General features: G+C 38.0%; 1 long non-coding RNA gene and 1 pseudogene across 1 annotated transcript; one reads left to right on the top strand and one right to left on the bottom strand.

Moving 5' to 3' along the window:
* Nucleotides 1-33771: 33771 nt before the first annotated feature.
* LOC149171174 (uncharacterized) lies at nt 33772-35345 on the bottom strand. Its single transcript, XR_016259547.1, has 2 exons — nt 35198-35345; nt 33772-33920 (listed from the first exon to the last, which is right to left on the bottom strand). It is a non-coding gene; the product is annotated as an uncharacterized LOC149171174 (long non-coding RNA).
* An 18929-nt stretch (nt 35346-54274) lies between these two features.
* On the top strand, nt 54275-57286 carry LOC149171173 (kinesin-like protein KIN-14L pseudogene; annotated as a pseudogene).
* The last annotated feature ends 14803 nt before the right edge of the window (nt 57287-72089 follow it).

Below are 72089 nucleotides of genomic sequence, written 5' to 3'. Positions count from 1 at the left end.
AGAAGCTTCTAGCAAAAACCCCGAAGATGACGAGGATCCAATCCTGGAGCTCCAAGGGAGCTCAACAAGGCAAAAATAAATGATGAAGATAGTTGTTAGGATATTCCGACACATAGGATATAGTTAAGTTCAACTTGGTCTAGTATAGAGTTAGGTTAGAGTTAGGTAAAGTGTGTTTCTTTACCGTTGTACATTTTGTAACTTACAATCTGACGGTCACGATATGTAGTGATCCGACGGTTCACTCTCACCTCGGTATTATCGACACTTAATCCATGGCTTGACACCCGATTGGTCCATGAGTTCTATTTAAAGCGCATGGAGGGTCATTGTTCAGGTAATCCGTGCATGAGAGAAGCTTATGTAAATTTTCATTCTTTGATTAATAAATTGCTTGTAGTACCCACGTTGGGACAGGCCGTGGACTGTTTCCCTCCTTGCACTCTGAGGGTTTTAACCACGTCAAAAATACTGGTGTATTGATTTGAGATCTGGTTGTGAGCGGTGTCCTTTTGGTATTCTTTCTGTGGAACTTACCCTGTAAATTCCTACATGGTATCAGAGCTATTTGAGGGCCGCGTCCGTTGGTGATCCAAATCTGAAGCCGGTAGAACTGCATGCGGCTGTCGTTTCCTAGATCTGTTGTTTCTGACTGCTTTCGGGCCGAGAGGACTGCTCTGTTGCGTTCGGAGCATCTGTTCCAGTGAGGAACCCCTTTCGTTTCACGCGAAAAGGTTTCCGGTAGCCCTAGCTGCGTCATTTTTCAGATCGGGAGGTATACAGTATTTCTTTTGCAGTTTACTGTTATTTTCTCTCTGCTTATTTCGGTCTCAGTTTATTTAGCCTTTTTTTTAACCGGATCTATACCTTTCATTTCTGCGTATGCTCTTTGCCCTGCGACTCTGTGCGATCTGGGCAAATCAGAAACAGAAAGGAAGGATTTTTCTCATGCGTATGCTCTTTTCCCTGCACCTTAGTGTGATCTCGGAAAATCAGAAACATTGAGAAAAATATTTAGTTTTTCGGCTAAAGCTAACTTTGAGATTTTTTTAAAAAATTTCTAGTTTTTTGGCTAAAGCTAACTTCGAGCCGCAAGGTTCGTTTTTCTTTGCATATTCGTGTTGGGTTTTGTGTTTTGTGTTTTGTAGGGAAAAAGAGCTTTCTCAAGGCAAGCACGCAAACCAAGCCCCCCCCCCCTCTCTCTCTCTCTCTCTCTCTCTCTCAAATTTTTTGTATAGATCAATTGGTTCAAAGCTATTTTAAGAGAGTAGAGGTCTTGGGTTCAAGTCTCCATTTTGTGGGGGCGGATTTTTTCATTCCCGCACATTCGCGCACTTTGCCGGCAACGTCAACAATTTTTTTTTCAAAAAGCCATAACTTCTTCATCCGGAAGCCTTTTTCAGAGCCGTTTTTTTTAAAACCGCCTATTTTTTCGAGATCTATCCATTGGAACACTTACTTTCAGCATCTTCAGCTTCAGTTTTTTTTAAAATGGAAAGTCCATGCCAAGTCATTCTTGACAGCACTAACTACTTCCAATGGGTAGAATACATGGAAGATTTACTTAGAAGTAAAGGTCTCTTCAGAATAGCCACAAACCAAGAGAAGAAACCAAAAGATGAAGACAAGGCGGCAAAATGGGAAAATAGACAAGATCAAGCACGTGGTTTGATAGGGATGTCTATTTCTCCTGATCTTAGATTCCACATTGCACGAATTGAGACTCCTCATGAAGCATTAGAAAAACTTGCTAAAGTTTTTGGGATTAAAAATGAAATTAGAGCCCATCAACTTGAAAATGAGCTGCTTACTTTGGATCCTAATAATTTTTCTTGCATTGAAGATTTCTTGTCCAAATTCAAGACCCTTAGATATCTCTTGGAAGGTGTTAAAGTTAAGAAAGAAGATGGTAACCTTATTTATTCCATCCTTACTAAGTTGGGACCAGCCTACTCTGTATTTGTTTCCACTTTCCATTCTACAAGGGAAGCTTTCATTTGTCAAGGACAAGACTACAAGGCCCCTTCCTTTGACTCCTTTTGTGATTCCTTAATAAGAGAACAAGAAAAACTCTTACACCTTGGTCTTCTTAATCTTGGAAACTCTTCCACGAAAGCGTTAGCCGCCCAGCAGCAACCAAATTCAAAGAATCCTAAGAAGTCATATCCTCAAAAGAATGGTCCTAAACCATCTCAGCCTCAAAATGAAAGATCATTTCAGCAAAATGATAAGACCAATAAAAACAAATGGAAGAAGACTGATAGACATTGTAACTTTTGTAATCGAGATGGCCACTTAGAATCTAAATGCTTTAAGAAGATGGAAGCCTTGGAAGCCGCAATGAAGAAACATAACATCCATGTGGAGCCTACTTCAACTTCAACTTCCGAATGGCACTTTCTGCATGTCATTGTCAATCATCTCAGTCTGGTTATGCATTAAATGTATCTTCTTCTTCTTCTCATTCTCATGAGTGGCTCATTGATTCTGGAGCCTCTTGTCACATGGCCAAAAACCAAGCCATGTTTTCTTCTTTAAATGATTGTAACACCAAAAATATATATATTGGTGATGATAGATCTCTTAATGTTGTAGGGACTGGAACTGTTCATCTAGACAATGGTCAGTTTAATGATGTATTATGTGTTCCAACCTTATCCTGCAACCTTCTATCTGTCTATCAGATAACTCATTCAGGTGAAGGTAAAATTGTTGAATTTTCACCTCATGATGTTGTAATCAAGGATCTAAAAGATCCTAAACAGATTCTAGCTACTGGTCTTGCTGATGATTCCAAAAGGTTGTATAAGTTTCACAACTTTGGGTCATCCAATCTTCCCTCAGTATTTGTTGCTCATAATGATGAAGTGAGCAAACTTTGGCATGAGCGATTTGGTCACTTAAACTATCGCTCCCTTCAGCATCTATGTAAAGAAAATATGGTGACAGGTCTTCCTATGGTATCTTGCAGAGATGGTGTTTGTTCCGGATGTGTACTCGGAAAACATCATCGGGACAGTTTTGACAAACGTGCCTCTTGGCACGCCTCAGCCCCTTTACAGCTTGTGCACAGTGATTTATGTGGTCCTCTTCCTGTTGCTTCATTCTCTGGCTGCAAGTACTTCTTAACTTTCATTGATGATTTCTCCAGACGCACTTGGGTATACTTCTTAAAACTCAAGAGCGAAGTATTTAACACTTTTTTGGCCTTCAAAGCCTTTGTTGAAAAACAATCTGGACATCAAATTCTTAAGCTAAGAACTGATAATGGTGGAGAATATGTTAAAAACACATTCATCAACTTTTGCACCGAAAATGGAATTCAAATGCAACATACTGTTCCATACACTCCACAACAAAATGGTGTAGCTGAAAGGAAAAATCGCACCTTAAAGGAAATGGCTAATTGTATGCTGCAATCTAAAGGACTCAGTCTTAGTTTTTGGGCCGAAGCAATTAATTGTGCAAATTATATAATCAATCGCACTCCTACTAAGGTTCTAGAGAATATCACTCCAGAAGAAGCTTGGAGTTCCATTAAACCAGATGTAAGTCACTTTCGTGTGTTTGGAAGTGAAGCATGGGCCCATATTCCAGATGAAAAGCATAAAGCTTTAGAACCTAAGAGTGAGAAATGTACTTTTGTTGGATATTCTGAAGATGTAAAAGGTTATAGACTTATTCCATTTAAGTCCAAAAATGTTATCATTAGAAGAGATGTAAAATTTGATGAAAATAAATCGGCCTGCGAGCCTAGTCCGGCGGATGTGCCACCTCTTCCTATCTCTTCTACTTTTGAAAACATTTCTTCTTCAGATGATGAAAGCGAGGATGATAATCCTCCCCCACCTTCTCAGGATCCTCAACTTCCAAGATGGGTCCGTGCTACTCGGGATGCAGCAGGTGATCTTGCCGGTGATCCTACAGATCAGCGACGTACACGTTCTCAGTTTGAAAGAGCCTCTTCTTTACTGGCTCAAGCTCCAGTAAATCATGATCCTGACACTTTTGCAGAAGCTTCAGGCCATCCACATTGGGAAGCAGCTATGAATGAAGAATATCATTCATTGATGACAAATGATACATGGGATCTTGTTCCTCTACCAAAGGGACGCAAACTTGTTAGATGTAAATGGGTTTACAGAACCAAGTATGGACCAGATGGGAAAGTTGATAAACATAAAGCTCGTCTCGTTGCTAAGGGCTTTTCACAGGTTGAAGGCATTGACTACACTGAAACCTTCTCCCCTGTTGCCAAAATGAACTCTATCCGCCTTGTTCTTTCCCTTGCTGCCTCTTTAAAATGGGAAGTCCATCAGATGGATGTTAAATCTGCCTTCTTGCATGGGGACTTGCAGGAAGAAATCTATATGGAACAACCCATTGGCTTCATACAAACAGACTCCAGCCTTGTTTGTCGACTTAAGAAATCCCTTTATGGCCTCAAGCAAGCTCCTCGGGCTTGGTATGCCAAAATGGATAGCTTTCTTTTAGAATCTGGCTTTTCTAGGTGTCATTCTGACAATACTGTCTACACCAAGAAAGTGGGCAACTCTCTTATCATCCTTGTTCTTTATGTTGATGATCTTATTCTTACTGGTAGTGATCCCAACCTTATAAACCATGTGAAGTCCAGCCTTAAAAAGAAATTTGAAATGACAGACTTAGGACACTTACACTATTTTCTCGGTCTTCAAGTCTTGCAATCCCAAGAGGGTATTTTCCTTTCCCAGTCCAAGTATGCTTGTGATATTCTTCGTCATTTTCACATGGAAGACTGTAAGCCAGCCCCTTCTCCCTTTCAGTCTGGAGTCAAACTTTCAGTCTCTTGTACTTCTCCTGAAGTTGATGCTACCTTATACCGTCAACTTGTCGGAAAACTCTTGTATTTAACCCATACTCGTCCTGATCTTTCCTTTGCTGTTGGCCTTGTTGCTCGTTTTATGCAAAACCCCCGTGAAAGTCATTGGAAAGCAGCTAAAAGAATACTTCGTTATGTTCGAGGTACAGTACAGTTTGGGATTCATTACAGTGCCAAAGCAGCTCCTCTGTTAGTTGGTTTCACTGATTCTGATTGGGCTGGTGACCCTGATGATCGGAAGTCTACTGTCGGTTATGTCTTCACTCTTGGTTCAGGACCTATTACATGGGCTTGTAAGAAACAGGCTGCCATTTCTCTTTCGTCAGCAGAAGCAGAGTATCGTGGTGCCGTGGAAGCTAGTAAGGAAGCCTTGTGGCTTCGTCAGATCCTATCAGAGTTTGGCTTTGAGCAGCAGCATCCAACCACACTTTGGTGTGATAATCAAAGTGCCATTCAGCTATGCAAAGATCCAGTCCAGCATCAGCGCAGCAAACACATTGAACTACACATGCACTTCATCAGAAAGCTCATTCATGACCATGTTCTTGAAGTGCAATATTGTCCAACAGATGATCAGGTTGCAGACATCTTCACAAAGGCTCTCACAGAGGCGAAGTTCACTAAACTTCGATATATGCTTGGAGTTCAGGAAGTTGTCACTAAGGGGGGATAGGCTCTAGTGCCTCCTTCCTTCTCCTATTGTGTCATATTTGTAAATCCTTCAATCCTATCCCAAGTTGTTCTTAAGGGGGGATGTTAGGATATTCCGACACATAGGATATAGTTAAGTTCAACTTGGTCTAGTATAGAGTTAGGTTAGAGTTAGGTAAAGTGTGTTTCTTTACCGTTGTACATTTTGTAACTTACAATCCGACGGTCACGATATGTAGTGATCCGACGGTTCACTCTCACCTCGGTATTACCGACACTTGATCCGTGGCTTGACACCCGATTGGTCCATGAGTTCTATTTAAAGCGCATGGAGGGTCATTGTTCGGGTAATCCGTGCATGAGAGAAGCTTATGTAAATTTTCATTCTTTGATTAATAAATTGCCTGTAGTACCCACGTTGGGACAGGCCGTGGACTGTTTCCCTCCTTGCACTCTGAGGGTTTTAACCACGTCAAAAATACTGGTGTATTGATTTGAGATCTGGTTGTGAGCGGTGTCCTTTTGGTATTCTTTCTGTGGAACTTACCCTGTAAATTCCTACAATAGTCTCCTGGAATTGTAGGGGAATGGGCACCGCAACTAAAGAAGAAGAAATGAAGAGTCTAATAAGACTAGAAGCCCCAGATATCCTCGTCATCTAGGAGACCAAATTGGAGGACACAACTTTCCTCCAAACAAGCAAAAAATTTTGGAATAAAAGTGGAGTGCATGCAATCTCTGCCCGTGGAGCATCGGGAGGACTTGGATCACTCTGGAACACAAATAAGTTCTCATTAATCTCTTAGTCTCTGAATACCCATTGGATTTTTTTAAAAATCTAGCACCTAGAATCAAAGGAAATTATATGTCTTTTCAATGTTTATGCACCTAACAATGCAGGTGAGAAAAGAAAATGCTGGGAATCCATCAAAAGTCTGGACGATCTAGAAAATTTGGAAAACTTAATCATAGCCAGAGACCTAAATCTCACCCTTCTCTCATCAGAAAAAAGAGGTGGGAGTATACTCAGAGATCCGGCTACAGAACGGGTAAAAGATTTCATGCAAGATTGGGATCTGCTAGATATAAAGCCGATTACAGGCACGTTCACATGGTCAAATAAAAGAATTGGACCAGGCCACATCGCAGCAAGACTTGATAGGTTCCTTGTTCAAAGCTCTTTCCTGCTTCTGGGGTTAGAGACAAGAATGCGTATTCTACATAGTAGTGTTTCGGATCACAAATCCATTAGCCTAGAGTTGTTGGCTGCTAAGGATCTGGGGCCTATCCCTTTCAGATTTAGCTCTCTATGGACAAAAGAGACAGATTTCATGCAAAGGGTCAAAGATTGTTGGAAAGAGCCAATCAAAGGCTCTCCCTTCTTTATTTGGGAGGAAAAATTGTGCAGAGTTAAAAGAATTCTAAAAGGATGGGTTAAGACCTTGCCGAACCCCGCTGCGGATAGAAAAACAATTCAAAGTGAACTTGAAAAACAACACCTCCAGCTAGAAACTACCGAAATTACCAAAGAAGAGCTGGATAAAGAATCTCAGCTGCAACAAAAGTTCCATAAGGCGTGTCTGGCAGAAGAAGAATTTTGGAGGCTCAAATCAAGAAGCCTATGGCTCAAAGCTGGGGACCGAAGCCTATGGCTCAAAGCTGGGGACCGAAGCCTATGGCTTAGAGTTGGGGACCGAAGCCTATGGCTCAATGCTGGGGACCGAAGCCTATTTGCAACTGAAGGATTTTAAACCAGCGTTGCAACTGCTGATTCAAATGCTACTAGTGCTTTTGGAATTGGTTTGTATACCCTTGCTTCTGCGAAAACAATTGGGATTGGTTGTGTTTTCACTGCTGAGACTCACTAAAAATAGTGGGGGTGGTAGAGTTGAACAAAGGGTAGTTTTCTAGTGACCTGTAGTATTTTGAACTAGATAATTGAATAATTAAAAATCCCTTTCAATTTCTTGTAGACAGAGTTTGAATTCCTTAATAAGAACGCAAGCAGCACTAGAACTGATCACTATGAGCAGAGAGTGAAAGGAGAGCAGGAACTGAACAAGCTCGCCATTTTTCATTTATCCAAACGAAATGAAAGTGTTTCGTCACGGAGCACATTCAGAGGTGGCTTTCCCCACTTCCTGTACTGTTTTTTAGGTGATACGAGTTAGGAATGCGGCTTTGCCTTTATGAGTACGTTGAAGCATCTTGACGCCTAGGTAAATGATGCCAATCCATCAACATTATCTGTTGCTCACAAGAATCGCATCTAATAAAAGCAAATGCAAAAACTAGGTCAAATTCATAATTATAATGAAGGCCTCCAGCGTTTTCTGGATCATGAAACATTCAATCCACTACAAAATCTGTCTACAAAGCAAATAAAAATGGAACAAAGATAAATCAAAAGCAGAATTGATAGGTAGGCGGTGCATGTATTAAGATACCATGCGCCTTCCTCTGTCTGATGTGTATATCCTTACAAGCCAACCTAGGTGTACAGGCAAGTGTTGTTTTAGGTAAACAAATTCTAGTAGAGTTATTCCAGTAGATTTAGTATAGAAATAGGAAAAGTTTCTAATTTTTTCTAGTTATTGCAGTAGAGTTAGTATAGAAATAGGAAAAATTTCTAATTTTTTCTGTCAAGAAGTTGAAGCCAAAGTTTTCAAACCCAAAACCATTTAATAAGAGTAAGAAAAAGTTGAAGCCAGAGCTATCAAAACCCTTTAATTATAGTAGAAGGATTAGAAGAAGACGTTACCCAAAAGCCAAGTTGAACCCCAATTGAAGCCCAAGCTGTCAAAACCCTTTAATTAGAGCAGAAGAAGTTGTTGCTAAACTATCATTCTTGTAATCATTCCTACATGTTGAGAAAAAGAAGTTGTTGTTGCTAAACTATCATTCCTGCAAAACTATCATTCCTGCAGGTTCAACAGAAGACGCTATTGTTGCTAAAGAAACATATTTATTTATCAAATCGAAAAGATTCACCATTGAATGTGGAGATCTGCAAAAAATCCATGCAAACGGCGCAAAGATTGAGCGGCTAGAGTGAAACTCTAACTACCGCAAGAATTTCTCAAGCTCCTTCCATCTCAACTCTAAATATATATGACATTTATTATTCAACATTGAAAAATAACTAAATTGATAGAGATTTCTATATATATATATATATATATATATATATATATATATATATATATATATATATATATATATATATATATATATATATAATAAAAATATTATAATTAAAGATAACCATATATTTATGTGTCCTCTCAATTAGTATTTTTGTTTAAACCATTGCTTGTGTTTTATATTTGGTTAGAAACTTTCCATATATATGATATGCTTAAGTTCACAACACTTTGACTGTTAAATTATATTGTTTCCAAATATTTATACTAAAATAACAATCTTTCAATTTAATACAATACCATTTTTATTATAAGTTATATATATATATATATGAAAATATTGCAAATACATAAAAATATTATAAATATAATATTAATATTGAAATATTGATATAATAAATTTATAAATAGTTTTAATATTAGTTATCTATATAAATGTTAGATTTTTAAGTTTTATTAAATTAAATAAGGGGAGTTGTAATCAACAAGTCCTTGTCGTGTTTAGTACGCACTTTTAGGATAAAGTTCCAGATTCACCAACGATAGATTTAGTTTATCCAATTTAAGTGAATGTACCAATCGTAGTGGTTTGAGTCCCATTTGTTGCATTTAAGTTTACCTTGCACCCGTTAATGTGCCGGAATTGGAAGAACTTTCAACCTTTTATAACGCATCAAATTGATCTCTCGGAGATTCCTTAAATTCTCTATGGAATTTGGAAGCACCTCCAAACTTTTACAGTAGCGCAGATTGATATTCTAAAGATTAGATAAATTCTCTGAGAAATTTGGGAGTATCAGAGCCTGTATATTTGGTTGCTTAAGCAGTAGAACTGCCATCAGTATCTTATCTTATTGATCTAGTCGATGATCCAATCAGTGATCTAGTTTATGCATAAGCATCAAATCCAGTGTAAGTGAGCATTTGCCAGTAAGATGCAACAAAGGTATAGGCAAGAGTAAGGGGAGAGAGTACATAAGAAGCAAATGTGGGGGCAGTATATTATTCTGTGAATTGAGTTTCTACTAAGTCTTAACAAGCAGCGCCCAAAGCAGTTTGAGAGCCATCAAACCTCTATGTTCCATATCCATTTGGATAACTTAGAGCCTATTAATTAAGAGCCATTTTTGGATCCAGAACCAATGGATTGAGTTGCCTAAGCACTTCCACACTAGTAGATCCCACATAGGCATAAACAAAGGTTGCTAAAGCAGGCGAGGTAAGAGTTTCAACAACATCAAAGAATGCATAAACAGGACCCACATCCTTTCTTGAGAAAACCAGCTGTTTTCCTAGCGTACCTTCCAGTAGCATTCCAATAGTAATAGAACTGCGTTGACAATGGGCTATTGAAAGTAAGGGACCAATTAAGCTCTGTCTGAAGCCCCGACAAGAACTCAAGGAAACGGCGCCACCATAAATCCTAGCTACAACAAAGTCAGCTCATGTTATAGGTGCAACAACGCATGTTAAGCCTGCACTTGTAAGAGCAACAAATAGCAAATTCGTGGTCTTCTGTGCACTTCTACTACCTATTTGTTACATAAACACAAAAATGGATTACAACAGAGCATGCTGCAAATATCTTTGAATAAAAATTCATTGAACATTGTTGACATGGTTAAGAAGGTTGTTATTATTAAAGCACTTACAGACGATGATGATTGTTCTAGTAGATCATAGATGTCTTTCAGCATCACACCGCCAAGACTACACTACATCGCTACATAAATAATGATCTCTTTTAATGAGTAAAATATCATGATAATGCCGTTTGGGGTTCCTGTCCCTAGGAAACTCCTTTTTCTGTCATCTTGTTGGACATATAAATTAATAAAAAATTAAAAATTAAATAAATAAAAAATAGAAAAGTAAAACTTGCAAGTGGTTAAATAAAGGAACATTAAGTTAAATATAGAAAATATAAAGCTTGCGGGTGGGCACGTGTAGCTTGCATGTAGCCCATGTATCCCCTCTCCACACTAAATGTTCGGTATGTGCTAGAGATTCAATTGAAACAACCTCGCTAATGAAAGATGGCCTTGCTACCCAGTCCAACCATACTAGCCAACAATCCCAGCTGGTTGTACCACACTTGCATATATGGGAATTTTAAGACCGAAAGGTGGTGTATGTGGTAATGGTAAAAAAAAAGTGGGGTTGGATCGGGCTTATAACATTTCACCAGCTTACTGAGTTGATCCAGTTGAACCTGTCAAAGTAGCTGCACCACCAACAACAGAGCCAACACTAGCAGCAGAGGCAAAATAAGACATGTATATGTAAGAGTAATCCACCTATCAACTAAGCACCTATCAACTGAGTCTCGAAAAGAAAGAGGTTAGGTCATTTTGGAACAAGTCATGGATTTCAAATAGGAATTCTATTTGAAATAGGATCTTGACGCCTGGGTAAATGATGCCAATCCCTCAACATTATCTGCTGCTCACAAGAATCACATCTAATAAAAGCAAATACAACAACTAGGTGAAATTCATAATTATAATGAAGGCCTCCAGCGTTTTCTGGATCATGAAACATTCAATCCACTACAAAATCTATCTACAAAGCAAATAAAAATGGAACAAAGATAAATCAAAAGCAGAATTGATAGGTAGGCGGTGCATGTATTAAGATACCAGGCGCCTTCCTCTGTCTGATGTGTATATCCTTACAAGCCAACCTAGGTTGTTGTTTTAGGTAAACAAATTCTAGTAGAGTCAACTATAGAGCACTCAGTGACCTCTTCGAGTTGTCTCAAAAGAGGAAAGATTTAATGGTGTATGAAGTCTCCGTCCAAATGATAGAGGTATACAACGAACAAGTGAGGGATCTTCTCGGAGCACTGACCTCAAGCAAGAAATTAGATATTCGAAATAATGGTCATAAGGGATTTAATGTACCAGATGCTATACTTATGCCTGTTAAAGCAACTTCTGATGTTTTGGATTTGATGAATTTAGGCAAAAAGAATCGCACTGTTAGCTATACTGCACTAAATGACCGCAACAGCCGTTCTCATAGTGTGTTGACTGTACATGTGCAAGGTACAGATCGTGTTTCTGGGTGTAACCTTCATAGCTGCCTTAATTTGGTAGATCTTGCTGGAAGTGAGAGGGTAGATAAATATGAAGTAACTGGAGATCGTTTGAAGGAGGCACAATACATAAACAAGTCCCTTTCATCTCTAGGAGACGTAATTGCAGCATTGGCACAGAGGAATTCGCATGTGCCATATCGAAATAGCAAATTGACTCAATTTCTTCAGGATTCATTAGGGGGCAAGGCAAAGACTCTGATGTTTGTTCACATAAGTCCTGAACCGGATTCATATGGAGAGACAATAAGCACCCTTAAATTCGCTGAACGGGTGTCCTCTGTTGAACTTGGTGCTGCACGTTTGAATAAAGAAAGTGGAGAAGTTCGTGAGCTTAGAGAGCAGGTAGACAGTTTGAAGAAGGCGTTGGTAAGGAAAGAAGCAGAAGTAGCACAGTTACAGAATGCGAGAGAATCTCCACTTATTGACAAACACAAACTCCAAACGCCAGTGCGAAATCGTAGATGAAGCCTTGAGGCGCCTGGAATAAGAAAATTTGAGGTACAAGATGGTATTTATAATTTTGGGGTGGGTACCCAAGATGAAAAGTTGATAGATTCAGGGGAGAGATCCAAGCTTAAAAAGACGCCGATAGGCAGACAAAATGGCAACCGTCGGAGCAGTCTGGGAAATGATTGTACAAACGGTGAAATAAATACAGTAACTGATACTGTGGCTCCATTCGCATCGAAAAAGACTTCTCAAATTAAAAAGTCACTACAGTCCTTTGGAAAGCTAATCAATGGCGAAAAAAGATCTACAATTCAAGTTGAATTATCACCCCCTGTCTGTAGCGGTGAGCGAAGATTATCTATTGGTGGACAGAGCCAACCCTTCTCAAACAGGCAGCAACCACTTACAGTGGTCAACAATTCAGAAACTGTTCGCCCTAGGCGAAATTCACTTGAGGGAAAAGCACCCGTGGGATCGAAGATAACAGCTTCTCCAAACGGGCATGCAGGGCGAACTTGCAAGACACCACCTGATCAGCAGGCGAGGAAGGTGGGAAAACCTGATGTAATAACCTTCAAAAAGAGATAGACTCTGCACGACCACTGCAAAAAACACCTGGGACCCTACAAGGATTGGAATTTGATGGGCATTTTGCAGTCCGAACAGTTTGTTTGCACTGTAATTTTAGCTTCGTAATTATAGGATCTTTGGAATTTGAACAAAGTGCTCCTACAATACTTAATTTTGAAATCCGAACAGTTTGCTTGCACTGTGATTTTATATTTATAATTATAGGTTATTGTAGTTTGAAATCCGAACAGTTTTCTTGCACTATAATTTTAATTTTGAAATCCCAACAGTTTGTTTGTACTGTAATTTTATCTTCATAATTATAAAATCCTTTGGTTATTATAGTTTGAAATCCTAACAATTTGCATTATAATTTTATCTTCATAATTATAGGATTTTCTCTTCCTTGTTATAATAAATTTGGACCACAATCTTGCTTGTTGTCACTAGCTCTCTTTAAGTATATTGGCCACCCACCTTTATTGGATTGTTTGGGTGAGAGGCTTGTCACAATATCACCGACTCACCTCTCACTTATGAAATCTATTCTATGTCACAATGTTACTTTTGGAACAGTGAAAGTATCGCTTTGACTAGAATCTGCACTAGATATCGAGTGTCTCAACATATCATTTAAGAGCTTTGAAATGTATGGCTTATGAAGAACGACATCTGTTGCCACTTATGAAATACTAAAAAACTTTTAATACATTGTACTTTCTTGACTATAAACTCTCGATAGTGGAGCCCCACATTGATTCCATGTGATTATGATAGTGGAGAGGATGTAGAGGATAGTTTATCTTATAGTTTTACTCTGTTGGTCATCTTTACATCCCATAAGATCTCCTTAGTAATATCTCATATATACAAATGCTATGGCATGTATGAGTGAAGGACATTTGATTTTAGAGTTTATTAGTGAAGGGTTAATTTATTATCAAAACATCACTCTTGAAGGGAAAAGTTTTAAACATAACATTTCTTGAAGGGCAACATAGAAACCTAAAACGTCAAACAAAAATGTATAATGGGTAAAGAGTAATCTAAAATCCAACCCTGCTCTGCACGACAACTGCAAAAAGCACCGGGGACCCTGCACACCACAAAATAAACTAGCAATTGCACCAGATGTTGCAAGGAAACACAGGAAAGGAATGAAGTTGCTAACCTTCTTCCAAAGAGGTCGCACAGTTGAGTAGAGGACAATGGATAATACAGGAATACAGGAATGGTGAATTCTTCCAGATATATCACAGGCCATATATAGATGAGGAAGCAGTTTCCCAAGATTGATTGACAGGATCAATCCAAACAATGGTTTCTTTGTTTTTATTTTGCTTTGTCTTGTTTTTATTATCTGCAGAACAATCTACCAAATAGTATGTATATAGTTTTTGCACCTTCAAGTTTAATGAAGGATTTTGTAACATTTAAGCAACAACAGAACTCTACCAATTGACAGTAGTGAAAGCATAACACAATGTTGGCATACAACATGTAATTTTCTTAAAATTTTAATGAAAATGATGCTTTTACTTGGAAAAAAGATTGCATTACCAATCACTAATAGTATGACATGTAATTTTTGTTTTTTTTTTTTCATGAGTTAATTTTATAAAATATATATTTACAAAGCCCTTTATTTTTATTGTCTAATTTAAAAATTTTTAGAAAAAAATTATAATTTTGCTAAATAAAAAAGCTCATATTTGATCTTCAGGTTAGGCATGTTCTTCCACAACAAAAATGTATTTACTGAGGACATAGATGGATAAAAAGTGAACCTAAAAGGATTTAGATGGAGGATGGCGATGGCGACGAGGGCACCTGATGAGGGTTTCAGTGTAATAGCCTGGTAATTCTTTTTTACTACGACCCTACCCTAGATGGTACCTTCTGTGCTGGTGACCGTACTCATTACCCGTTACCCTACCTACTCTCCTGCATAGACCCGTTTCAACTGTGTTATAGCCTTGTCACCGTGGTTATCTTCCCCCTCCACCGACAAGGGTTTACCTTCCGTTTTCTTGTTCTACCCTTTGGAGGGAATCCCCATTTGGAACCATCCCCAGAAAATTCTTGTAGGCGGTTACCCTTTTGACAGTGCACTCTCAGATGTTGTAGCCTCTCTGCCCTCGATATCAGGTCCTTTGAACTCAGTGGCCACACTCCCGGAAGCCACCCCCTTGCTGTCGGACCTCACTTCTCAGTTGTTGTTGCCATCTACCCTATCTTTCGTGGACCACTCTCTGGATCCTGGTTTGGAAAATCTCTCAGTGGGCATCACACCCTTTCCACCCTCCACTGGCTCCCGTGTCCCCTCATGCCTTTCGCTCTTGAACGGCAACCTATGCTACTCTCCACGACTCCCCAATCTGGTAATTTCACAGGGATCTCACCCATTTTTGGAGTTTTCTCTGTGGAGCCTCCTCAGGACCCTCCTAATTTTGGGGATCATCCTCCTCTGAGCGAACCTCTACAGCCCACAGATGGAGACAGGCCACGAACGTCTAAAAGACAGTGATGCCTGAAACCCAAAGCTTCTGAGGCTTTTCTAAGGCTCAGAGAGGACATTCAGTTGATCGATACTATGGATATTGCTGACAGGGTCTTAGTTGGAAGAGTCAGGGGGAGGAACTATAGTGTAGCTAGGCTGAAGTAGTGGACATCGGAGGTTTGGGGACGGCATCTGGCTGATCCTCCTTTCGTCTAGAATTTTTTAGGGGATGGTTTGCCCTCCATTTCACAAGGACCGAACACACGAATTGGGTCCTCTCTACGGTTTGGCACATAGAAAATGTTCTGATGCTCCTGCGCAGATGGATGCCCCTATTTGACCCAAAATGTGAGAAGCTAAATGTTGGTCCCCTATGGGTCCGTCTCCGAGGGCTACCTTTACAATTTTGGTCTGAAGATGTTTTCAAGAGACTTGGGAATGTCCTGGGCTCATACCTGGATCATGAAAAATCCTACCTTATGAGAGGTATGATGGCCTACACAAGGGTATTAGTACATTTGGATACCAGTGATGGCTTGCAGGAATACATCACAATTCAGTGGAGAAATTTTACTCAGAGACAGACATTGGATTTTGAAGGGGTACCTTTCACGTGCGGATGTTGTCACAAGGTCGAGCATCTGTTTAAGGAATACCCACTTAATAATAAGGCAAGATCAAGGAAATAGGTAAGGGCAATCCCATCTAAGTCAGCATAGGAACAGGAGGAACAGCCTCCCATCAGACACCTAGGGATACAAGCGAATCCGGTGGATGCAGGAAAGACACACTCCAGAGAGGTTCCAAAGAAACACGGCAGACCACCTCTTCAGCCACCCTCTCCACCACTCACAAGGGCCAGAGCGGCTGCCGGGGCATCATCATCATCAAGTAAGAGTTCACCCTCCTCTTACCCCTCTCACACATCTTCTATTACTGATGGCTTGGCATTTCCTCCATTTGGCATTGAACATTGGATTACTGGAGTATCTCCCCCCCACCCCCAGCCCCCCAATCTTTTCCCCCTCGGCCCCCCCAGCCACGTTCTCCGTCACCCCATATTCTATCCCAGAGTCCCTTCCACTGTATTCCCCTGTTCTTGAAGACAGGCCTCCATTCCTGAGATACTAGACTAGGTTTAAGGCCAAAAAATAGCAGGACGACCACATTGGTCTTGACCTAGTACTCTCCCCTACTCCCCCTAAACTCCCTTGAGGACGCCCCTCTTCCCTCTCCAAAGCACAGAGTATGGCTGGAGACGAAATCGCTTCTAATAAGAAATCTACCATCCTGAGGACTCTTAGAACACGAGGCCCATTACCTGAGCCCCCCTCATGTATATTGTATCATTCAATTGTAGAGGGCTAGCTAGACCCGATAAAAACAGCTCTTAGAAGACTGCTATCTGCCTCTCCTATTGATGTTATTTTCCTCCAGGAAACCCTTAGCTTTGCTGAAGCTATCTCTCTATTATTACAATTTATGCTCCTAGATTGGTCCTTTATTGGCCTTGATGCAAGTGGTCGTTCGGGAGGCATTACCCTGGGGTTCAACTTGCTCACTATCAATCTTTGCAACTACTGGAGAGGGCCGGGTTATCTTGGGGCAGACTTGTTCTCGGTTGACCTAGGGATGGAGATACGGGCTATTAATGTCTATGGACCGTGCCAACACAAGCCTGAATTTCGGGACCGCCTACTTAACTCTGAACTCTGTCAAAAGGATTTTCTAATCATGGGAGGGGATTTAAAATTCTCCATAGGACATGTGGAATCATGGGGACAGAGAGCACAAATTGATCCCCTTTTAGTCCATTTTGAGAATGTACTGGGAGCCCACAATATGATAGAGATCCCCATCACAAAGATGAAACCCACATGGCAAACAATAGAATAGTGGAAGATAGTCTAGCTCATAGACTCAATAGATTTCTTATTAAGGAAGGCCTTCTCAATTACGGCCTAATTCACAGGTAATGGGTGGGATCATGGGGCATCTCTGATCACTTGCCTATTTATATGGAAATCAGCGGGGGGCAAGGGAAACCTAAAGGTCCCTTCAAGTTCTGTGCCACATGGCTGAAGGACCCTTCCTAAGTTTGTATGGTCACATTATTCTAGAAGGCGCACCCCCCTACTGTAGCAGGTCATATAGCAGAAGGTTCCTTTGAGGAGGTAGGATGATCAAGCCCTCAGAGAGGCTGAAATAGTAATTACGGACTTTGGGAATAACTTGGGAGGGGTGTACAGCTCCACTAAACACAAGGATAAAATCTCATCTCTATATGATGCTAGAGGGGAAATCTTAAAGGATCGTTAAGAATCATGGAGGTTGAGAAGTAGAGCGATCTGGATGCTTGAGGGAGATGATAACACTAAGTTTTATCATAAATTCGCAAATGGGAGGAAGGCAATCAACACCATATGGCAGCTTTCGAATGAACAGGGACACCCTGTAAACACCTTCCCCCAGCTAGTAGCATTGGCATCCTCTCACTTTAAGAAAATATACAGAGCACCGCCCATAGTGAACCTTTCCAAAATAATACAAGTCGCACAACTATTCCCAGGGTTTGTGTAGTAGGAGGAAGGCAGGGAACTAACTAAGGAAGTCTCCTAAGGAAAGATGGAAGCCACCCTCAAATGGTTCAAGAAAGATAAGAGTCCTGGGCCGGATGGTTGGACGGTGGAATTCTACATAGCATTTTTTGAGATTCTAGGCTCAGACCTCCTCAAGGTAGTGGAAGACTAAAGAGTTAATGGAAAGATGCTGCTTCCATTGCTCTCATCCCCAAGATTGACAATCCAAACTCCTTCGATGATTACATACCAATTTCTCTTTGTAACTACATCTATAAGATCATGGCTAAAATCATTGCCAACCACTTAAGGCCCATTCTATCCACCCACATCTCACAGGAGCAATATGCCTTTCTTCAAGACCAACAAATCCACGAAGCGGTGGGAACAACCCAAGAAGTTATGCACTCATTGCATTACAATAAAATCAAAGGTATGATCCTCAAGGTCGACCTCTCTAAGAAATTTGACAGAGTTTGTTGGTTGTATATTAGAATGCTTTTAACCCACCTTGGGTTCCCATTTGTCTTCATTAAATGAATTATGGGTTGTATCACTAACACTCCATTTAGTGTTTTGGTTAATGGTTCGGCCTCTCCTTTATTTCATTCTGAAAAAGGTCTTCGACAGGGTTGTCCACTCACCTCTTCTATTCCTCCTAATAGTGGAGGGGCTCAGTAGAATCATAAAAGCAGAGGCCAGAAGGGGCAGAATGTAGGCTATAAAAGTCATAGAAGACTGCATCTTAACACACCTGTTATTCATGGATGATGTCTTAATTTTCCTCAATGAGGCATAGGGGACTTGACCATCATAAAGAACATTTTCTCCCTATTTCAAGTTGCTACATGCATGATGGTCAATTGCAGTAAGTCCACCTTGACAACAGCTAGATGCACCCAACATGAGATCCACTTTTCCCTACAAATATTTCAGTTCACTGTGTTGAAACTTGAGGATGGGTTAAAATACCTTGGATATAAGTTGAAGCCTTGGGATACAAAATAACAGACTAGATGTGGGTTATAGCGAAGATGCAGAAAAGACTCAATATCTGGTACTACAAATATCTATCCAGGGCAGGTAGACTTATCCTCATCAAGACCGTTCTAGAGGCTACACCGGTCTGTTGGTCGTCCTTGGCATGGATCCCCAGAGGTATACTCTCAAGGATACAGGCAATTTGTTGCAGATTCCTTTGGAAGGGAAAACAGACAGGAATAATTTATGCTTGGGTCAAATGGGATGCACTCAACCTTCCAAATAAATGGGGTGGATGGGGCATCAAGAAATTGGAAGACTTTTCCTCAGCCCTGGCATCAAAACTTGGATGGAAACTTATATCTTCTAATAGCTTATGGACCAAGGTGGTGGTCTCCAAATACATTTCCCCTCTCAATGTGATGGATTGGTTAAGGTAGCCACACAGATACTCCTCTGGGACGTCGATTATATGGAAGGTTGTTCTTAAATGCTTGGACATCATCAGAGCTGGCATCACATGGAAAATCCAATCCAGTTCGGCCTATTAGGATAGGACAGGACCCCTAGATCGACTATGGGGATGGCCACAGACTACCTATTGAGATCATAAATCATCTCAGTACAATGAATATCACTCATATCAATCACATAAGAGATTCTAAGCACTACACCCTTTTCCAGCAAGCTTGGAAATCAACCCACAGCTTAAATATTCCTCAACAGTGGGCGTAGATCTAGAAGGACTACATTGGGGCTCTCACTGATGCCCACATCTAATTAGGGGATGGAAAAGATGAGATCAACTGGGCATTATCGAAATTTGGGTCTTACACACCCAAGGAGGGCTACCTGGTATTAGTTGATGCTCGAAGACCACAAGTCATTGAACATTTGTGGAGGCACTTGTGGAAGCTCAAAGCACCCCCAAGATGCAGACTTCTCATGTGGACCATCCTTAACAACAAAATACCCATGGGGGAAAACCTCCTCAAGTGAGCCCAAAATGGCCCTTTTTGGTGCTTTCTTTGCAAGAGCAGCAAGGAATTTGTCTCGCATCTGTTCATAGATTGCACAACTACTCATTAACACTGGCAGAAAATTACTACAAAAGTCTCTACAAAGATTAGGTGGAAGGCCTCTAATCCCGTGGAGGCCTGGATAAACTGGTGGACAAGGGCTATCCCACCTAAACTTTGCAACCTTCTGCTTCTCATCAGCTGGGCCATTTGGATTGCATGCAACAGACTCATATTCTTGAATGCGTCCCGTCACTGGCCTTCAGTTTTTGCTCGGATCTTGTCTGATTATACTCTTATCTCAGAAGATGATAATTCCCTGCGACCTCGTACTCTTATACCTAAATCCATTAACCACTCACTTCCTTGGCATTTATTTGATGGTTCCGCGCAGGAGGGCAGGTGTGGGAAGGGAGCCATCCTATATCTCTCTAACCTCCATCTTTACAATATACAAATGGGCCTAGGAGGAGGCTCGAACAACTTTGTTTAACTATCCGCTGCTAAATTTATTATTCAATATACAGTGGAAAAACATTGTAGAGCATTGCAACTATTTGGGGGTTCACAAGTTGTATGTGACTGGATTAACAAGAAGACAAGATGCTATACTTACACATTGAGACATATCTTGGATGAGGCTCTTTGACTTTATTCAAATTTTGATTTTTTCATATGCCATCACATTTTTAGGGACAGGAATGTAACTAATGATCGATTATCCAAAGAGGCTGCGGACAGGCCTTATCGCACTTGGATGATCTAGGAATGGAGGGAAGGGGCCCATTATCAATATTATCACAGACCCTTCATGGACATAGCTGCACAGTAGGCTCAATGGGAGCCTGGATACATGGTTTTTCTCATGCTTTCACAGTCTCCATCTGTAAATATACATATGTTTATTTCTCAGAAATCTACTACAATTTACTCTTATTGAAAAACAATATGAAAAATATTTTTTGAAACTGGGCCTCCCTGCGTGGACTCAAGGCACCAAATTTTGAATTGATACAAGTGAACAATATTCATTTTTGACAGGCCATGGCTCACTTATAGCATATACTTGATGCATATACAACATGTAATTTTCTTACATAATGAAAATTACGATTTTTCCAAGGGAAAAAAAAAGCTCATCTATTTTTTTTTAAATATAATTATATATTATCTCATATATTTACTCTATCCAAAACTAAATTTACATAAAATATAAAATTCTATGATTAAAAAAAAAAAAAAAAGAGAAGTTTTTTTTTAGGTCGGACATAACCAACGTTTAAACTAAGGACAGGTGTTTTTCATTATTATCATGGTCGGCTCTTGTAATGTATCTCATTGAGTTATCTTTCATCGGTAATGAAAGCATTTAATTATTTTTCATGGTTTCTACTTAAGTCATATTTTGTAATGAGTGGATTTATATAATGTATTTTTATTTATTAATAGTTATTAAAGTTTTAATTTTAAAATTTATTATTTTTTTATTAAATAATATATTGGTTTTTTTGTATAATATATTTTTATTTATTTCATAATTCAAGATATCTTCTTGATTTTGATATAGAGATTGATATATAGAGTGAGTTATTCAAATTTTGTTTTGTTGTTTGTTTTGTTTTAAACTCAGATAATTAATAAGTAAAAAAATTGCACCCACAAGACATGAGCTTGAATTTATGGGGATATTATTATAAATCCCAATTTTTCATGGAAAGTTCACAATCACACGCCCAAGTTAGGTTGGATTTGAATTAAGGTGGGTTGCATTAACGTTCGTGATCTCATTCACCTAATCTACTTTAAGAGACTTCTTGTTGTATTCTTATTAACTATAGTGTTATATTTTTGTTTTTTTTCCTTATTCACACGAATTCATTTTCTTTATTTTTTCCAAAAGGAGTAATATGAGATGGATCTACCTTGTCCGATTTTGTGATCACAACTTCCTCTACAAGGTTATTTCTATGAGCTTCTTCTTTGTTTTTATTTATTTTTATCCTAGATGAATTTCTCTCGATAAAGTGATGGTTCTTTTCCATGCCTTTCCACCACATAAGTTAATGGTTTCACTTCCTTATATTTCTCCCCAAATGTTTGGAGTTCTTTCTTAATTCCATTTTTTTCTTTGGGTAAGGTTGCCAAATGACCATACTCAAACCATGCTTCACATTTGAAAACTACATACTCATAATCCAACTTTTCATTCACTAGCTTAATTGAGGTGTCATCAATCAACATATAAAAAATTTAAATTTCTAGACATAACTTGGCATAGGATATGATATGATTACTGTTGGTTTTTGTTTTAATTTTTTACATTTTAAAATTAGTTTTAAGTGCAATTCCTAGGAATGTTAAATAGCATTCTCTCTCACTCTTAAATTTGTTGATAGTATAAATTTCATGCCTTGTAGACCCTCTTTTACTCATAGTTGTTGCCCGAAAATTTATTATTACAATGGCATAGCACTATGGTGGGATTTATGGCATATCACTATGATACTATTACATTTATTTAAGGTCTTACACCCTAAAACTAGTTTGATATAGTGTTTGGTGTGGATAATGTTAATGTAGAATAAGATTTGATTCCATTGTAGCCCTCCTTTTCTTACAATTGTTTCCTTAAAAGCTATTATTATTAGTTATTATTATAATGGCATAGTAATATGATGTGATTTGTAGCATATCATTATGGTGAGACTTTAATTTACATGATCATTATCCACATCAAAATTTATATCAAACTAGTTTTACAGTGTAGTACTTTTAATTGATATAATAGGATCATCCTTCACTTTCAATAAGCATCTAGACTAATCATATTTTTTCAAAATATGAAGAAATATTTTTAGAGTTAAAGGAAAATCATACTAAAAGATGAAAAAGGTGCAATAGTAAAATTTTTAATATAAAAAGTTAAAATTTTGAATTAAGATGCATACAAACATGATAAAATGATTAAATAACAACTCTATTTAGGTAATAACAACATGAACTTGATTGGGTGCCCCTGGTAAGTTAGGTTTTGTGCGCTCTGCAACCTCTGAGCTGAGGGTTCTGAGCCTGCAATATCCACTTTCTGCGCGATTTGTGCCTGCGGGCGCGCCCGCGCTTCGCGTGCTCTCACCCTACATGGGAGTCCGTGAAAGGATCAGCTAGGTACCTACGAGGGAGTTTGCGGAGGGCTCTGCTTTGTGCCTGCAGGGGTCCGTCGAGGGACCTGCTACAGGTCGCGGCCTCCCTGGCTGGACCTGTTTGCTCTCCATGGAGGAGCCAACTCGCCCTCCTTCTCCACCATCCTCAGCAGAGGCCTTCAAATCTTTGTTGGCCTCCCCGCATAAGAAGAAATGCATGGAAGCAGCAAAGTTTGTGAAGCGGCTTGAAGATATCCCTGAGATCACCCTACCACCAGAAGGACCGATCCAAGTAGCTCTTTCTCTGGCAGATCGGGCTTTGGTAGGACAGTTTACAAGACTTTGGCCTTCCCCGAAGACGACCGAGAACTGGGTAGCCAGGAACTGGGCACCTCTGATACAAAACAAGGTAACCTCTTACTTCCTCAGGAGAGGATATTTTTTGTTTGAATTCTCCGCAAAAGAAGACAAAGATCTCATTTTCAAGAATTTCCCCTACTTCATGGGCCCCCAAGGACTGTATTTAAATAAATGGACACCAGACTTTGATCCGGTGGTGGATGTGCCGACAGCGGTCCCAGTGTGGGTGTGACTCCCCAATCTCCCAATTCATTGCTGGAACTGAGATTCTTTGAAGCACATCAGAAATACCCTTGGAAAATTTATAGACAAGGCCAATAGTAAAGACCAGTATGACTGTGCCAGAATCTGTGTGGAGGTAGATCTGGAGGTCTGATTACTGGAAGCCATCAAGATAGTTGTCGGTCCCTGGACTCATATACAGAAACTAGACTATGAGCAACTGCCATTCAAATGCCGGAAGTGCCATGTATATGGACATTTTGCCAGAGACTGCCCATCCAAAGGGGTGGAAGAAAAAGGAAAGGAAGAAGGATGGAACCAGGCAAAGCGCTCCAAAACCTTCCACAAGAAGAATGCAAATGGAAATGCCAAAGCCCCTCAAGCGGGCCCTGCTCAGAAACCGCCCATGGAAAGCCAAGGGAACAAATTCGAGATTCTTAGATTTGAAATCATGATCACCCAGGAGGCAGAAACCACCAAGGAGGCTTATCCCTCTAAAATCTCCCCCTCCATCAAAAATGTTTCAGAGAAAATGTCAGAAGAGGTGGAGGGAACCCAAGAGTCTGAGGAATCAGAGGAGGAAGGGGAAATAGACGAATCCCAGCCATCTCCCAGAAGATCTACAAGAGGACGTAAGTTTGCAAAGGAAAAAAGAGAGCAAGAAACTTGTAAGGACAAGCTCCAGGGCAGCCAGGCAACTTTAGAGAAGTTTCTAGCAAAAACCCCGAAGATGACAAGGATCCAATCCCAGAGCTCCAAGGGAGCTCAACAAGGCAAAAATAAATGATGAAGATAGTCTCTTGGAATTGTAGGGGAATGGGCACCGCAACTAAAGAAGAATCAATGAAGAGTCTAATAATACTAGAAGCCCTGGATATCCTCGTCATCCAGGAGACCAAATTGGAGGACACAACTTTCCTCCAAACAAGCAAAAGATTTTGGAGTGCATGCAATCTCTGCTCGTGGAGCATCGGGAGGACTTGGATCACTCTGAAACACAAATAAGTTCTCATTAATCTCTGAGTCTCTGTATACCCATTGGATTTTTTTAAAAATGCAGCACCTAGAATCAAAGGAAATTATATGTCTTTTCAATGTTTATGCACCTAACAATGCAGGTGAGAAAAGAAAATGTTGGGAATCCATCAAAAGTCTGGCAGATCTAGAAAATTTGGAAAACTTAATCATAGCCGGAGACCTAAATCTCACCCTTCTCTCATCAGAAAAAAGAGGTGGGAGTATAGTCAGAGATCTGGCAAGAGAATGGGTAGAATATTTCATGCAAGATTGGGATCTGCTAGATATAAAGTCGATTACAAGCATGTTCACATGGTCAAATAAAAGAATTGGACCAGGCCACATCGTAGCAAGACTTGATTGGTTCCTTGTTCAAAGCTCTTTCCTGCTTCTGGGGTTAGAGACAAGAATGTGTATTCTACATAGTAGTGTTTCAGATCACAAACCCATCAGCCTAGAGTTGCTGGCTGCTAAGGATCTGGGGCCTATCCCTTTCATATTTAGCTATCTATGGACAAAAGAGACAGATTTCATGCAAAGGGTCAAAGATTGCTGGAAAGAGCCAACCAAAGGCTCTCCCTTCTTTATTTGGGAGGAAAAATTGCGCAGAGTTAAAAGAATTCTAAAAGGATGGGTTAAGACCTTGCCAAACCCCGCTGTGGATTCCCAGGATTGATTGACTTCTCTAGGCCATGTAACAACTAAATTAGGGTTTGATGAGCCCTAAAGTTATTGATCTGAATGTCGGGAGTGTTGTGCACAAATAGACCTGTAACAGACATGAGGCAAGGGATCTAATCAAATTGATTTGCCACAACACAACCCTAGATCTTATATTGTTGAACACCAACAACAATCCCCTTCCATAGAGGTAAACCCAATAAAGGTAAATCAATTTTTTATTTTATTTTCTTCAATCTAGGGCAATGATTTGTAGATTCAATGGTTCTTTGCCTAGGTTTGATGTTTTACATTAGTGGGTTTCACAACACGGGCCAAAAAATGTGACATATACCTTTGTTCAAAAGGATTCTTCATTGTAAAATTTGATACACAGGAAGATGTGGATAGAGTTTTGAAACAAGGACCCTGGTTTTGGGGAAACGCAAGGCTCTTCATTACCCCTTGGTTTCCAGATTTTTGACACCACAACAATGGTGGTCTCAACAATTCTAGTATGGGTGAAGGCTACAAAATCTTCCACTTCCCTTCTGGCCTCACTAGGTTCTTGAGGAAATTGGGAGCACTCTCTGGTCATTCAAGAAAATGGATCACCTTAGAACAAAGAAAGTGATATTTATCTTCGCTAGAATATGTGTAAAAATTGACTTAAGTAAAGGTCTACTTGACCGCATTTCGCTGAAACATAAAAACTTTTAGTGGACAACTTTTGGATTATGAAAATACAATGTTGAAATGTCAATCTTGTTACAAAACATGATACTTACAGAATACATGCCCTAAGGGGAAAAAGAACCTAGAAAAGAAAAAGGGGCAGGCCCGTAAATGAAATAGATGGAAGACTTTTGACCCCTATTTCACAAGGCAAGAAGAAGAATAAATCACAAAGAAACCTCCAAAATAAGAAGAAGGGGATGCTTAGGTCCAAAATGGCAATGCAACCCACCAACAAAATGGTACAGAATCAAAAGTGATCCATGATCCATAACAACAAAAAAAGGTGGCCCATAAAGAGGATATGACTATGGACACAAAGAGAGTTCATGTTTCTGAAAGTTCAAATTCAGAAAAAGAATTCCCACCGAAGATAACTGGCAGTGAACTAGAAATGGTTCCAATTGGCCCCACCTTAGGGGGATGACAGAAGGTCTAGAAAAAGAGACAAAAGAGAGAAGTTAAGTGATTACTATTACACTTAACTTCACAGATCTATGTAATTTTTTCTCAGTGTTTTCTTATGCTCATAAGTTGAGAGGTTGTGCTTACCGAAATTATGTGGTCAACATCTACAAGATGTAATTTTGTTCATTTTTTAAAGTTGAATAAAATTGTGGGTTTTTTCCCTTTGGAATAAGTAACTAGAGATGTTGGTGGAATATTAGTACCTAAAACATGGACTTGGTCAACTCTATTAGATTTGTTCCCCTTCATTTTAAATCAAGTTTGGTCATCCCATTAGTTTATTCTCAAGTGTTTGCCTCTTTCTTTGCATCACTTTCTCAACCAATCTCAATGTACCTCTCACTAAACACTTTTCAAATGTTGGTTATTTCTCCTATATGCAAATTTTATTTGGCCTTCATTTGTGATTATGCTACACAACATAAGGGAAAGTGTTGCTCAGTTTCTACCTCCCTATTTCCACATACTCAGCATAACCTTTCTACCCACAACTCCTTGGTTTGTTCTTGTCTTCCCACTTCACTTCTAAACATGTGTGACTTGCTTCTAATTTCTATACTTACTTGTTCTTAATATCACGAGATGTTTCAAATAATTTCACGCTTTACTCTTAATTTTTATGTTACTCTTAATTTTTTTGTTAAAGCTGTCAATGTAATGTTGTTGTTTTCTTCATTATTCCCATATAACTTTCATATACACTAATTTTCAAAACTTTTTAACTATCTTTCTTCTCTATATCTTACTCTCCAAACTATTTTTTATACTATATTGTCTATATTTCCTTGTCCTTTCAACTTTAATCAAGATTTTAATAATATTTATTTCACAATATTATATATATATAACTTGTTTTATGACTATTTCTGATTTGTACATATAAAAAACAGGACACTGATTTTATATATATAACCACTTACTAAGGAATCTGGTTTTATGACTAACTATATATATAATTAAGTTTATTTTAAAAAACAAAAAATTAATGAAAATAAACATTATTTTAATTCACATGTGAGAATAAAATAGAAAAAACCCAAATAGAAAAAAACGTGTTGATGTAACACAAATGGAAAGAGATGTTCCCTAATTTGAGCATCTATGTGTGTTGTGTCATATAAGTAGACATGCTCTTAACTCCATGCACTTATTTGCTTAAGTATGTTTCACTATTTGGTATTTAAAAGCTTTTGAATGAAGAATAGTATCCGACTGGAATTTATATAATAAAATACTCTTGCTAAGTTACATGACAATTTTCAATTCTTTTAAGAAAGAATATATATATATATACTCTTTGGATTATAAAGTTATAACTTTTATATATTTTTATTATTTTTTTTGTTGGTTTGAGATTGAGCACAAAAGTTTAATCTAAATTTTCAAAGAAATTTCTTATTACAAAAATTTAAGTTTTCTTCTAATTTAGTATTTTCCAGAAAAATCTTAAAATACAAAGATATTTACATTCTATTTTTAGTTATAATTTTATTTTGATCTGTTTTGACTTCTTGTTTTTCATGGATAATTTTCTTTTTTTCTTTCTTCTGAACTTAAATCTAACCTACATTTTGTGCGAATTTCGGTGGATCGCTCTTTGGCAACTACATGAACTTATTCTTGAAATCTTCCTCATCTGCCTAATCTACCCAAAGATTCTTTTTTAACAAAATTCCTTGTGGTTTCCAGAAGGAATCTGTTTTCCATAAGGGTTTGCTACTTTTCCACTAATGTTGCATTTAAGGAATCCTTACTAGTGACAGGAGGATCCACATTGGCAAGCTATTTTTCTTGCTTAGATTTTGTTGCCGTGACTATGGTTTCTTTGACTGTTTCCTTTTTGTCTTTTGAGTCTTTCTTGTCCTGAAGCTCTTCTTCTTTCAGTACCTTATAGTGTTCACCTTGTGCACCTTCCCACCATTTGGGCCTTCTAGGTTTTTTCCAGTCTTTACTATTCCAAGAGTACTTGGGGTAGTTTTTCAATACATTCCCCTTTTCATAACATGCTTTACACCAAAATAAGATATTCTTATAGTCAAGCTTTTGGACCCAAACATAGTTTGGAGCCATCAAATTAATCTCGGCCAGAAAACACTTGTTGAAGTCCATCTCCACACAAATGCGAACATAAGTAGTCTTGATTTTTTTGTTTTGTTTCATGATAGCTATGATAGAATTTTTCCAGCACATTCTCAAGGGAGGAAAGTGATGTGTGATTCCAGAAATGCAAGGGAAAGTTTGGAAGCCTAACCCAGACTGGGGTTGTAGAAATTAATGTTGTTACCGAGTCAAAAATGGGAGCTCAAGGCTGCATAAAGAGGCCAACACTCCCCCAAAACCATTGCCCAACTTCATAGATATCCTTCTTGTCTGCAATCTTATCAAAAGCCACTGTGAAGAAACCCTGTGCCATGGTGTAAATATTCAACTCGCCTGTAAAAACTTGGCTTCCATGTCTTAGAGATCCATTTATGTAGATTGACTAGTAGCAACCAGTACCCATTAAACCTATAAACCAAGTCATTCTACGAAAATTATTTTTCATAGCAGGAAGCTTCCTCATCCACGAGAACATTAAGGGAAGAAAATTCTTCTACTATCGGAAGACCAAAACCAAACTTCAACATAGAGTTGTACCAAACCATACAAGAGCTAGCTTGACTAAAATCCATACCTGCAAAAGAAACATATTTATTTACCAAATCGAAAAGATTCACCATTGAATGGGGAGATCTGCAAAAGTCCATGCAAACGGTGCAAATATTGAGCGGCTAGAGTGAAACTCTAACTACCCCAAGAGTTTCTCAAGCTCCTTCCATCTCAACTCTAAATATATATGACATTTATTATTCAACATTGAAAAATAACTAAATTGATAGAGATTTCTATATATATATATATATATATATATATATATATATATATATATATATATATATATATATATATATATATAGATATATATATATATAATTATAATTATAATTATAATAAAAATATTATAATTAAAAGATAACTATATATTTATGTGTCCTCTCAATTAATTATTTTGTTTAAACCATTGTTTGTGTTTTATATTTGGTTAGAAACTTTATTTGGTTAGAAACTTTCCACATATATGATAGGCTTAAGATCACAATACTTTGAATGTTAAATTATATTGTTTCCAAATAGTTATACTAAAATAACAATCTTTCAATTTAATATAATACCATTTTTATTATAAGTTAATTAATTATATATATATATATATATATATATATATATATATATATATATATATAGATAGATAGATAGATATAAGAAAATATTGCAAATACATAAAAATATTATAAATATAACATTAATATTGAAATATTGATATAATAAATTTATAAATAGTTTTATTATTAGTTATCTATATAAATGTTAGATTTTTAAGGTTTATTAAATTAAATAAGGGGAGTTGTAAGAGACAAGTCCTTGTCGTGTTTAGTACGCACTTTTAGGATAAATTTCCACATTCACCAACGGTTCAATTTAAGTGAATGTACCAATCGTAGTAGTTTGAGTCCCATTTGTTGCGTTTAAGTTTACCTTGCACCTGTTAATGTGCCAGAATTGGAAGAACTTTCAAACTTTTATAATGCATCAAATTGATCTCTCAGAGATTCCTTAAATTCTCTATGGAATTTGGAAGCACCTCCAAACTTTTACAGTAGCGCAGATTGATATTCTGAAGATTAGATAAATTCTCTGAGAAATTTGGGAGTATCAGAGCATGTATATTTGGTTGCTTAAGCAGTAGAACCACCATCAGTATCTTATCTTATTGATCTAGTCAATGATCCAATCAGTGATCTAGTTTATGCATAAGCATCAAATCCAGTATAAGTGACCATTTGCCAGTAAGATGCAACAAAGGTATAGGCAAGAGTAAGGGGAGAGACTACATAAGAAGCAAATGTGGGGGTAGTATATTATTTTGTGAATTGAGTTTCTACTAAGTCTTAACAAGCAGCGCCCAAAGCAGTTCAAGAGCCATCAACCCTCTATGTTCCATATCCAATTGGATAACTTAGAGCCTATTAATTAAGAGCCATTTTCGGATCCAGAACCAATGGATTGAATTGCCTAAGCACTTTCACACTAGTAGATCCCACATAGGCATAAACAAAGGTTGCTAAAGCAGGTGAGGTAAGCGTTTCAACAACATCAAAGCACGCATAAACAGGACCCACATCCTTTCTTGAGAAAACCAGCAGTTTTCCTAGCGTACCTTCCAGTAGCATTCCAATAGTAATAGAACTGCGTTGACAACGGGCTATTGAGAGTAAGGGACCAATTAAGCTCTGTCTAAAGCCCCGACAAGCACTCAAGGAAACGGCGCCACCATAAATCCTAGCTATAGCCAAGTCAACTCATGTTATAGGTGCAACAACTCATGTTAAGCCTGCACTTGTAAGAGCAACAAATAGTAGATTCGTGGTCTTCTGTGCACTTCTACTACCTATTTGTTACATAAACACAAAAATGGATTACAACAGAGCATGCTGCAAATATCTTTGAATAAAAATTCATTGAAAATTGTTGATATGGTTAAGAAGGTTGTTATTATTAAAGAACTTACAGACGATGATGATTGTTCTATTAGATCATAGACTTCTTTCAGCGTGACACCGCCAAGACTACGCTGCATTGCTACATAAATCATGATCTCTTTTAATGAGTAAAATATCATGATAATGCCATTTGGGGTTCCTGTCCCTAGGAAACTCCTTTGTTTGTCATCTTGTTGGACATATAAATTAATAAAAAATAAAAAATTAAATAAATAAAAAATAGGAAAGTAAAACTTGCAAGTGGTTAAATAAAGGAACATTAAGTTAAATATAGAAAATATAAAGCTTGCGGGTGGGCACATGTAGCTTGAATACAGCCCATGTATCCCCTCTCCACACTAAATGTTCGGTATGTGCTCGAGATTCAATTGAAACAGCCTTGCTAATGAAAGATGGCCTTGCTACCCAGTCCAACCATACTAGCCAACAATCCCAGCTGGTTGTACCACACTTGCATATATGGGAATTTTAAGACTGAAAGGTGGTATATGTGGTAATGGTAAAAAAAAGTGGGGTTGGATCGGGTTTATAACCTTTCACCAGCTTACTGAGTTGATCCAGTTGAACCTGTCAAAGTAGCTGCACCACCAACAACAGAGCCACCACTAGCAGCAGAGGCAAAATAAGACATGTATACGTAAGAGTAATCCACCTATCAACTAACACTACAACAAAACCAGCGATTTGCGCCAGATTTAGCGCCAGATTTTAGTGCATTTTTTTTGTAATTGTGATGAGCAACCTGGCGCTAAATCTGGCTCTATTGTACAATTTTTAAAGCGTCCTTTTTTGCACCTGATTTTGCATCCTTTTTCACGCTAGATTTTGCATCATTTTTTACACCAAACTATGCATCATTTTTTGCGTCAAATTTTGAACCAAGATTTGCATCTTATTTTATGACAGGTTTTGCTTCTAGTTTTGTGTCATTTTTTGCATCTATTTTTCATTCTCTTTTGCTTCCTATTTTGTGTCATTCTTTGCTTCCATTTTTGCACCATCATTTGCATCAAGTTTACACTGTATTTTGAATCCAATTTAACGTCTTTTTATGCATCCATTTTGTGTCAGTTTTTGCATCTAGACTTACGCCAGGTTTTGTATCTAGTCTTACACTAGTTTTTGCTTCTATTTTTGCACCAGCTTTGGTGCCTATCTTTGCACCATGTGTTGAATTTGATTTAGCACCAAATTTTGCATCCATTTTTATGCCCATTTTTGCATCTTTTTTTGGACCATTTTTTACATCCACATTTACGTTTGATTTGTCTCCATTTTTCCCATCTCATTTTGCACCATATTTTGCGTCATTTGTTTCATCCAATTTTGCATCATTTTTAACACCATCTCTTGCATCTAATGTTACATCATTTTGAGCATCCAAATTTGAATTTATATTTGCATCTTATGTTGAGTCATGTGTTGTGTCCACCTTTGCATCTTATTTTGTGTCTAATGGTACATTCAATTTAGAGCCATTTTTTACGTCTACTTTTGTATTTGTTTTTTCACCAAGTTTTGCATCCAATTTTAAGCTATTTTATGCCCCTTTTTGCACCATTTTTTTGTGTCTACTTGTGTCCAATGTTGCACCATTATTTACACCGACTTTTTCATCCAATTTTGCATTTTTTTGGTGTCTAGTTTTACATCGTTTTCACCATCCAAATTTGCATCTTTTTTTGCCTCATTTTGTGTCCACATTTGCATATAATTTTGTGTCTGAGTTCGAGCCTAAATTTTCATGTGATTAGGAATCATTTTTTACATCCAATATGGCATCCTTGGTTTCACCTTTTTTCAGCCCCATTTTGCATCTTGTTTTATGTCTTTTCTTACATCTTTTTTTTTTCCTTTTTTTCACCCAAGTTTGCATCCCAAATTTACACCATTATTTGCATCATCATTTGGCATATTAATTTGTAACATTTTTTGCTTCTTTTTAACGCTCAACTTTGCATCTTATTTTACATCTAGTTGTTGTCTTTTTTTGCATCTAATTTGGTGCCCATTTATGTGTCCTTGTTTTTGCCCAATTTGATATCCTTTTGTATGCCATGTTTTGTTCCCTTCTTTGTGTCAACTATTGCACAATTTTTCACTTCTAATTTAAAACACTTTGTATGTCAATTGTTTGCATTTTGTATTAATTCGTAGTTTAACATCCAATTTTACTTTCAATTTTGCATCCATGGTTACATCCGCATTTGACTTCTTATATAGAGTATATTTTTCTTTACATATATGACCCCCTTTATAGATTCATAGTGAAATATATGATAGTTTCTAAATATCATTAAAGCAGATATCACAATTCAAAATCATTTGTAAAGAAATTTAAGAGAAATTGACAACATCCATCCAAAAAAATAACAATGTGTCATTAACAATTTTCAAAACATGTATAAAATAGCAACATAATACTAATAAAATCAGTATTATTTTTAATCAAAACAAGTAAATTTCAAATATGATTAACAAATCAAAATATTTCATGAATATCGTTATTCTATGATAAATTAACAACATACATAAATCAAACTCATCGTATGATTACAAAATCAAAATGTCTCATTGATATACGGTAAATTCCCAACACCCATCTAAACATAACAATGTCATTCTACACAATAATTTCTTCATAAAAAACAATGCATGTGCATGCCTAGCTACCACCACCAAGATCATCCTCATGATCATCTTGACCATCCTCATTACTCTGATCCACATCATCACCAACACCACAACTATCATCATCATCTCCTCCTTCACCACCATCATCCTCATCCTCATCCTCATCATCTCCTGATATATGTTGAACATAATTTGGATCATCGTCTTGGCAATCATTACCTATAGCATTCTGACAAAAAAAAATCAATATTACATGTTAGTATTAATTACATAACACAACGCATGTTTTTGTTATACAATGTTAACCATAAAATGAGGTAAGATATACTAGCATTTGCACCAGATGTTGCAAAGGAAACGCCGTAAGGCATAAATTGAAAAATACAAATACAACAAAAGAATACTTTGATAAAGAATAAAAATATATTGAATGCTCAAATCAATGCCCCATTAACTGGAAGCATTTAGTAGACATATCTATCAACATTAGGATTATACACAATGATCAAGAAATTTTCCATATACAAACAACAACTTCCACAACAACCTTTTGTCACATCCACATTTTAAGAAATGCCTTGGAACGTGATCGGAATCTTCCATATTGCCTTTTTCATTATGCAGATAAATCTTCCATATTGCTATTTTCATCATGAATATTGTTAGTTCATTGTTGTAAAGTGTTAGTGTGTTAAATTCAATACTATAAGTTCGACAAGTGAAAAAAATTCCTCAATTAGCATAATATACATTTTTCTCTCACCGTGTATTTTTCAGTCAAAGAGCACAAGTAACATATTAACATGTATTTTCCCTTCATTATTTTCATCATAGAGCCAAGAAATCTACGCCTTATCTATAAAGTAACAAAAACATTTTGAAATAAGTTTAATATTTCAAGCCAGTGTCTAACCTATAAAGTAACAATTTTTTTTTGAAATAAATTTAATATTTTAAGCAATTGACTAACCTACTTTAATAATTGAAAAATTCTCAAAGATGAATTATACTCCATAATAAGAGAGCCAACATTGGAGCCCATACTTTCACTAAAACCAAAAGAAACACAACCACTTGTTAAGAAGAAATTCAAGTAATAATAATAAAACAAAAATAATAAACATTAAAGTATAAAATGGTATTTCCAACACACAAGTATAAATATACATGCTCTATGTCCATTGTTAGATTAAATGGGTGTGGAGAAAATTAGTAGAGAACCCAAAATTGTATTTCTAATTAGGATGGGTGGAGAAATGCTTTAAATGCGGGTTGTTGTCATTCTAATGAAACCCTTTGCAAAGGGGATGTTAAGATTCTGAGAGAAAAGCTAGGCTTGGTAGAGAACACCTTCCTTGTTAAACATTCCCCTACTGTAACCAAAAGGAAAGGGCAAGAGAAACAATAATTAGGTTTTTGTTCACAAGTTGTACAAAATATATAGGTGCTATTGATGTTTGAGTGAATAATGGGAGAGATTATTTATGAAATTGTGATAAGGCGCACCTAGTTTTGTCAGAAAGAGGCATATTAATGACAAGTACATCACATTTAGGTAGCATTTCGTCAAGATTTGTCTCCAATGTTGCTCCAGTTTCCTTTTCCAATTCGGGTCCAATAGAAAGACGGTCGTGGTAAAGAAGCTTACAATTGAAGGGCTGTACAAAGGAACGCAATTCAATTCAACATCATGTAATGTTTATTATTATTAGATTGAAATTTTGAAACAAATAACATGCATGCGTAAGAATTATGGAGCACTGATTTTTGAAAAGAAGTTTGCAACATCATGAAGTAGTACTAGATCCTAAGAATGAATACCTTCAAATGCTTAAGTAGTTCTTTGCCAATACACCCTGCACCAATAGAACCAATAGTTTTCCCTTCTAGATCATATGACCTGTAAGAAATTGTTGCCACTTTCCAATCACCCTCAACAATTTGCTTATATCCAGCCACAAAGTTTCGCATCAATATGAGAATGCGCATTAGCTCATCTTCTGCCACGGACACCACATTACTTTCGCTGATCTTCAACCAATGATGATACAAACAAATCAATGGAATTAAAAAATATATCCAATATAAATAAAATGTGTTTTTTTAAAAGTAACTCCTAAAGTGAGAAAAATAAAGTTAAAAAATATAACAATGACAATTGTGTAATTAAAGTGTAACCAAAACAAAAATATATATACAACAATAGAATAAATAAAATGCGTTGTTTTAAAAGTAACTCCTAAAGTGAGAAAAAATAAAGTTAAAAAAATATAACAACGACAATTGTGTAGTTTAAGTGTAACCAAAACAAAATATATATATATATATATATATATATATATATATATATATATATATATATATATATATATATATATATATATATATATATATATATATAGAATAAACCTATCAAGTGTGGATCAAGCAGTTTGTGTCGGATTTAGCCCATAAAATGTCATTTTCAAATTTAACAATAGAATAAACCTATCTAGTGTGGATCAAGTAGTTTGTGTTGGATTTAACTCATGAAATGTCATGTTCAAATTTAATGGAGAGGGGTCGATTTAATGGAGAGGGGTTGAGAGTGGGAGCCACTTGTGAAGGGTAAAAATTATTCCGTAAGGCACTTAGTGAGACAGAGCCTTGCACAAACCTATTGACAACATCCTACAATTAGACAAATCATTCTTCCATCAACCATTGGAGCTGATCTCAACCTAAACGTAGGTCACCACGGTTAAAGAGAGGACATCATAACGAAACAACGAATTAAACATGGAACCGTCATTTCTAAAGGAAACAATGGTACCTAAAGCTGTTCGAAACGTTTGAAGGAAGGAGCAAAATGTCATTTATAAGAAAATAGTAAACTTCGTCCACAACAACGCTACTTAGGGTGGAAATTGTTGGGAAAACCACCACAAGAAAGGAACAAAAAATGGGAAGGCTAGAAATGCAATTATCTTTGCCCTTGAAATGTCTGCTAAAAGGAGAGGAGAGTTCGAAGGAAATTAAAGAACTCAAAAGGCAGTCCTTGGAGTCATCATTGCCCGATTTGAGAGAGCTTCCATTTTTTGAAAGAGTTGTTTTACTTGCACCTCCCCTCTCCATTTTGTTAAAGAGTTGTTTCACTTGTTATGCTAGAGTTGTTCGGTTGTTATGGAGGAAAGGCATTCAACAATTTTCAAATTTGAACCTCTTTAGCATTATAGTGTTCCACCCCTGATTCAAGCACCTGAAACTCTCTGTTTTATTTACAGGAAAATAAAGAGAGTGTTAGTCTATCTGTGTTCCTCGAGATATAATGCCCCATATCCAAAAAACGAAAGCTACAGGAGAACAGTTATTACACAATACAATCTCACCATTACAAAGGAGTCGATAAAAGACCAAATGCATTAAAGCTTTCCAAGAAATTGCAAAAACATACAATAACACAAGTGAAGATCAAGGTAAATCTGCAGTACATGTTGGATTGGGGATAAAGCCAATATCATAGCATGAGATTGACAATTAAATGAGTTGTAAATAATAATGGAATGATATGGAATTGAATAGCCTATAGGCTGAATATAAACAAGAGAGTTATTATTTCATTGTTATTAATTTATTATAAAATCACATTTTTTAAAACAATAACTATTTTTATTTCAATACCAAGCATTAACTAATTTCTAAGAATAATTCTAATTATTGTTGTCCACTTCATCTTCTTTCCATTTCTGTACCATGAGGGAAAAACCCAATACCATTCCTATATCTTAAAATTAACATTAAATATGTCAAAATAGCTCAAGCATATTTTTGCAAGCATATTTTGGAAAACAATCATTACAGACGGATTAAACAAAGAAGAGCACTTTGAGATCTTCCGCAAATCTTTCAGGAATGTAATAAGAGAAAAATAAAACCCATGGGTAAGTACAGCCAAAAGGATAATGAATCAATCTAGTCACAGTAAATATCAATATGATAATCCAGGTAAGATGTATTGTCACTTTTCTTGGTTTCAGCCCTCTTGGCACCGGTAGGTTACCTATATCCTTGGGAGAGAGATAAGGTGGTTCCTGTAGAAAGGAGACAGCGGACAACAAAATATTCAATTTAATCAATTGGATTATGGTTCGAGCCCCATTTGAGAGTAGTGGGGCTTGGCAATAAGAGATCCAATGATATCTAACCAAGCCAGGGAAGCTAAACTGTTGTTGAAATATTTGTCCGACAAAGTGGCCTGGTGGAAAGATGGACTTCGCCATAACTATTTCAAACAAAGTCGGTGATAAAAGGATCCCCTGTCTCGCCATTCTGCGAGTCCTTGGCCCGTTTCCTTTGGAAACACCTATCATGTATCCCACGCAATGGCAAGTGCATTAAGCTTGGGAAGACAGTATGGACCAACCACCTATTTCTCAAGATGTGTCTCTCTAAGACGTGAAACCCTGGATGCTGGATCAAGGTATAACAACCCTTTTCCTTGATGGCACCTTTAAAAGAAACCTGGAATGGCAGGGGTAGGGAGCCTTCATTGACTTCAGATGAAATCAAGAGAGTCGATATTACGGTAGGTTGGTATTTTCGTGAACAAACAAGTGAAGGCTCAAGCCCTCTTCAAAGGCCTCCAGCTTCCTGAAGCTTAAGGGGCCTGCTAGGCAACAGTGGTGGGTGAGTCAATGATTATTCTAAGAGCTACTATGCACGTCTCTTCCAAACAGTGATACACAGCCCATTGGCACAAAAGAATTATTAAAAAATGTGGAGCTTTAGCCTTCAACAAGATCAAATTCCTTCATGTCTCAAGGCATCAAAACGATCAAATTTCTTGAATCTTCACATCTCAAGGCATCAAAATGGGAAAAAAAAACCATCAAACTATCTAATAGTAGCATAAATGTAGGGATACAACAGAGTGTCTGCACTAAAAGTCTAGAGAGAGGGATGGGATGATGTCAATGGTGGTGGGAACCAGGCTATTGGATCACTGTTGGAATTGCCAAAAGCTTAAGAAAGGATCCAGTTGTGTGATCCTACGGGAGGCATAGGAATGATGATGCTCGGCTCTCCTATCATCTAATGTCCAAGCAAGGAAACTCTTGAAAATATTATCTCTGCTCTGCTGAATGTAGGGCTAGTCTAATAGGTGGAAGGTGGCTAATGTGTAAAGATGGCTATTGTCCTTGGGCTACCTTAGCTGTTCGTGTTTAGTGATCTGTGGTATTATGACTCCTCAAGTCACTATTAAACCATGAGAACCATGCCCAGGCAGACTAGTGTGACATTGTGGATGAGAACCAAAACTAGACTCCTATAACCTCCTTTTTCATCCTTTAAATTGCAGAATTAACTGACTGTTCTAGTAATCGTTCTTGAGCACCTGAAGATGTGCACCCTAAATAATAAGAATAATACCCTGTAACATATGAATAGTCCATCCTGTGCATGTAGGATATGCACATGAGGTCCAATAAAATCACTAACCAGAATACCAGGTGTTATTAAAGCCTCTACAGGTTGATATATATGAATGTTACAGTGTGCAGGAGTATGATTCAATTCCATACGAAAATACAAAACATCTGATAGGATTTCCTTATACCTCATAGGCAAACAACCATTGTCCCTTCTATAGATAAGCAGAATAAGTTCTTGGTTCTCTACACTAAATAAAGACAAAGTATAGTACTTATTGCTGAGAAAATAGGATTTAAATTGCGGTTCAATTGCTTGACATTCAGCTGGTCACAGAATTGTAGAGTGCATAATCATAAGTGATGTTGCGAGCCTCATTGCTCAAAGTCTAAGGGTCTTGCGAGCCATAATCACAGCCATGTATGGCATATCTTATGATTATGGCATTTTATGAGGTCAATTCTTGTGAAGACATTTCAGTTTATAATAAATTTTGAACCTCAACAGAGTTTTGGCAAGACCTGGCTGAGCTAGGACATCAACAACACAGCTGATATGAATGACATAATCTAGCCTCAAGAGGGAGCCTCTTTTGTTTCATCACTCTAACAATCTATGAAGTGGTGGAAAGCATAACAACTTCCCCTTGAATATGACACCTAAACTGAGTACAAATCCTAAATGATGCAGCCCTTGGTGCATGTCTCTCAATGTATCGATATTTCAAATGTTGAAAGCTCTTGTGCCCATTTGATATGCATTCGATTGCAGTTCCCCTGAAGAAAGAATCTTATAAAGGTGAGGCCATGGCCAATATGTTAGCCATATCCATTGGAGTTGCCATTGCTTGACAACTTTAGTGTGATCAGTCCCACCATGATTCACATGGGCTTCTACTCAACACTGGCTGTTGCTATTGTAAGAATCTTCAAGCTCGTTGAACCCATAGTATTGATAAGTGTATTCTTTGGGTCTCTAGTTTTCAAATTCTGCCTATGTTTTCCTCTCAGTATCATTATTTCAAATTCTGAAAGCTCTATTTCCCATTGCTGTGTATTTGATTGTGGTTTCCCTGAAGAAAGAAGCTTATAAAGGTGAGCCCAAGGCTAATATGTTGGCCATATCCATTGGAGTTACTATTTCAGCTTATGGGGAGGCCAAGATGAATGCATGGGAGGTGATTCTCCAGTTAAGTGCAGTTGCATGTGAGACTACCCAATTGGTTCTCATACAAATTCCACAAACATCAAAAGGGATTAAGTTGAATCCCATCACATCTTTGTTGCTCCTTGCTGCCTTGTTTTTCTCAGCACCCCCTGGGCCTTAGTAGAATACCCATTTCTGATAATCAGGGTCTCTTCCTTTGATTTGGATTACATGACGTTTCTGCTTGTGCCTTGGCTCTTAATCTTGCAGTGTTTCTTCTGATAGGAAAGACTTCAGCCTTGACTATGAATGTTGTTGGTCTTGTCAAGGACTGGCTGCTCATAACATAATCTTTGTCTGTAATAAATGAAAATGTTACAGTCATAAACTTGAGTGGGTGTGGACTGGCTTTTCTGTCTGTCTGTTACTATAATCATTTGAAACTTCAAGCTCTCAAGTCCAATGACAACCAACCAAAGTACCTCAGCAGTGCAGCTGATGCCAATGATGAAGGAGAAGGTTTGATAATGACGAGTGGGAGATTCTCAATCAGAGATTCAGAACCAGTAGAGAAAAATCAAACTCAAGCTTCAGGATTAGGTATTTAGATCATTAATATTGTCTTGTGCTAGAGATTACTGTTCTTGGATTGGCTCCTCTATGCCCAGATCTATTTGCAGGGAACAGGCCAGTCATTCACAGTGAAGAAGATAATGACAAGATTAGTGTATAATGATGGACAGGATGGTGCCATGGTGCCAGCCTAAATCTCAAGTAAGGAGACATATGTTCATCAATTTGTCAAGAAGCATGGCCTACAATTCAATTGCTCTAAGCCTATCACTTCTTCCACCTGTCAAATAAATTGTTTCCTGTTTGTTTAGTTGACTATGGTTCTAATAAATATACTATTGTTTGATGTAAAAAGACAAAACAAAAAAAATATATGGAAAGTTGTGACCCCATTTTCTAACTACAAATTGAAATCGGATTACCATAGTGACCACCTCTTCTTATTGGAATAAAAAAGGGGGTGGGTTATGCACAATCCTCCGTATCATTTGCTATTACCATAGATAATTAAAGCCACCCTAAACTCAAGTCTTAACTATGCTGATAGGGTGTTGGGGAGGGGGATCCCTTACCAACCCACTATAATCTGCACAAAAGCATCCTAAGAACATATGCAAAATCAACCCTTCAATGAAATGATCCAAGAATATAGGTACTCAAACATTGATTTTATCAAAGAAAAATACAAGACAGAAAGAAAAGATCATAACAAGGATTATAAGAGTCTAAGAACAGTGCTCACTGTCTACAGAGCCAAGACGAATGCAGAAGAGTTCTTCCTTTAGTTCCCCATATGAGAAATCAGTTGCATGCCAGACCCAAGTTTTATCACTACCTGCGTGCTCCTGAAGTGACATTGGGGAATGAACTGCAAGGCAAAAGGTTGAAATATTTCCAGAAAGTTGAAATATGGCAAATTTTTCCAATCAAGAACTCTAAATAATTTCATTAGGACAAGGCGTAGAGGATTCATGACGGCGACAAGAAAATAATGGCGCTTTGCAATTTTAGCACTCTCTTGCAGAAAAATACCTTTTCTGAAATCGTTTTGACCACGAAGAAACGCAGATGAACTGTTGGAAGTCATGCAGAGAGAGATCTGGTGCCTCGTGGATCGATTCTGGGGCAATGTTTATGCGATTGCAAACCATGATTGTTCATATGCGAGCTACTAAGCTCGTTGAGAGGGATACGCGCAATGGCGCCAAACTACCAAGAGGATTTGAATTTAAATGCGGGATAGAATATCTACCGTCCGATCATGTCATCGACGGCCATATATTTGTGTTTCAGTAAAACGGATTTTCAAAGAATTTGAAATATTATACATTTTATAGAATTTGAAATATTATACATTCTATTATTTAAGCTGAATAATAGTTTTACTTTGGAAAAATAATTGGGCACATCAAATAAAATATTGATGTGACGGACATAGAACTCCGAAACAATAATGCACCCTTCTCTTACTCCAAAACAATAATGCACCCTTCTCTAGCTGATGTGTCAATGCTTTCTTTGAAGTGGAACTTAAAGAATTAAGTAATTATTCATTATTAAATTGGGATTTTATATAAATTAATTGATTATTTATTAATGTTAATTTCATTTTATAATTTTATAGTAATTTTTAATAGATTTTTGTTAAAGATAATTATTTGAGCTATTATTGTATCAAGATTTTTGTTGTGTCTTTTATTATTATATTTTAATCCACTTTAAACATGCTCAAAATATGTTTTCATCTTCATTTGTGGAGATTATCTACTTGCATATTCAAAAAGTTTTGATGTAGTTTTTGCCTTGAAAAATGATTATTGTGATTGTAATGGTGAGAAATTATTCTATAAATAGTGTTAAGTGTTATTTAGAATAAATGACAAATTATTTTTGAATATATAAGACTAATCTTTGAGAGAATAGATATATATTCCCTAATTATCACATAAACAAGGGGTTAATCTTGCATTTAGTGCTTTATCTCTGTAGAGTTTCACTAAACAAAGGGAATACCTCCTCCTGCGTGACTTCGATTGTCCCTCCCTCTTACAGGATTGCAAAGCATTAAGAATTGAATCTTCTTTATTTTAAAGATGTAGTCTTGTCGAATATACCAAAAACATAGTGGGATTCTTTCATTATTGACAAAATCAAGCACATGTGCAAGGGAAGTATTCATCTATGGATGGTTAACAAGTTCATTAATAACTACAAGCAAACGCTTCAAACTATGTATTTAATGATCTCTAGTCATCATCTAAAGAGTTCAAGAATCAAATCAATTCCAACCTAAGTTCTAAGTATATGGTAAACCTCTACTCTAGAGGTTCTATTATTGTAAAATTTCACAACTATGGAAGTTGTGGCAAGGTCTCAAAGGAGGGACTTTCTTTTTGGGGCAAAACTAACCTTTTTTCAAAAGATAGTTTCTATAATTGAATCCATCTTCAATATCCATTTCTTCAAACCCACTCTGCCGGATTTGAATATTGAATCCCCCCTACTTATTTTGGGATGAGATGATCTTTCAAAAGCCAACATAAATATATTGGGGACTTACAACAATATACAAACTAAGCAAGGAAGGGTATACACACATGTGTTAGAATTTGAATTGAAGTTGACTTGAGCAAAGGTATAACAATGAATATTTAATTAAATATTGGTGATTTTAACAACCACGTCCATTAGATTAAAATAATGATACTTTATGTGTATCTATATGCAAAGACAAAATACTTGAAAGGCACCTTCCCAACAACAAAGTTCATTATAAGAAAAATGGAAAAATAACAAGTTGATGGGTGGTATGATTGAATGAAGAATCAAAGGGCAAGAAAGAAGAGACATCTAAGTTTAGTCCTAATAAAAGATTTTAGGGCCCCTTCCAAGGAGTGCGTTATTAAGAGGGACACAAACATGATCATGGAGTCTGTGCTAAAGTCTTATGGGAGAAATAGGAAGCATGTGAATGAGATATTATGGATTTCAAAAGAGAAATCATGTTATTCAATCCAATAGAAGCAAGGGGATTGGTGCTACTTGAGACTCCATAAGCTCTAAATCAATTGGTGAAAGCAAGAAGTCTAAAAGATAAATGCAAAGAAAGGAATATCCATCTATGTACAAATCTACAATAAATAAATTCAAAATTATACAGTGTTTCCATATAGACAATGTTAGGTCCCTATAACACTAGTGATTCCCCCATTACTAGTGTCATTGTGGCCCTTACTGTTATTGTTGTGCCCTTATTGTCCCGATATTGTTATTATTGTGCCCCATAGAAGCCCACTATTGTTATTTTTGTGCCCTTATATTATTATTGTTATGTTGACTTTGATTATATTGTGACCCCTTAGACTCCTATATATAGAAATGAGGCTTTGTCATTTGTATCATCCAATAATTGTTCTTTTGTGTAATGTAAAGGAGGTTGCCCCCTCGAAGAGGCTGATTTCTAAGTTGTTGATCTATCTTTTCTATCTTTTTGTGAGTTGGTTTCATAACAGACAACCTAGGTTCCAACCCTAAAAAGTGTAGGGTCTTTGTGAGTGTTTGTGAGGGAATGTGTTTGACATCACATAATTGGATTCCCTTCATCATCAAAGAGACATGTGTCCCAAAAGTCAATTTGGTTTAAGTGGATGTTAATATGATACATTGTATATTTTCTGAGGGTAGTAGCACAATTGGAAAAAAGCATGTTGGCAAGCCCCTGTGTATCCAAGTGATCGAAAGTTCAATCCCCCAGACATATCTCACCAATTGAACTTAAAAAAAATATTATACATTGTATATTGCAAAGCCATTAAGTTAAGTAATGACCTTGGCTAACCCAAATATTTAATTAGAATTTAAGCTCAAACACAACATTAGAAATGAAACCTTCACTCTAGATCTAAGGATATAGGGGTCAACATTGGATATTGGATACAAGACAAGGTGATCAAATGTATCTCTTGGACTATCATTTTTTACAAAGGAATACAAATTTTAATGCTTATATTAACATGTATGTATAACATAATAATGAAATAGTCACTCTTTAGTTCATGGATAAAAGTGTTGGCGTGGAAGGAAATCTCGAGGGATGTGTCACTATAGTCATAAAAATTGCATTTATTGTGGCACATGGAGAACTTATTGATTGGGTGTAGCTTTAAAAATGGATAGGAGTGTTATCCTCCCCACCTAACTGCAATTCCTACAAATGACATATTTAGTGATTAATGAGTATATTGTTGTAATAATTTTGAACCCTGTGTCAAGAAATCCCTATGCAATCCAATTTAACTTAGGTACCATCCTCGAAATGAGGAGAAGTCATTTGTGGGTTTCCTTAGAATGTGTATTTCAAGGAAGAATGTGTACTTTATCGATATGTTGAAAGGTTTTACGGTCTTTGTGTTTTAGTGTACCATGTCATGTTTGGCATTGAGCGTTGGGTGTGTTGGAAGCCAACTCTTGGTAAACTCAAATACACTTGTCCTAAGGAGGGAGTTGGGGTTTTAAGGTTCTCTGGTTGTAAAAGCTTTCAAAGTCAATTTTTTTCATCCTCTTCTTGCATATTGCAGCCTCAAGGCCATTCGATGAGTTGGTGGTCATGCTTAAGGTTTTCATCCTATTCTTGCATTGTGCTTAAGGTTGATTGGTACCTTGTTCCATGAATTATGATCAACTTTGGGTCCTCTTTCAGTAGACACCTCCTAGCCACAGTATTAAAGGCAACATATTGGTTTCCTTTACTAATTTTAGCTTGTAATAAATTTAGATGTAATGGTTGTCACACGCGTTCATATACAACTACCTCATAACAAAGCTAACACAAGCACTTCTACCCATGCCTACATCACATCACAGAGGAGGAATCAATCAATATTATTCAATATCCCACATTCGAGTATCCCTCCTTTGAGGATTCAATCCAACATTTATGGAGATCAGGTCATCCATTTACAATAACTAGCTTTGCCATATAGCATGTTCATATTCCTATTGTCATCGCCGAAAGTACCACCGACATATATCTTATGCAATACGAATAAATAATTAGAACGCCTCAATGGATGCAATTCATCCTATAATGCATAATGCATATATTAGATAACCCGAACCATAGGCTCTACCGTTTCAAAACAAAATCATTTATCATACATAATCAATAATCTGTCTGCCACAGTTGCATGACACGTTAACATGTGTATCTTAGGGATTATGCACAATTAATCAGAAGCGCAGCATTGGATGCATAGCACAAATAACTTGTACCATAGTTTATACAGTTGAGCCTTAACCATAGTTAACAAATTTGCATAGCGGCTCAAGCACGACTATTCACTATCTTAACAAAAGACAGGTTAACACCAATTCTACATAAGATCCACATACTGTGACTGTAATTAGAATTTCATTTATGTGCATCCATAAAATCATCTCATTAATGCCACATGCAGTGCATTTAAAACTCAAGCAAATTCTCTCATATGCTAAGGAATTTATAACATAGAGGGTAAGAAACCAACATACAGAACAATCCACGCAAGTGAGTCAAACTAGATCAAAAGAGAGAACGACACTTGGAAAACAGAGCACCGCTATCCAACCTAGAAATGACTCTTCAGTTCACCACCGAGTCGAGGTTCTTGCCATGGATCAACTGCCTCCAATTGATCTATGCAATGGGTATTTAATACCTTCTTTCATGATATGGTTTCCATTAGTGGTGTCTCACTTTTATGGATCTTTTTATCCATTTGCGTAGGCTTATCTCATAAAAGCTCACCTTTCTCTCCCATGAGGATTTTCCTCATAGAAGATTGCCTTTCTCTCCCACACAACTTTTATGTTTTTCTCAATGGATATTTATCTCCAATCCATCCAACTTATCTAGAATTAAATCGAGAAGCTTTACCATGAAAGAATTATCCTTTCCCATTCACCAATGTGATTTGGCAAGAATCTCATCTCTTGGTGTCTCGCTTTTCCAAGTGATTAATTTATTAATAATGTATTTACTTTTTATATTACACATCATACCTAGCTTTTCTCAGCTTAGGTTTGTAAAGTTTGACACACAAGGGAGGGGTGTTACATTTTGGATCCCTCTCTTTCCTTAAGATCCCTCCAACTGCAGCTAGAGTTCTTAGATGACTGTAAGGAGGAAGCCCCTATTGGAAAGGGACAGACAGTTTGAAGGTGTCTATCTTGTTGGTAATTCCTATATCGAAAAGTTGTATTTTCATAGTCCAGGGGTTGGGAATACACAATTCCGATCCACTTGAGCTCAATTTTATCTCGCAAAACTTCATTGGGATCTACCTAAACATATATGCAAACATAGGTGAAAATGCCTTTCAAAAGTCTTTCCCTGTCTACTTTGACGAATCTTCCAATAAAATTTCCCAATTTTTCTAAGAGATCTAGATGGGTAAAGTGAATGGGAAAACTGGGAATCTTACCCATACTAGAGTAGTCATCGGCAACATAGTGAGAGGATTGAAGTTGGGAAACCATGGCTTCACTAGAAGACCAACTCATCCCCAAAACCATGGACCTTGGTCAAGGATTTTCTTCTTATCCTCAAGACATTTGAAGATCACCACAAAAAAACATGGGTCTACATCCACCCAAACCGGCGTTCATCCAATCCTATCATAATCGAACAGAAAAACGCTACTTTTTCAATAGAAAATGGGGAATAAAAGTATCACCCAAGGATAATGACCATCGCATCAAGCGCTCAATCATAAGGGAGGAGCAATAATTTGACAATCACACGTCCTTGATTTCTGTTGATTTAACTCTGAACACTCACGTAATATTCTCTTGCTTGGCGAATTAAACACCACTGAATGGAATGGACGAGGATTGAGCCGAACCCTGGATGAAGCCCACTTCATTCTCATCTAAACACAAAACTATATATATGTCAAAGCTATTACAATAGATTCTGACTGTCAACACCTCGAGGTTTTGTTTATATGTGGCTACCTTTTATGGTTACTATTGAATGTGTGATTGGCAATAGTAATGGCAACTTAGGGCTGCCAAATTTCCTTCGATTCCCTCACTACATCCTAACGCAAATAGTTGTTCAATGCCTTGGTTGTCTTTCAAAACTGGTAGGCAGCGTCTTCTTTGATATTTCTCGATGGTTTTAATTCCACTACAATCACAACTTTCATTTACATAAACTTCGTGTTTTCACACGAGCGACGATTGTTCCAAGGTGAAATGTCACTTGGATGGTTTCAATGTTGTTGACCCATCATAACTAACTAACGGATATGCCCATTACAATTTTATACCACCCCATTATCAATATCAATTATGCATGGGAACCAATTAAAGCAACTTTTCACATTAATTTTATATGAGCATGAGAACATGTGTTAACAAGCAGCCCATAAAGCCTCATTTTGAATGCCATAGTCACTTAGAAGGAATTCCTCTTGTAGTAGCATCCTCCCTACTAAACTTTGCTAGTGCTAACATTAGAACCACCATTACAACAAGATATCTTTCTAGTGTTGACAACACCATTATAGTAAGATACCTCAAGAGAGACATAAAATTTAAAAAGTATGATAGTAATACGTATCCAAAAGATGGTATTGAAACTAGTAATTGTTCACGAATCCATAAGATTGTAAGGTCATTCTCATTATCATAATCATTGTCATCATCATCACCATCATCCTTGTCATTGTTATTGCCATCATTACATTATCATCATAATCACCATTCATGCCATCATCATCATCATTATGGACATTGTTTGCAATTGTTCATAATTGTAGATGTTGTAAGAAATATCATCAACCCAAAAAATGTGATCAGTGCTAGAAAAGGGTTGTTTAGGACACATTGATATACGTAAGAGAAATAACAACTCTACTTTTGACAGATGATCGATGATGATCATCATCACCACCATTATCATCGTCATTGTCATTTTTATCATCCCCATCATCATCATTAATGTAATTTCTATCGACATTGTTGTAATCATGCATCATCATCATTCATGCCATTATTGTTTTTGATGATGACCTAGATGAAAATGATGATCATGACACCAAAGATAATGCTTATGATTATGACAATGACAACATCTAAAATTGGGAAGATTCGCCAACGTCATTAGCATCGTCATCATCATAATCATTGCCATCATCATCATTGTCATTGTAACCACTATCGTCTTTATCATCATAATCACAATTCATGTCATCGTCGTCATCTTCATTTTCATCATTGTCAATATTATTGACATTGTCATCAATTGTTCATAATTGTCAATGCCATAAGGAATATCATCAATGCAGAAAATATGATGAGTGTTGGAAAAGGGATGCAAAAGCGAACATATAAATGGGGGAAACAATAGAAGTAAAATTGGATGAAAAGTGGATACAACATAAGTAGATGCACAACAACATGAAAAACCTGACACAAAAGTGGATGCAAAAGTAGATGCAGTTGTCAATGCAAACTTGGATGCAAACATGAAGGCAAAAGTGGAAGCAAACATGGGTCCAATGGTAGGTGTAAAACTTGGCACAAATTGTGGTGAAACAAATGTGGATGCAACAACGGAAACAAAAGTATATGCAAAAATGGATGAAACAAAAGTGGATGCAATAGGGGATGCAAACGTGGAAGCAAATGTGGTTGCAATGGTAGGCGCAAGATATGGTGCAACAAAAGTGGATGTAACAATAGACAAAAAATATGCAAAATAAGATGCAAAAATGGATGTAAAAGTGGAAGCAAACATTGATGCAACAGGCAAAACAAAATTGGATGCAAAAAATGGATATAATGTAAGTAGATGCAAAAGTAGATACAAAACAAGATGCAAAACCCAATGCATAAACCTGACATAAAAGTGGATGAAAAAATAGATGCAATATTTGATGCAAAAGAGGATGTGAACATGGATGCAAAATTGGAAGCAAACGTGGATACAACAGTGAGTGCAAAACATGGTGCAAATTGTGGCATAACAAAAGTGGATGTAATGATAGATGCAAAAAAAGAATCAAAGTATGATGCACATGAAGATGTAAAAAGGGATGCAAAAAGTGAAATTTAAAATGGGTGCAACAGTGGATGCAAAATTGTGTGCAAAAGTGGATGCAATAGAAGTCGATGCAAAAGTAGATGCAAAACGAGACACAAAACCCGATGCAAATCCCGGTCCAAAATTGGATACAAAAAGGGATGCAAAAATAGATGTAGTAGTTGATGAAAACCTAGACGCAAATGAAGATGCAAACGTGGATGCAAAATTATAATCAAAAGTGGGTGCAAAAGGAGGTGCCAAACTAGGCACTAATTGTGGCACAAAAATATTAGATGCAATAGTGGGTACAATAATAGATGCAAAAGAGGATGTAAATATGGATGCCAAACAAGAGGGCAAAGTGGATGCAACAAAAGTAGATGCAAAATTTTATGCAAAACTAGACACAAAACACGATGTAAAACTTGGCACAAAAGGGATGCACAAATGGATGAAAAAATGGATGCAAAAAATGATTTAAAAAAGGATGCAAAAAAGGATGCGAAATTTGATGCAAAAGTTGATGCAAGTGTAGGTGCAAAAAGTGGATGCAAATGAGGATGCAAAAGTATGTCAAACAAAATTAGGTGCCAAACTTGATGCAAAACCTGGAACAAAACCTGGTGTAAAGGATGACACAAAACTTGGCATAAAATTTGGTGCAAAACGTGGTGCAAAACCTATTGCAATAACTGGTGCTAAACTTGGTGTAAGATTTGGTGCAAAACTTGATGCAAATTTTGTGTCAAGTTTTGCACCATATTTGATAAATGGATGCAAATAGCACGAAAAATGGGCTCTAGATGCAAAAAAAGAAGTAAAAAGGGACGCTAATCGCTGGTTTTGTTGTAGTGTAAGCACCTATCAACTGAGTCTCGAAAAGAAAGAGGTTAGGTAATTTTGGAACAAGTCATGGATTTCAAATAGGAATTCTATTTGCAACTGAAGGATTTTAAACTAGCGTTGCAACTGCTGATTCAAATGCTACTAGTGCTTTTGGAATTGGTTTGTATACCCTTGCTTCCGTGGAAACAATTGGGATTGGTGGTGTTTTCACTGCTGAGACTCACTGAAACTAGTGGGGGTGCTAAAGTTCAACAGAGGGTAGTTTTCTAGTGACCTGTAGTATTTGAACTAGATAATTGAATAATTAAAAATCCCTTTCAATTTCTTGTAGACAGAGTTTGAATTCCTTAATAAGAATGCAAGCAGCACTAGAACTGATCACTATGAGCAGAGAGTGAATGGAGAGCAAGAAGTGAACAAGCTCGCCATTTTTCATTTATCCAAACGAAATGAAAGTGTTTCGTCACGGAGCACATTCAGAGGTGGCTTGCCCCACTTCCTGTACTGTTTTTTAGGTGATATGAGTTTGGAATGCGGCTTTGCCTTTATGAGTATGTTGAAGCATCTTGACGCCTGGGTAAATGATGCCAATCCCTCAACATTATCTGCTGCTCACAAGAATCACATCTAATAAAAGCAAATACAACAACTAGGTGAAATTCATAATTATAATGAAGGCCTCCAGCGTTTTCTGGATCATGAAACATTCAATCCACTACAAAATCTGTCTACAAAGCAAATAAAAATGGAACAAAGATAAATCAAAAGCAGAATTGATAGGTAGGCGGTGCATGTATTAAGATACCAGGCGCCTTCCTTTGTCTGATGTGTATATCCTTACAAGCCAACCTAGGTGTACAGGCAAGTGTTGTTTTAGGTAAACAAATTCTAGTAGAGTTATTCCAGTAGACTTACTATAGAAATAGGAAAAGTTTCTAATTTTTTCTAGTTATTGCAGTAGAGTTAGTATAGAAATAGGAAAATTTTCTAATTTTTTTCTGTCAAGAAGTTGAAGCCAAAGTTGTCAAACCCAAAACCATTTAATAAGAGTAAGAAAAAGTTGAAGCCAGAGCTATCAAAACCCTTTAATTAGAGTAGAAGGATTAGAAGAAGACGTTGTCAAGATAATTTACACAAAAGCCAAGTTGAAGCCCAGTTGAAGCCCAAGCTGTCAAAACCCTGTAATTAGAGCAGGAGAGGTTGTTGCTAAACTATCATTATTGTAATCATTCCTACAGGTTCAACAAAAGAAGCTGTTGTTGCTAAACTATCATTACTGCAGGCTCAGTAGAAGAAGCTATTGTTGCGAAATTATCATTCCTGCAGGTTCAACAGAAGACGCTATTGTTCCTAAACTATCATTCCTGCAGGCTCAACAGAAGAAGCTGTTGTTGCTAAACTATCATTCCTGCATGCTCTTAAGTGTTTGCCACCAAAAAACATGCTCTTAAGTGGTCGCCACCAGAAAACATAAGTTCTCACCACCATAAAACATTGCTGCAATTGCGAGTGTAATTGAAGCAATTGCCACTATTCCATCCAAAAATAGTGAATGAACAAGAGTGAATAAACATAAATATTGTGTAGCAAACATTGAAGCAATTGTGACTATTTGAACCAAGAGCCAAATTAGAAATATCGCCAAATCAGAAATTTCAGAAATATTGTTGTGTAGCAGTGTTCCCTGCCAGATCGGGTTCTCATGAAAACAAAAATTGTCAATAATTGTCAAGTATGGTTCTCATGCAAACCACAATTTTGACACAACAGTAGTTCTCTAGACACATAAAAAACACATATTTAAAATAAAAAATTATAATATCTCAATCTTATTGAAACTCCAAGATATATGTTACAAATATTTAATGTCTATGAATTAATGTTAACATTAGACCAACAATAATCCATATGAACATTTATATGATGTCTTTACTCATTAGTTTAAGTTTCAAATGAAAAATGGTTCATTTAAATTGCTTTTAAATTGCCTTGGCCTTGATATGAGGCCAAATAAGATGATGAATCCTTTAATTGGTTAAAAAGAAATATTTGATTTCACTCATTGGTTAAAGAGAAAAAGCATTTCATTAATATAAACGAACTGCGATTAAAATAGAAAAAAACAATCATTGATTTAAGTGTCGGACTAATGCTTATCAGAAAATCAATTGCTATAGTCCCTGCCAGGCCCTTTGGGTAGGGACTAATAATATTACAACTAAGTATTTGAAACGAACCAAATTTAATATAATTAAATTAAATTTAAATGTATTGATTTCATGTTTTAAATAAATATTAGCCTAAGATAATAAATTTATAAAATTGAAACTTTATTTTAAATATTTCTTTTACAAAACATATATAGAGGGTGTAGAATTATAATATTTTGAAGGGGCATGTCATTAAATGCAATGTAATGATAAAGTTGGTAAGCATGGGAAGTTTAAAAATAATATAATTAAATTTCTCTGTTATTCGTGTTAACAAAGGGGTGTTGTTTGTTGTAAGGATAATAGTAATTTAATATTGAGATTAGAATTTTTGGGATAAATAAAATATATTAAATGTTTAAATATGTTAGTATATTGTAATAATTTATAAGGTTAGTGAGGGGTGACAAGAGAGAGGGGTTTTTTTTATGGTTTTAAAGAAGTTAAAATTGCAGAGTATTTATGGGGTTTAGGATATATGATAAACAACCAAACTGAAACTGAAGTTTATGTTTGTTAATAGGAGATTTAATTAGACAAAGAAAATGAAATAGGCTCTTTAATTGTTTTGGGAGACCCTCTTTCTTATTCAACATTTAGTGAAGGGCTCCCATCTCATGGACAAAATATTAAAAAATCTGACAAAAAGAATTAGGAAAGTATTAAAAAGTTTATTTTCAATAGCATATTTCCATTTTCTCTGTGTTCTCTGTCATCTCAATAAAAATACCAACTTATGTGTTGATGAAAGTTGTAAATTCAATTTGAGAGTTTTAAAAATCGATGCTCAAATCAACTCCTTTCTTATTCTTTAAAACTAAATAAATTAACAATACACACTTATAAAAGATTGGTTCTTATTCTTTAAAGCTAAATAAATTAACATTACACAATTATAAAAGATTGCATTATCGGAGCCAAGGTAGGTCCACGGGAAGTTATGACGTGTTTATGCGACTAAGGTCGTTGGGCTTCTCGTCGGCTTCGGATGTGTTTGAGGGCTCAACATTCCACTTGACTGTTGGGATTGGACTTGTTCAGTCTTCTCTACTAATACTAAAGAAATACCCATTAAAATTCTCCTTTCGCACCCATTCTCCCCTCGCACCCATTTCGAAAACAGTCCTCTTCGCGAACGAAAACAAGTTACCTAAAGCATCGAGAGTTCAAGGCCTTGTTGAATTCGATTGATTGATCAGTCGCTGTATCTGTAGTAAATGGTACATACCCACTCGCTGAAGCGCACTGATTGAGTTCGCATTCAGGGCCAAGCCTCTCCAGTTGCGGTTTTTCAGTTTTCTATTGAGATTTGTCGAATAAGAGGAAAAAATGTCTCTGGAACCAGATTCTACTCCCAGCAGGGTCCCTCCCCCATTGTTTTCCAGCACTTCTCCCTATCCTCCTCCCAGAAATTCGTTTTGTCAGAGAAGGCACGAGGCATTTTCCGACGATATGTTCAGGAGTGCCACGGATTTACAGGTTTCCAGCGCAGAAAGTAGTGGATCGCAAGGTCGTTTGGCTTCACTGAAAGCAGAGGAAGCAGCTAATAGGAGGTTTCAAGCTACGGCATGGATAAAGAGCATGGTTGGTTCTCTAGATATACCATGCGAGCCATCTGAGGGGGAGTTTCGTCTTTGCTTGAGAAATGGGATCATATTATGTAATCTTATCAACAAGGTTCAGCCAGGCGCAGTGTCTAAGGTCGTTGCAAATCATGTTTCATCACTTCCTCCTGAAGGACGGCCTTTATCTGCTTATCAATATTTTGAGAATGTTAGGAATTTTCTTGTAGCTGCTGAAGAGATGAAGTTACCTACTTTTGAAGCTACTCATTTAGAGCAGGAAAGCTTGCGGCCGGGTTCTACGACAAAGATTGTTGACTGTATATTGGGGCTGAAATCTTATTATGAATGGAAACAGTGTGGAGGAAATGGCTGTTGGAAATATGCAGGCCCTTTGAGGTCCCCCATGATTCCACGAAGCACGGGAAATTTCCTTCAACGCTCAACTCCTTGTGTGCCTGTAAGGGACACTGAAACTCTGCCAGACCTATCAGTTATAAACATGGATGACGGAGACATCTTTCAATCTAAAGACACAATGGGAGCTTGGTTAAAGCGGTTTGCTGTAGAAATGACAAATGACAAGGAAAATGTTGATCAGAACTTTGTTGAAGCCATACAAACTGCTGCACCGGGCTCGATGCAAACATTCGTGAATCTTATCATTGCAATTTTTGCAGAAAATAAACAAGACAAATTTTCCTTGATTCAGAAAAGCCAGGATCAAGACAATCAGGTCCTTTTGGATTCTCCAGACCAGAAAAATGGTGACTGTGCACCTTTTCAAAGTCAGGATCCAAAACCTTTGCATATAAGTCAGGAACATCAGATGCGTTTGGAAGCACAAAGAAAAGAAGTCAAGGACATAAGAGACTTATTACTTAGAGCACGGGAAGATGTACAAAGGTTTCAGGCAGAGTGGCGAAAGCATTTTGAATTGCTTGATAACCAGGTCGCAGGAATTTTTAATGCTGCTAGTGGATATCACAGAGTTCTGGAAGAAAACAAGATCCTTTATAATAGCCTTCAAGAACTCAAAGGAAGCATAAGGGTATACTGCAGAATCCGACCCCATTTTGGAGGTCAATCTGAAGCTCACAGTGCAGTGGAATTGATTGGAGAGGATGGATCCCTCCTGGTCAATACATCCAAAATGGGCAAAGATGTACAGAGGATATTCAATTTTAATAAGGTTTTTGGGCCATCTTCTACACAAGAAGAGATTTACATGGATACACAGCCATTGATCGGATCTGTAATGGATGGTTACAACGTCTGCATTTTTGCATATGGTCAAACAGGATCTGGGAAAACCCACACCATGAGCGGTCCAACAGGTGCTTCTGAAAAAGAGATGGGAGTCAACTATAGAGCGCTCAGTGACCTCTTCGAGTTGTCTCAAAAGAGGAAAGATTTAATGGTGTATGAAGTCTCCGTCCAAATGATAGAGGTATACAACGAACAAGTGAGGGATCTTCTCGGAGCACTGACCTCAAGCAAGAAATTAGATATTCGAAATAATGGTCATAAGGGATTTAATGTACCAGATGCTATACTTATGCCTGTTAAAGCAACTTCTGATGTTTTGGATTTGATGAATTTAGGCAAAAAGAATCGCACTGTTAGCTATACTGCACTAAATGACCGCAGCAGCCGTTCTCACAGTGTGTTGACTGTACATGTGCAAGGTACAGATCGTGTTTCTGGGTGTAACCTTCATAGCTGCCTTAATTTGGTAGATCTTGCTGGAAGTGAGAGGGTAGATAAATCTGAAGTAACTGGAGATCGTTTGAAGGAGGCACAATACATAAACAAGTCCCTTTCATCTCTAGGAGACGTAATTGCAGCATTGGCACAGAGGAATTCGCATGTGCCATATCGAAATAGCAAATTGACTCAATTGCTTCAGGATTCATTAGGGGGCAAGGCAAAGACTCTGATGTTTGTTCACATAAGTCCTGAACCGGATTCATATGGAGAGACAATAAGCACCCTTAAATTCGCTGAACGGGTGTCCTCTGTTGAACTTGGTGCTGCACGTTTGAATAAAGAAAGTGGAGAAGTTCGTGAGCTTAGAGAGCAGGTAGACAGTTTGAAGAAGGCGTTGGCGAGGAAAGAAGCAGAAGTAGCACAGTTACAGAATGCGAGAGAATCTCCACTTATTGACAAACACAAACTCCAAACGCCAGTGCGAAATCGTAGATGGAGCCTTGAAGCGCCTGGAATAAGCAAATTTGAGGTACAAGATGGTATTTATAATTTTGGGGTGGGTACCCAAGATGACAAGTTGGTAGATTCAGGGGAGAGATCCAAGCTTAATAAGACGCCGATAGGCAAACAAAATGGCAACCGTCGGAGCAGTCTGGGAAATGACCGTACAGACGGTGAAATAAATACAGTAACTGATACCGTGGCTCCATTCGCATCGAAAAAGACTTCTCAAATTAAAAAGTCACTACAGTCCTTTGGAAAACTAATCAATGGTGAAAAAAGATCTACAATTCAAGTTGAATTATCACCCCCTGTCTGTAGCGGTGAGCGAAGATTATCTATTGGTGGACAGAGCCAACCCTTCTCAAACAGGCAGCGGCCACTTACAGTGGTCAACAATTCAGAAACTGGTCGCCCTAGGCGAAATTCACTTGAGGTAAAAGCACCCGTGGGATCGAAGATAACAGCTTCTCCAAACGGCGAAGCAGGGCGAACTTGCAAGACACCACCTGATCAGCAGGCGAGGAAGGTGGGAAAACCTGATGTAATAACCTTCAAAAAGAGATAGACTCTGCACGACCACTGCAAAAAGCACCCGGGACCCTGCAAGGATTGGAATTTGACGGGCATTTTGCAGTCCGAACAGTTTGTTTGCACTGTAATTTTAGCTTCGTAATTATAGGATCTTTGGAATTTGCACAAAGGGCTCCTACAATACTTAATTTTGAAATCCGAACAGTTTGCTTGCACTGTGATTTTATATTTATAATTATAGGTTATTGTAGTTTGAAATCCGAACAGTTTGCTTGCACTATAATTTTAATTTTGAAATCCCAACAGTTTGTTTGTACTGTAATTTTATCTTCATAATTATAAAATCCTTTGGTTATTATAGTTTGAAATCCTAACAATTTACATTATAATTTTATCTTCATAATTATAGGATTTTCTCTTCCTTGTTATAATAAATTTGGACCACAATCTTGCTTGTTGCCACTAGCTCTCTTTAAGTATATTGGCCACCCACCTTTATTGGATTGTTTGGGTGAGAGGCTTGTCACAATATCACCGACTCACCTCTCCCTTATGAAATTTATTCTATGTCACAATGTTACTTTTGGAACAGTGAAAGTGTCGCTTCGACTAGAATCTGCACTAGATATCGAGTGTCTCAACATATCATTTAAAAGCTTTGAAATTATGGCTTATGAAGAACGACATCTGTTGCCACTTATGAAATACTAAAAAACTTTTAATACATTGTACTTTCTTGACTATAAACTCTCGATAGTGGAGCCCCACATTGATTCCATGTGATTATGATAGTGGAGAGGATGTAGAGGATAGTTTATCTTATAGTTTTACTCTGTTGGTCATCTTTACATCCCATAAGATCTCCTTAGTAATATCTCATATATACAAATGCTATGGCATGTATGAGTGAAGGACATTTGATTTCAGAGTTTATTAGTGAAGGGTTAATTTATTATCAAAACATCACTCTTGAAGGGAAAAGTTTCAAACATAACATTTCTTTAAGGGCAACATAGAAACCTAAAATGTCAAACAAAAATGTATAATGGGTAAAGAGTAATCTAAACTCCAACCCTGCTCTGCACGACAACTGCAAAAAGCACCGGGGACCCTGCACACCACAAAATAAACTAGCAATTGCACCAGATGTTGCAAGGAAACATAGGAAAGGAATGAAGTTGCTAACCTTCTTCCAAAGAGGTCGCACAGTTGAGTAGAGGACAATGGATAATACAGGAATACAAGAATGGTGACTTCTTCCAGATATATCACAGGCCATATATAGATGAGGAAGCAGTTTCCCAGGATTGATTGACAGGATCAATCCAAACAATGGTTTCTTTGTTTTTATTTTGCTTTGTCTTGTTTTTATTATCTGCAGAACAATCTACCAAATAGTATGTATATAGTTTTTGCACCTTCAAGTTTAATGAAGGATTTTGTAACATTTAAGCAACAACAGAACTCCACCAATTGACAGTAGTGAAAGCATAACACAATGTTGGCATACAACATGTAATTTTCTTAAAATTTTAATGAAAATTATGCTTTTTCTTGGAAAAAAGATTGCATTACCAATCACTAATAGTACGACATGTAATTTTTGTTTTTTTTTTATGAGTTAATTTTATGAAATATATATTTACAAAGCCCTTTATTTTTATTGTCTAATTTAAAAAAATTTAGAAAAAAATTATAATTTTGCTAAATAAAAAAGCTCATATTTGATCTTCAGGTTATGCATGTTCTTCCACAAGAAAAATGTATTTACTGAGGACATAGATGGATACAAAGTGAACCTAAAAGGATTTAGATGGAGGATGGCGATGGCGACGAGGGCACCTGACGAGGGTTTCAGTGTAATAGCCTGGTAATTCTTTTTTACTACGACCCTACCCTTGATGGTACCTTCTGTGCTGGTGACCGTACTCATTACCCGTTACCCTACCTACTCTCCTGCATAGACCCGTTTCAACTGTGTTATAGCCTTGTCACCGTGGTTATTTTCCCCCTCCACCGACAAGGGTTTACCTTCCGTTTTCTTGTTCTACTCTTTGGAGGGAATCCCCATTTGGAACCATCCCCAGAAAATTCCTGTAGGCGGTTACCCTTTTGACAGTGCACTCTCAGATGTTGTAGCCTCTCTGCCCTCGATATCAGGTCCTTTGAACTCGGTGGCCACACTCCCGGAAGCCACCCCCTTGCTGTCGGACCTCACTTCTCAGTTGTTGTTGCCATCTACCCTATCTTTCGTGGACCACTCTCTGGATCCTGGTTTGGAAAATTTCTCAGTGGGCATCACACCCTTTCCACCCTCCACTGGCTCCCGTGTCCCCTCATGCCTTCCGCTCTTGAACGGCAACCTATGCTACTCTCCACAACTCCCCAATCTGGTAATTTCATAGGCATCTCACCCATTTTTGGAGTTTTCTCGTGGAGCCTCCTCAGGACCCTCCTAATTTTGGGGATCATCCTCCTCTGAGCGAACCTTTGCAGCCCACAGATGGAGACAGGCCACGAACGTCTAAAAGACAGCGATGCCTGAAACCCAAAGCTTCTAAGGCTTTTCTAAGGCTCGGAGAGGACATTCAGTTGATCGATACTATGGATATTGCTGACAGGGTCTTAGTTGGAAGAGTCAGGGGGAGGAACTACAGTGCAGCTAGGCTGAAGTAGTGGACATCGGAGGTTTAGGGACGGCATCTGGCTGATCCTCCTTTCGTCTAGAATTTTTTAGGGGATGGTTTGCCCTCCATTTCACAAGGACCGAACACACGAATTGGGTCCTCTCTATGGTTTGGTACATAGAAAAGGTTCCGGGGCTCCTGCACAGATGGACGCCCCTATTTGACCCAAAATGTGAGAATCTAAATGTTGGTCCCCTATGGGTCCGTCTCCGAGGGCTACCTTTACAATTTTGGTCTAAAGATGTTTTCAGGAGACTTGGGAATGTCCTGGGCTCATACCTGGATCATGACAAATCCTACCTTACGAGAGGTATGATGGCCTACACAGGGGTATTAGTACATTTGGATACCAGTGATGGCTTGCAGGAATACATCACAATTCAGTGGAGAAATTTTACTCAGAGACAGACATTGGATTTTGAAGGGGTACCTTTCACGTGCGAATGTTGTCACAAGGTCGAGCATCTGTTTAAGGAATACCCACTCAATAATAAGGCAAGATCAGGGAAATAGGTAAGGGCAATCCCATCTAAGTCAGCATAGGAACAAGAGGAACAGCCTCCCATTAGACAGCTAGGGATACAAGCGAATCCGGTGGATGCAGGAAAGACACACTCCAGAGAGGTTCCAAAGAAACACGGCAGACCACCTCTTCAGCCACCCTCTCCACCACTCACAAGGGCCAGAGCGGCTGCCGGGGCATCATCATCATCAAGTAAGAGTTCACCCTCCTCTTACCCCTCTCACACATCTTCTATTACTGATGGCTTGGCATTTCCTCCATTTGGCATCGAACATTGGATTACTGGAGTATCTCCCCCCCCCCCCAATCTTGTCCCCCTCGGCCCCCCCAGCCACGTTCTCCGTCACCCCATATTCTATCCCAGAGTCCCTTCCACTGTATTCCCCTGTTCCTGAAGACATGCCTCCATTCCTGAGATACCAGACTAGGTCTAAGGCCAAAAAATAGCAGGACGACCACATTGGTCTTGACCTAGTACTCTCCCCTACTCCCCGTAAACTCCCTTGAGGACGCCCCTCTTCCCTCTCCAAAGCACAGAGTATGGCTGGAGACGAAATCGCTTCTAATAAGAAATCTACCATCCTGAGGGCTCTTAGAACACGAGGCCCATTACCTGAGCCCCCCTCATGAATATTGTATCATTCAATTGTAGAGGGCTAGCTAGACCCGATAAAAAACAGCTCTTATAAGACTGCTATCTGCCTCTCCTATTGATGTTATTTTCCTCCAGGAAACCCTTAGCTTTGCTAAAGCTATCTCTCTATTATTACAATTTATGCTCCTAGATTGGTCCTTTATTGGCCTTGATGCAAGTGGTCGTTTGGGAGGCATTACCCTGGGGTTCAACTTGCTCACTATAAATCTTTGCAACTACTGGAGGGGGCCGGGTTATCTTGGGGCAGACTTGTTCTCGGCTGACCTAGGGATGGAGATACGGGCTATTAATGTCTATGGGCCGTGCCAACACAGGCCTGAATTTCGGGACCGCCTACTTAACTCTGAACTCTGTCAAAAGGATTTTCTAATCATGGGAGGGGATTTAAAATTCTCCATAGGACATGTGGAATCATGGGGACAGAGAGCACAAATTGATCCCCTTTTAGTCTATTTTGAGAATGTACTGGGAGCCCACAATATGATAGAGATCCCCATCACAAAGATGAAACCCACATGGCAAACAATAGAATAGGGGAAGATAGTCTAGCTCGTAGACTCAATAGATTTCTTATTAAGGAAGGCCTTCTCAATTAGGGCCTAATTCACAGGTAATGGGTGGGATCAGGGGGCATCTCTGATCACTTGCCTATTTATATGGAAATCAGCGGGGGGCAAGGGAAACCTAAAGGTCCCTTCAAGTTCTGTGCCACATGGCTGAAGGACCCTTCCTAAGTTTGTATGGTCACATATTTCTAGAAGGCGCACCCCCCTACTGTAGCAGGTCATATAGCGGAAGGTTCCTTTGAGGAGGTAGGATGATCAAGCCCTCAGAGAGGCTGAAATAGTAATTACGGACTTTGGGAATAACTTGGGAGGGGTGTATAGCTCCACTAAACACAAGGATAGAATCTCATCTCTATATGCTGCTAGAGGGGAAATCTTGAAGGATCGTGAAGAATCATGGAGGTTGAGAAGTAGAGTGATCTGGATGCTTGAGGGAGATGATAACACTAAGTTTTATCATAAGTTCGCAAATGGGAGGAAGGCAATCAACACCATATGGCAGCTTTCGAATGAACAGGGACACCTTGTAAACATCTTCCCCCAGCTAGCAGCATTGGCATCCTCTCACTTCAAGAAAATATACAGAGCACCGCCCATAGTGAACCTTTCCGAAATAATACAAGTGGCACAACTATTCCCAGGGTTTGTGGAGTAGGAGGAAGGTAGGGAACTAACTATGGAAGTCTCCTAAGGAAAGATGGAAGCCACCCTCAAATGGTTCAAGAAAGATAAGAGTCCTGGGCCAGATGGTTGGACGGTGGAATTCTACATAGCATTTTTTGAGATTCGAGGCTCAGACCTCCTCAAGGTAGTGGAAGACTCCAGAGTTAATGGAAAGATGCTGCTTCCATTGCTCTCATTCCCAAGATTGACAATCCAAACTCCTTCGATGATTACATACCAATTTCTCTTTGTAACTACATCTATAAGATCATGGCTAAAATCATTGCCAACCACTTAAGGCCCATTCTATCCACCCACATCTCACAGGAGCAATTTGCCTTTCTTCAAGACTGACAAATCCACGAAGCGGTGGGAACAACCCAAGAAGTTATGCACTCATTGCATTACAATAAAATCAAAGGAATGATCCTCAAGGTCGACCTCTCTAAGGAATTTGACAGAGTTTGTTGGTTGTATATTAGAATGTTTTTAACCCACCTTGGGCTCCCATTTGTCTTCATTAAATGAATTATGGGTTGTATCACTAACACTCCATTTAGTGTTTTGGTTAATGGTTCGGCCTCTCCTTTCTTTCATTCTGAAAGAGGTCTTCGACAAGGTTGTCCACTCACCTCTTCTATTCCTCCTAATAGTGGAGGGACTCAGTAGACTCATAAAAGCAGAGGCCAGAAGGGGCAGAATGCAGGGTATAAAAGTCATAGAAGACTGCATCTTAACACACCTGTTATTCGTGGATGATGTCTTCATTTTCCTCAATGAGGCATAGGGGACTTGATCATCATAAAGAACATTTTCTCCCTATTTCAAGTGGCTACAGGCATGATGGTCAATTGTAGTAAATCCACCTTAACAACAACTAGATGCACCCAACATGAGATCCACTTTTCCTTACAAATATTTCAGTTCACTCTGCTGAAACTTGAGGATGGGTTAAGATACCTTGGATATAAGTTGAAGCCTTGGGATACAAAATGACAGACTAGATGTGGGTTATAGCAAAGATGCAGAAAAGACTCAATATCTGGTACTACAAATATCTATCCAGGGCAGGTAGACTTATCCTCATCAAGACCGTTCTAGAGGCTACACCGGTCTATTGGTTGTCCTTGGCATGGATGCCCAGAGGTATACTCTCAAGGATACAGGCAATTTGTTGCAGATTCCTTTAGAAGGGAAAACAGACAGGAATAATTTATGCTTGGGTCAAATGGGATGCACTCAACCTTCCAAATAAATGGGGTGGATGGGGAGTCAAGAAATTGGAAGACTTTTCCTCAGCCCTGGCATCAAAACTTGGATGGAAACTTATATCTTCTAATAGCTTATGGACCAAGGTGGTGGTCTCCAAATACATTTCCCCTCTCAATGTGATGGATTGGTTAAGGTAGCCACACAGATACTCCTTTGGGATGTCGATTATATGGAAGGTTGTTCTTAAATGCTTGGACATCATCAAACCTGGCATCACATGGAAAATCCAATCCGGTTCGGCCTATTAGGATAGGACAGGACCTCTGGATCGGCTATGGGGATGGCCACAGACTACCTATTGAGATCAGAAATCATATCAGTACAATGAATATCACTCATATCAATCACATAAGAGATTCTAAGCACTACACCCTTTTCCAGCAAGCTTGGAAACCAACCCATAGCTTAAATATTCCTCAGCAGTGGGCGTAGATCTAGAAGGACTACATTGGGGCTCTCACTGACGCCCACATCTAATTAGGGGATGGCAAAGATGAGATCATCTGGGCATTACCAAAATTTGGGTCTTACACACCCAAGGAGGGCTACCTGGTATTAGCTGATGCTCGAAGACCACAAGTCATTGAACATTTGTGGAGGCACTTGTGGAAGCTCAAAGCACCCCCAAGGTGCAGACTTCTCATGTGGACCATCCTTAACAATAAAATCCCCATGGGGGAAAACCTCCTCAAGTGAGCCCAAAATGGCCCTTTTTGGTGCTTTCTTTTCAAGAGCAGCAATGAATCTGTCTCGCATATGTTCATAGATTGCACAACTACTCATTAACACTTGCAGAAAATTACTACAAAAGTCTCTACAAAGATTAGGTGGCAGGCCTCTAATCCCGTGGAGGCCTGGATAAACTGGTGGACAAGGGCTATCCCACCTAAACTTTGCAACCTTCTGCTTCTCATCAGCTGGGCCATTTGGATTGCATGCAACAGACTCATATTCTTGAATGCGTCCCATCACTGGCCTTCAATTTTTGCTCGGATCTTGTCTGATTATACTCTTATCTCGGAAGATGATAATTCCCTACGACCTCGCACTCTTATACCTAAATCCATTAACCACTCACGTCCTTGGCATTTATTTGATGGTTCCGCGCAGAAGGGGAGGTGTGGGGAGGGAGCCATCCTATATCTCTCTAACCTCCATCTTTACAATTTACAAATGGGCCTAGGAGGAGGCTCGAACAACTTTGTTTAACTATCCGCTGCTAAATTTATTATTCAATATGCAGTGGAAAAACATTGTAGAGCATTGCAACTATTTGGGGATTCACAAGTTGTATGTGACTGGCTTAACAAGAAGACAAGATGCTATACTTACACATTGAGACATATCTTGGATGAGGCTCTTTGAATTTATTCAAATTTTGATTTTTTCATATGCCATCACATTTTTAGGGAAAGGAATGTAACTAATGATCGATTATCCAAAGAGGCTGCGGACAGGCCTTATCGCACTTGGATGATCTAGGAATGGAGGGAAGGGGCCCATTATCAGTATTATCACAGACCCTTCATGGACATAGCTGCACAGTAGGCTCAATGGGAGCCTGGATACAGGGTTTTTCTCATGCTTTCACAGTCTCCATCTGTAAATATACATATGTTTATTTCTCAGAACTCTACTACAGTTTACTCTTATTGAAAAACAATATGAAAAATATTTTTTGAAACTGGCCCTCCCTGCGTGGACTCAAGGCACCAAATTTTGAATTGATACAAGTGAACAATATTCATTTTTGACAGGCCATGGCTCACTTATAGCATATGCATGATGCATATACAACATGTAATTTTCTTACATAATGAAAATTACGATTTTTCCAAGGGAAAAAAAAAGCTCATCTATTTTTTTTAAATATAATTATATATTATCTCATATATTTACTCTATCCAAAACTAAATTTACATAAAATATAAAATTCTATGATTAAAAAAAAAAAGAAAAAAAAAAAGAGAAGTTTTTTTTTTAGGTCGGACATAACCAACGTTTAAACTGAGGCCAGGCGTTTTTCATTATTATCATGGTCGGCTCTTGTAATGTATCTCATTGAGTTATCTTTCATCGGTAATGAAAGCATTTAATTATTTTTCATGGTTTCTACTTAAGTCATATTTTGTAATGAGTGGATTTATATAATGTATTTTTATTTATTAATAGTTATTAAAGTTTTAATTTTAAAATTTATTATTTTTTTATTAAATAATATATTGGTTTTTTTGTATAATATATTTTTATTTATTTCATAATTCAAGATATCTTCTTGATTTTGATATAGAGATTGATATATAGAGTGAGTTATTCAAATTTTGTTTTGTTGTTTGTTTTGTTTTAAACTCAGATAATTAATAAGTAAAAAAATTGCACCCACAAGACATGAGCTTGAATTTATGGGGATATTATTATAAATCCCAATTTTTCATGGAAAGTTCACAATCACACACCCAAGTTAGGTTGGATTTGAATTAAGGTGGGTTGCATTAACGTTCGTGATCTCATTCACCTAATCTACTTTAAGAGACTTCTTGTTGTATTCTTATTAACTATAGTGTTATATTTTTGTTTTTTTTTCTTATTCACTCGAATTCATTTTCTTTATTTTTTCCAAAAGGAGTAATATGAGATGGATCTACCTTGTCCGATTTTGTGATCACAACTTCCTCTACAAGGTTATTTCTATGAGCTTCTTCTTTGTTTTTATTTATTTTTATCCTAGATGAATTTCTCTCGATAAAGTGATGGTTCTTTTCCATGCCTTTCCACCACATAAGTTAATGGTTTCACTTCCTTATATTTCTCCCCAAATGTTTGGAGTTCTTTCTTAATTCCATTTTTTTCTTTGGGTAAGGTTGCCAAATGACCATACTCAAACCATGCTTCACATTTGAAAACTACATACTCATAATCCAACTTTGCATCCACTAGCTTAATTGAGGTGTCATCAATCAACATATAAAATATTTAAATTTCTAGACATAACTTGGCATAGGATATGATATGATTACTGTTGGTTTTTGTTTTATTTTTTTATATTTTAAAATTAGTTTTAAGTGCAATTCCTAGGAATGTTAAATAGCATTCTCTCTCACTCTTAAATTTGTTGATAGTATAAATTTCATGCCTTGTAGACCCTCTTTTACTCATAGTTGTTGCCCGAAAATTTATTATTACAATGGCATAGCACTATGGTGGGATTTATGGCATATCACTATGATATTATTACATTTATTTAAGGTCTTACACCCTAAAACTAGTTTGATATAGTGTTTGGTGTGGATAATGTTAATGTAGAATAAGATTTGATTCCATTGTAGCCCTCCTTTTCTTACAATTGTTTCCTTAAAAGCTATTATTATTAGTTATTATTATAATGGCATAGTAATATGATGTGATTTGTAGCATATCATTATGGTGAGACTTTAATTTACATGATCATTGTCCACATCAAAATTTATATCAAACTAGTTTTGCAGTGTAGTACTTTTAATTGATATAATAGGATCATCCTTCACTTTCAATAAGCATCTAGACTAATCATATTTTTTCAAAATATGAAGAAATATTTTTAGAGTTAAAGGAAAATCATACTAAAAGATGAAAAAGGTGCAATAGTAAATTTTTTAATATAAAAAGTTAAAATTTTGAATTAAGATGCATACAAACATGATAAAATGATTAAATAACAACTCTATTTAGGTAATAACAACATGAACTTGATTGGGTGCCCTTGGTAAGTTAGGTTTTGTGCGCTCTGCAACCTCTGAGCTGAGGGTTCTGAGCCTGCAAGATCCGCTTTCTGCGCGATTTGTGCCTGCGGGCGCGCCCGCGCTTCGCGTGCTCTCAGCCTACGTGGGAGTCCGTGAAAGGATCAGCTAGGTACCTACGAGGGAGTTTGCGGAGGGCTCTGCTTTGTGCCTGCGGGGGTCCGTCGAGGGACCTGCTACAGGCCGCGGCTGCCTTGGCTGGACCTGTTGGCTCTCCATGGAGGAGCCAACTCCCCCTCCTTCTCCACCATCCGCAGCAGAGGCCTTCAAATCTTTGTTGGCCTCCCCGCATAAGAAGAAATGCATGGAAGCGGCAAAGTTTGTGAAGCGGCTTGAAGATATCCCTGAGATCGCCCTACCACCAGAAGGACCGATCCAAGTAGCTCTTTCTCTGGCAGATCGGGCTTTGGTAGGACAGTTTACAAGACTTTGGCCTTCCCCGAAGACGACTGAGAACTGGGTAGCCAGGAACTGGGCACCTCTGATACAAAACAAGGTAACCTCTTACTTCCTCAGGAGAGGATATTTTTTGTTTGAATTCTCCGCAAAAGAAGACAAAGATCTCATTTTCAAGAATGGCCCCTACTTCATGGGCCCCCAAGGACTGTATTTAAATAAATGGACACTAGACTTTGATCCAGTGGTGGATGTGCCGACAGCGGTCCCAGTGTGGGTGCGACTCCCCAATCTCCCAGTTCATTGCTGGAACTGTGATTCTTTGAAGCACATAAAAAATACCCTTGGAAAATTTATAGACAAGGCCAATAGTAAAGACCAGTATGACTGTGCCAGAATCTGTGTGGAGGTAGATCTGGAGGTCTGATTACTAGAAGCCATCAAGATAGTTGTAGGTCCCTGGACTCATATACAGAAACTAGACTATGAGCAACTGCCATTCAAATGCCGGAAGTGCCATGTCTATGGACATTTTGCCAGAGACTGCCCGTCCAAAGGGGTGGAAGAAAAAGGAAAGGAAGAAGGATGGAACCAGGCAAAGCGCTCCAAAACCTTCCACAAGAAGAATGCAAATGGAAATGCCAAAGCCCCTCAAGCGGGCCCTGCTCAGAAACCGTCCATGGAAAGCCAAGGGAACAAATTCGAGATTCTTAGATTTGAAATCATGATCACCCAGGAGGCAGAAACCACCAAGGAGGCTTATCCCTCTAAAATCTCCCCCTCCATCAAAAATGTTTCAGAGAAAATGTCAGAAGAGGTGGAGGGAACCCAAGAGTCTGAGGAATCAGAGGAGGAAGGGGAAATAGGCGAATCCCAGTCATCTCCCAGAAGATCTACAAGAGGACGTAAGTTTGCAAAGGAAAAAAGAGAGCAAGAAACTTGTAAGGACAAGCTCCAGGGCAGCCAGCCAACTTTAGAGAAGCTTCTAGCAAAAACCCCGAAGATGACGAGGATCCAATCCCAGAGCTCCAAGGGAGCTCAACAAGGCAAAAATAAATGATGAAGATAGTCTCTTGGAATTGTAGGGGAATGGGCACCGCAACTAAAGAAGAAGCAATGAAGAGTCTAATAAGACTAGAAGCCCCGGATATCCTCGTCATCCAGGAGACCAAATTGGAGGACACAACTTTCCTCCAAACAAGCAAAAGATTTTGGAGTGCATGCAATCTCTGCTCGTGGAGCATCGGGAGGACTTGGATCACTCTGAAACACAAATAAGTTCTCATTAATCTCTGAGTCTCTGTATACCCATTGGATTTTTTTAAAAATGCAGCACCTAGAATCAAAGGAAATTATATGTCTTTTCAATGTTTATGCACCTAACAATGCAGGTGAGAAAAGAAAATGTTGGGAATCCATCAAAAGTCTGGCAGATCTAGAAAATTTGGAAAACTTAATCATAGCCGGAGACCTAAATCTCACCCTTCTCTCATCAGAAAAAAGAGGTGGGAGTATAGTCAGAGATCCGGCTAGAGAATGGGTAGAAGATTTCATGCAAGATTGGGATCTGCTAGATATAAAGTCGATTACAAGCACGTTCACATGGTCAAATAAAAGAATTGGACCAGGCCACATCGTAGCAAGACTTGATTGGTTCCTTGTTCAAAGCTCTTTCCTGCTTCTGGGGTTAGAGACAAGAATGTGTATTCTACATAGTAGTGTTTCAGATCACAAACCCATCAGCCTAGAGTTGTTGGCTGCTAAGGATCTGGGGCCTATCCCTTTCATATTTAGCTCTCTATGGACAAAAGAGACAGATTTCATGCAAAGGGTCAAAGATTGCTGGAAAGAGCCAACCAAAGGCTCTCCCTTCTTTATTTGGGAGGAAAAATTGCGCAGAGTTAAAAGAATTCTAAAAGGATGGGTTAAGACCTTGCCAAACCCCGCTGTGGATAGAAAAACAATTCAAAGTGAACTTGAAAAACAACACCTCCACCTAGAAACTGCCGAAATTACCAAAGAAGAGCTGGATAAAGAATCTCAGCTGCAACAAAAGTTCCATAAGGCGTGTCTGGCAGAAGAAGAATTTTGGAGGCTCAAATCAAGAAGCCTATGGCTCAAAGCTTGGGACTAAAACTCTTCTTTTTTCCACAAGCAGGCCCAAGCCAGGAAATGCCGAAACTCTATATCAGATATTAAAAAAGATAACTGCACTTTAAAAGATTTTGGCAGCATTAAGAGGGCAACTTCAACTCACTTTGAGAATATGTACAGTGAAGGCATAGAGACTAGCCAAAATGATAATCTGCTAGATGTTGTTCCTAAACTCATCTCAGCTAAAGTGAACCAGGCTCTTGAAGGTAAAATCACCAAAGATGAAGTTAGGGAAGCCCTCTTTGCCATGGAGCCAGATAAAGCCCCAGGCCCAGATGGTTTCATGCCCAGGTTTCTTCAAACATGTTGGTAGATAGTTGAAAAGGAACTCTTCAAAATGATCCAGAAGTCCCAAGAGTGCCAGAAAATTGGAGGCTGCACAAATTCAACATTCCTTGCCCTCATACCTAAAGAAAAAGGGGCAAACACATTTAATAGATTTCGCCCTATATCCTTATGCAACATTGGATATAAAGTGATTACCAAGGTAATAGCAAACAGGTTGAAGAAAATCCTCCCCAAAATCATCCCGAAAAATCAAGGTGGATTTATACATGGCAGGCAACTAGTAGATAATTTTATCCTGGTCCAAGAGGCGATTCATTCCAGTCTTCGTCGAAAAGAAAAAGGTATGGTTATCAAACTTGACTTAGCAAATGCTTTTGATCGTGTAAAACATAGTTTTTTGTTTGCTGTATTGCACAAGCTTGGCTTCGGTCAAAATTTTATCAAGTGGATCAAAGCTTGTATTTCGGAACCCTGGATTGCACCCTTTGTAAATGGTAGAGCAGTGGATTTCTTCAAAGCTTCTAGAGGGCTGAGGCAGGGGTGCCCCCTCTCACCCCTTCTCTTTGTGCTGCAAGCCTCTGTCCTCAGCTTCTACCTAAACAAGAAACATCAAGATCAAGAATTAAATGGACTGTGCATAGCAAGAGGGACTAAGAGCATTAACCACGCCCTCTTCGCAGATGATACCATGCTACTAGGAAATGCAACTCAAATGTCTGCAAATAAATTCAAAGAAGTATTGGAGGACTATTGTCAAGCATCGGGTAGTGATCTAAACAGGGGTAAGTGCCATGTTTACTGCTGGAATATATCAGCTGTTGCTGCAAATACCATAGCCAGATGTCTAGGCTTTGCAGCCTCATCAACCTGGACCTCCTTCAAGTACCTTGGATTGCCCATCTTTCATAAGAGGGCTATCAGCAAAGATTGGCACCCCCAGATAGAAAAATTCAAGGGAAAAATGCAGGCCTAGGGATCATCCTGGCTCAACATTGCCGGAAAGTCAGTCCTCATCAAATCAGTACTAAGCAGTCTGCCGCTTTTCCAATTTTGTGTTCTTTTGGCGCCAGTAGGAATCATTAAGAGGATGGAGGAGCTAATTAGAAATTTTCTCTAGAAAGGAGGAAAACAGAATGAAAAGAGAATCCCTCTGGTTAATTGGGAAATAGTCTCCAGGCCACTGCAAGAGGGAGGACTAAATTTCAAGAACTTAAGTATGTAGAATCTAGCAATGGGAGCCAAGCTGATATGGAGGATCATTGCTCCAAAGCCAGGATGGGTTCAACGGGCACTGTGGAAGAAATACTTCAGAGGGCAGAGACTGAGGTGCCTGGAGCATCCAAAAGAGCACAACAAGACCCCCCTCAGTGCTTTAATCATGAAAGTGGGGCCACTAATAAGAGAAAACGCATACTAGATACCAGGAAACGGCAAGCAAATCAGGTTATGGCATGATAACATCTTGAGCAGACCTCCGCTGGTGAACTCAAACCTTAGGATCGAGCTGAAAGATTGGATGGACGCAGCTAATTTAATTACGCTGTGGGACATCTCAATCTGGAGTGAGGACTGCTGGTTTGGCTGGAAGCAGATTAGCGTCCCTCCTGAGCTGCAGTCAGAATTCGATGCGTTGCTAGAAATGCTGCATGGTGTGGCTCCTTTGCATGCAAAAAAGAAAGACGCAAGAGGCTGGGGACCAAAACAAATTGGTTACACGGTGTCTCAGGGATACTCCAAATTCATGGAGAGGCCTCACGTGCCTCCTAATCTGGCGCCCTGGACAGGTATTTGGAACTCTCCTACCATTCCAAAAATCGATCATTTTTTCTCGTTACTATGTCATCAAAAAATTCTAAT

This window comes from Pinus tabuliformis, chromosome 4_2, assembly GCF_031772625.1.
Source record: "Pinus tabuliformis cultivar Carrire ecotype Pingquan chromosome 4_2, CPIR1, whole genome shotgun sequence".
In the NCBI taxonomy this organism is placed as follows: Eukaryota; Viridiplantae; Streptophyta; class Pinopsida; order Pinales; family Pinaceae; genus Pinus; species Pinus tabuliformis.
The sequence above is the reverse complement of the archived record's forward strand: the minus strand, read 5'-3'. Positions and strand labels throughout refer to the sequence as shown.